General features: G+C 38.5%; 2 protein-coding genes across 3 annotated transcripts in view; one reads left to right on the forward strand and one right to left on the reverse strand.

Annotated features, from left to right (window-relative positions):
- The window catches only part of NMBR (neuromedin B receptor), a gene marked incomplete at both ends in the record, with an annotated part of 18,267 nt that extends 18,126 nt beyond the window's left edge, over positions 1 to 141 (reverse strand). The window contains one exon of the mRNA XM_081997190.1: positions 1 to 141. This exon is cut by the window's left edge and continues 275 nt beyond it. Within this exon, the coding sequence (XP_081853316.1) occupies positions 1 to 141 (141 nt within the window).
- Positions 142 to 14,027: 13,886 nt separating this feature from the next.
- On the forward strand, positions 14,028 to 55,193 carry VTA1 (vesicle trafficking 1; the record flags this gene model as incomplete). Of its 2 annotated transcripts, XM_081998460.1 has the most annotated exons (8): positions 14,028 to 14,136; positions 28,352 to 28,446; positions 31,984 to 32,111; positions 32,735 to 32,810; positions 37,597 to 37,708; positions 46,173 to 46,346; positions 48,166 to 48,246; positions 55,048 to 55,193. In XM_081998460.1, the coding sequence occupies 8 exons, from the start codon at positions 14,028 to 14,030 to the stop codon at positions 55,191 to 55,193; spliced, it is 921 nt and encodes a 306-aa protein (XP_081854586.1). The 2 variants fall into 2 exon arrangements, with proteins under 2 accessions (XP_081854586.1, XP_081854587.1); XM_081998461.1 differs by lacking the exon at positions 48,166 to 48,246.
- Between the last annotated feature and the right edge of the window lie 7,702 nt (positions 55,194 to 62,895).

The following is a 62,895-nucleotide window of genomic DNA, read 5'->3' on the forward strand; positions in this document are numbered from 1 at the left end:
AAGCGACGGGATCACGCAGCGGATGGTGAACATGGCCGTGCCCCGCGCCGAGGGCAGCAGGGCTGTATCTGGCACCAGCTGGGCGCTCCCATTGCCCCCGAGGGGCATCGCCGTGAGCTCGGGTGGCGGCTCTGCCTCCATCCTCCAGCTTCAGGCAGAGCGGAGGTCTCCAGTGCAAAGTGCGGTCGTAGTCACTGGAAAGCTTCACCTCTTTGCAAGTCAACAAACTTTCTCCCCTTTCCCTCCTGCCTCGCTTCCCCCTCCCCTCCCCTTTTTCTCTGTTTCTCCCCCCAGAAATGCAGGGGAAGCACCGTCCGCCGCCGCAGTCGCGGCGGGGGGGGCAATTACCACACCACCCCCACCACCCCCGCCGCTCCCTTTCAGCTCTCCGGACAGCGGCGGGGGGGGTCGGAGGGCGAGATCCGGAGCCTCGGGGGCAGCGACCGCCGTCGGGAGGGCGGCCTGCCCCGCCCCCGCCGCCACCTCGGGGCGCCGCCCCCCGCCGGTGCCGGGGCGCGAGAGGCCGGCGCTGTCCAGCGGCCCCGCCGCTGCTCGCCCCGCGGCGGCGGGAGCCGGAGGAGGAGCGGGGGGCGCGGCGCAGACCAAGCCCGCTCCTCACTCCGCAGCCTCGATTTATACCTGGTGCTGGGAGGAGCCGCCCCGCCTCTCCTCCGGTAAGCGGCTGTGCCCTCGGCCCCAGCCCGGAGCCGCCGGGGGGTATCCTGCGCGGAGGGGAGACGCGGAGCGTGGGGCCGCCGCCGTCCCGGGGGGTCCCAGCGCCGGAGCGCAGTGGGGACGGCTGGAGGGGCTGCCCTCCGCAAGCAGCTCCCCCCGAGAGGCGCCGCTCGGCAAACCGGAGAGCTGTCCGCCACGTCGGGGGGAAGGCGGGGTCGTCTCCGGGAAAGCCGTCTTCCAGGTGAAACCACGGCGCCTTGAAATACAGGGGACGGGGAGCGAGGGACTTGGAGATGAAGAGATTTTATTCTTGTCATCCAGCTGTAGGTTCTGAATAGATCCTACTCAAAGACATCAGCTGCCTTTAAAGTTTTGGGGTGTGATTTGCGAAGTTGCTTCTCACCTTAGTCTCGACTATGGAAATTGGGACAGGTTATGTATTTTATCCATGACTTACTGTGCAAATGGTATAACACACTGGAGGATAAACGTTGTTTACCTCTTTGAAGTGTAGCATTTGTCTCTAGTGTTTCTTGCTTTTCAGTGAGGTAACGTCCTTTACTTCTGCACGTGTGTAGGCTTTCCAAACAGCTCCATCTGTTTCCAGCAGAAGCCGTGAAAGTAGGTAGCAGTGCAAACGTGCAGCAAGAGGGGCAGACCTACTGGAGTTTTCAAGATAAAGAGCTAAGGCAGAAGGATAACAGCATTTGCCAGCAACATTCTCTGCAGACTGATTCTTCCTCTTCCCCTTCTCAAAAGGGAGGCTGTATGAGCTTGCAGTGAACCTGCTTGTTCCTACTGGTTAAAACAGATCTCTTGAAGCCCCGTGGGTGAGAAAAGCAAATGAATGCACGGAGACTTGCTGAAGTGGGAGGAAGAGTCTGACCACTGAAATACCATAAGCAAAGCATGACAAGTGTGCAGTATTACATAGCCTATCCATGGCACGCTGTCCAGTGTAGGAATTAAATTTAAAAGACGTCAGCAATTTATCTTAAATAACCTTTTATTAGGATTATCAACCAAAAAGTATTACTGCTTCTTAAAACTTACACCTCTCTGTATCTCTTGATTGATCTTTGTGATCCTTCTCACTTCTCTAAATAAATAAATGTCTTAAAGTTGTGTAAACTACTGATTCATATAATGCTGATTAATTAGAAAATCCAGCCAGTGCTAGGCCTCAGAAACGATCAGGCTAGAGACTTCACCTTTATCACTAGGCAGCTCATAGGAATTGTCACAGAGATCCTCTGAAAGTGATTCTTGTTACAGATCAAGTTTCCTCCACACGGTGTTAAATTCAACTACACTGCCTCTGAGGCAGCCTTACTGTCACCTCGGATATTTATCACAATTGCTGGTATGCTCTACTCTGCTGCGTGTGCATGAACTTTTCTAAGACCATCAATATTCAGGTTTCTGCAAAGAGTCTGAATCAGACTTTTTGGCTCCCATTGGTTGGATCCAATATATGTCTTTAACACTGTGACCTCAGAGTATGGTTCTTTCACTAATTTATTTGAAAATGGGTTTATATGTGAACAATCAATATGATCCCTGTTGGGAGAATAGTTTAAAGTCAACAGGTCTTTAATATTGATTTACCTGAGACATCAAGAAGCTGAGTCTTTTTGCATGAATATCAGCAGAACACTTTAAAAGCCTCTATTGGCATAAATTTCTTGCAGTTTGCATGGAGAGAGGTAAGACCCCTTGCTTTTTGTTGCACAACATCACCACTCCTATTGCTGCGCTCCAGGAGACTTTCTTCTATCTTGATAATTTTTACCTGTCCTTTAGTCCGAAGGATGGAATTCCTAAGGTTGAGGAATTAGGAACATATTCAGTGGGAATTTATGTTCCTGATTTTTTGTCATTACTTGATTTTATCTACTCTATACTTTCAGAACCCTGAACAGCAAGGGTTGGAGCTGTGAGTGTCTCCAGCTCAAAGGAAACAGAAATTTAGATTATGCTTCTACTGTCATTCAAGGAATGTCTGTGTAAAGACAAGGGAAATAAAGCAGCACGAATAGAATTTCCTGCAGAGGCAAAAAGGAGAGGGAAAAGATGCCCAGACCCTGACATAAACCAGCTGGAACTCAGATCCCCGCATACAAACTGTTCATCATTCTCTATTCAAACAGAAGAATCCCTCCGACTCTTTAGCTGTTATTTCAGATTATAGCCTAGAGACAACCTCATCATGCAGCTGTGACAGTACTTAGCACAAGAGCAAAGGAGAGAGCGAGCGAGCACCACAGGTAAGTCTCCCAAGTGGGAAAGAACCGATGCATAGGCTGAAATCCGCCGGCGCAGACAGAGCGTATCCGGGAGTGCAACCCCGCAGGGTCGGGGCTGCAACCACTTGGAAACCTGGGAGGCAAATGTGCTTCATCAGGAACTCCCAAACGTCGGGAGGCACCGCCAGCCCGCGCGGAGCGAGGACCCCCACGCACCTCACAAACGCCCTCTACCGAGCACCGCTTCGCGCAGGGAAAAAGGCTCCTTCACGCGTTGGTGCAGCTCGCGGTGCTTGATAATCCCGCGGCTAATTCCACATTTGCACGTCACAGCAAACTCTGTGTAGTCTCAGGAAGAGCCAAGCATATCTGCCACCAAAACTACCTGCAGTAAGTAGCCTTTAATGAAGTACGCGTGCTTGCAAACTAAATAAAACTCCGTTCAAATGCTACCCTGGAAGTGATCATGTTTGAAGGGCTGGTGATCAGCCATACATTAAAAAGAAACAGGCAACAAGCAAGGAACAAATACTATTTTATTTTAAATACTGAGCATGAGGAAACAAACATTAGAGAAATTTTTGTAGTATCACGCTTCAGACCAGCAGATACAGTCGGAAAAAGTGGACATGCATTGTAGCAGAGAGTGGCTTCTCCCAGACAGTCAGATGTACAATAACCTTAAGTCATGTTGTCTTTCTTGTTACTTGAATACAGGCTTTCTTAATTCTGTGGAGGGTTTTTGTTTGTTTGTTTGTTTTTGGCAGAGACTTACATTACCTTTCAGCTTCTTGAGTCAGGGGCTCTATTTAAAGGACAAGAGTATGCAGAAACAGATCGCTTACCCCATCCCCAGGTTTCAGAACAGATAACAGGGTTTGCTACTGCTACTATGTGGGTAGCGGGAAGTGGGTCCAAGAAGCAGCTGGGAAGAGTAGGCAGAGTTGGAGAAAGGAGAGGATGGAAACAAGGGCTCCCTACCTGGCTATGAAACACTCCATGTTGTGGATCCTCCAAGAAGGACAAATGTTCAGCTTCTAAGGCCACATCTCTAAGGCCAGACTTCAAACTCCAAGGCTACATATATTAACATTAAACTTCTATGACTCTTTTACTAGTAAAATAGCCCTGAAAGTTAATTATCTCATAGGCAATGCCAGTGCATTCCCTGGGAGAAATGGATATGAGAAGAATTATGTCAAAAAGAATTGTGGGTTTCTGTAGAGAATGTCACAAATGGCATAAGCTATACGTTCAAAAGAGAAATGCTGAGTTCAACTATGGCTGCTCAGGGTTAGGCTCTAAAAAGAAGGTAACATAGAAAATATGTCAGATGTGTGCCATGCAGCCTTTTGCCCTTCAAGACTCCAGATAACACAAGAAGTAGCTACACTCTGTGGTCAAAGCTGAGCGGTGTCCACTGGCAGTACTATGTCCTCGGAGCACTGGACTGCAAGCAGTAATTTGTGGCCTCCCAGGGCTGGCAAAGCTGCAACAAACACCAATATAGAAATTCTTCTTTGCTAAGTCTGTATGACTGGACACGGTGAAGGTAGAAAAGAATGCTAGAGTGATTCATCATGCCTATTTCTTAATTTTTCAAAATATGCTTTTTAGGTTAAACAGACTTTGCATTTATTAAAAAAAATTACAAGTGAGGAAGAAGCTTTATGTATGACACACATCTCCTCAGCCTGAGCAGCATGGCTGAGCCCATACCGCCGTGCAATAAACCCAGACTCATGTTAGTCCATCCTTCTCAACTCCCAGACTTGCATTCTGCTGGCTACTCTTCATGCCAAACATGAACCAGCAGGCAGTCAGGAGGGTCTGAGGAAGTCACCCGCCTCCTAAGCCTCCTGCCCTAGCTGAAGGTGAGGCAACCTCTATCTCAGGTCCGAATTGCAGTAGGGGCACCAGTCTGCAGCTAGAAGAGGCCTCCACTGGGCCTAAGCTTCAATGTGGGGAACTCTGCAAACCAAAATGTAAGTTCTTATGTTTCCAGCACTAGGCAAAGCTGGCAAGCTGGCAGAAGAGACTGTTCCCTAACAGGAACATGTTTAGGCATGCAAGCCCTCTTTTGGCAGACAAAAACTTATCTTACTGAAACCAGTTCATTTTTTTGTGCCATTTTGTTTTGTGCCACTTTCATCGTGCCATTTTTTCATGGCACAAGGATAATAGGTGCCATTACATTTAACCACATTAATATAGCGTATTAAACACCCAGTTCACCTCTCTAAGCACAAGTGCAGCTTTATGCATGCATGTAGTTTCCATTTGTTTAACTGTGATTATTCATAGGACTTCAACTCATTAAAAGGTTAAAGAGCACACTGCTGAATCGCAACCTTGACCTGAAAGCCAGGCCTAGGACTCACGTAGTGAGTGTGTGATATCAACATCTTCCATCCCATTTGTGCATGATAGACAACCAACAGACAAGCACTCCTGCAGATTCAAATCAAATCATGATTTTCTGTCAAGGAAGTCCCAAGGAACGGCTTGAGTTGCCTTAGCAGACTGCATTCAAAAGGACTGCACAATGCCAGCTTACTCTACTCCCGTCTCAAGTTATCCTCTTAATGTGGTGTTACAAAGCACATTATTGAACACACGTGACAAAAGAAAAACATTGATATTAGTTCCTCCGAGGGCAAAGATAATGGGCTTCCTGTGCTTCAGCTCATGTGACACATATTGAGCCACTTCAAAGAAACCAACTGTTTTATTGTGGGCCCATTCATCACATTCAGCGGGGTTTGAGTGCAGATACCCATGTGGTTTGTATTGGGTTTATTTGACAACCTCTCCAGAATTCATTTTTCATTTCAATGCAGCTGTATTCCTTATGTGTTCCCAGAACTCAAGCAGAGCATCGCCAGCTAATTCGTCTTTTAGCATCTTTATCACAGGACAGAAATCCAAGTTTCCATAATGTTACTGAGGTCGTACAGAGAACGATTTTACTATCTTAGACAATGTAGTCACATAAGTATTACGTTATCCCCACCTAACAATAAAAAGATACAAAGTAGCATTTGTATGGTGAGCTTTTTACCTAAAATGTGTTCTTAAATATTGTTTCTATCTATAGTGAAATCAAATGCTTCCTGACCAAACTTAATGATTACTGTGGGTTCATGTTCATCAATTAATGTGAAAATAATCTCTACTATTCCCAGCATAATAAAAAGCATTGAAAGATCTATCTCAATTTAGAAACTAGGAGGTTTTCGGTTTTCCCATTATTGCGTTTTTAAACATTTCTGTTTAAAGAGATCATAAGAAATACCAGCACAAGTATTCTTTGAAGTACATTCAACAGCAGGTTTTCAGCAGCAATTCACATTTCAAAAGAATTAAATTATTAAAATATTACTGATATTAAACATCTGTCCAGCATGCTGAGCTAATTTAGTAATTTTATAGTATTGTGAGAATATTAAAAATTGCTTTCGGATGATAATTAAGCTCCATAAGTATTATGAACAGAAGAAAAACAATTTGCTGTAATCACAATTATTGCATTTTTGTGAAGGTTAGTCACACATCCTGAGATCCACAGTATTTCATTGCAGACCACATACCACTGTGAGATATTATTGCCTTTAGTTCATTCAATGTATACAAACCTCAGCATTCTCTCGACGCAGTGGAGCAGCAGATTGCATTAGAAAAAGTTTAGAAAGCCAGTCTCAGTGCTACTAGCACAGAACCTTTTACAGTCCTCCTGTAAAATAAATAGAGATAAATAGACATTTAATTAACTGCCTGAAAAAGGAGCTGTAGTGAATGACAAAATGACACACACTTATTGAAGCACTTTTCACCTTCTTCGTAATCTAGCTACTTCAGCAGATGCAGGGCAGGTTCCCCTTACAAAGGGAGTTCCGATGTCTTACAATAGTTGTTCTAATCGTGCCGTTAATATAGCTCTTGTGGTGAGCCACAGCAGACAAACCCGCATATAAAACAACCCCCAATTCCCATCTCTTCCCTCCTCCGACCTACGTTTCCGTGCCTATGAGCATACATCACAGGGGGAGCCACACTTTTTGTTACATCATCTTGAAGTCAAGCTGCAACCAATTACGAAGGCGGCTTTCTCATGAGTTTAGAGATAAAAGAATAAATGCCCCCACTTTGGATCTGGTGGCTGGATTTCACTTTCCTGTGCATCCTCTTCAGAACGCCAAACAAGCTACTGTGCACCAGTGACTGGATGAGCTACCCCTTCCTCTCCTTGGGTTTCCCATCTCCATCCTTCCTCTCTCCACCTTCTCATAAAGATCCCACGAGGTTCAAACTAACATGTTGGGGTACGTCCCCCCGTTTCACTGGGTGGCTGGCTGCTCACTACCAGGAGTGTCAGGTGCGAGCACAGCTCTTCTGGAGTTCTTTCAACTGTGCCTATGGAGTAGGCTGACATTAATAATTATTCATGGCAATTATTGCCATTAAGTTATTTGTAGCAATATTGGAGTGGTTAATTTTTTTTTTTTTAATTCAAGTGCTGCTATTTCTTTGAATTCAAAATCTTGTACCTACAGCTTCCAAGTTCGGTTGCACCCTTAACTTTTACTAACTATAGCTATCTATAACTAACTATAACTAATAACCAGTTAAAAACCAGTCATTAAACTCTAGGCGGCGTAAGCTGAACCTGTCAGCAGCCCAGGAGGCTGCCCCTGCGCCCCGGTTCGCGGGGTCCCGGCTCCTCCCGCCGGGCGCCGGGAGCCTGCGGGGGCGGGAGCGGGCAGCGCGGGGGAGCCCCGCTGCCGGGGCCGGGCTGGGTGGCGGGCGGTGCTGCGGGCACCCGAGGCGGGGCTGAAAGACCGGCGGGGCGGCGGTAGGGGAGCACTGGGCAGCGTGGGGGCCGGGGATTCCCGCCCGGCGCCGGTGGGCCCCGCTGCCGCTGCCCCCGCCCTCTGCTCCGGCCGCGCCTTCCCTAGGCAGGTCCTCAGCTACATGCGGAGCTTCTCGGAGGGATGTGTGAGTACATCCGCGGAGAGTCGGGGCTCCGGCCCCAAATTTGCAGCGAGGGAGCGGCGCCGCGTCCCGCGTCCCCCGGGTACTACGCAGCGGTGCTGGGTGTCTTCCTTACCCGGCCCGCTCAGCAGCAGGTCTTCCCGGGCGGGACCCGATGCCTACCGAGAGAGGCCTGCCTGGGTGCTAGAGACGCCCATCTGGGGCAGCTTAAATTTAATTTAAGTATCGTTAGGTTTGATGATGGCACGGCGGTCCTCATTTTGTCATCACATGACATCGTGTAAATCAACACAACAGCAAAATGAATGGGCTTTCGGTCGAAGCGCTCAGCTCCGTCTGGTGCATTCTGCAACAGCAGAACACAGATAAAGGCAGTGAAACACATTAACTGATAACTGCTAGACAAACGAACGTTTATATGAAATTAGTAGCAACAATAAAAGTGTTCTAAGCCATTATTTTGTTACAAAGCTACCGCAGCCTTCATAGGCGAACTCTCTCCTTTTCAAACAAGTAGAATAAACCAAATATTTTGGATAATGAAAAAGAGCAAGTAGACCTCCAACAATAATGCTGTTAATTTTTGTTTTCATGTTGAACAACCCGGTGATTTGCAGCTCAGGCCACCAACGGTAATTGGCCAATTCCACACTCCTTTCTTTGGCTCAGTTCGTACCTCTTCCCTTGGCATTTTGGGCTTTGCTGTTCATGGCAATGAGGCCCTGCATTTCAGCTGTCACCCAGACAAGAGACAGGTTAATCTTCTCTGTGGCAACCAGTTCAGGCCATAAGTCCTCAGGTAATTATCTTCTTTTATTGTAGAAATCTAATGTTAAGAAAAGAAACAGCAAAAATTAAACATAATTGCTCCATATAAGAAGTCGTAACTGATTGGGCTAATTATCACTCAGCTTTTCCATGAATATTTTCCTTTTAATAACCTTTCATGTGTGACTAAATATGGACTTGTATTTTCTATCCTTCATAACAACAACCCTTATGTTTTAGAAACCAACTGAACTTTTCAAATTAAAATGTAACAGTGATTTTTGCCTTTATTGTCATCTAAGTGTTTACACATTTCATATATATTAAAAACAGACTTGCAAAATGTTCCAATATGTGTGTGTTTTAGATGTCCTGATACAGCTGTAAATGATCTGACAACTACGCTTCTACCACATTTTAGGTATTCTGGGTGTTACAGCTGGTGACCGTACTGGTACCCCAAGCATTTTTTCACCCTGATGCTGCCTTGTAAGAGCATCAAAGAGGAAGATAACCTCCACAAGTCATTCTACGCTGTTTTTTCTATCTTCTCTGTTTTCTTAAGGATTATCCTTGAAGCTGTGGCTTTTTGGCTTCATATTCAGTTCTTTGGTTTCAAAGTGAACACAATCTACATGTGTGATGTGGGAGCACTCGAAAAAAAGTTTAACGTTACTTTACCATGCAAAGTTTTGCAAAGACAATTTTTCTTACTGCAATGTACACATGTACTGTGATTACAGCGGTCTTGTGTGTTGCCAAAATTTTTGAGGTCTCCGAACCTAGAAGGTTAGGTTTCTGAGATTTTGAGATTTTTTGAGATCTCAAATCTATAAGGGTGGGTTTCTTAAAAACTCAGTGATGTCAATCACTCCCAGTCATTTACTACCACCCTGTCCACCTGCAGTTTTATAACAAGGACTTCAAGCTGTAACAAAAAACATCTCCTGTCCTCTATGCAGTGTTGCAGAAGAGAACCGCACTCATGATTACTGATGCAGAGCAGTCATATGACACATTCCTCATCTAAAAAAAATACCACATTATATGAATATTCTTTGTTTCCATGTCAAGACCAAAGGTAGTAAGTTTTACAAGAGTAACATGTTTTCATGACCTGCCACATGCAATAGTTTTGCCTCCAGAGGCGTGTCTGTGTGTGAAGAGGAGGTTATTTATAAATGTATTTTTATTCACAGCTTTTTTGAACACATGTAATTGGAGCTACTAAGGTTATTGACCTTCCAGGAAAAACTATTCCAAATTTCTTACAAGTTTTTATGGCTTGAGAATTAAGCAGTAATGGTGGGTAATCTCTGGGCACCGGAAGGCGTTCAAACATTTTCCCAAGCGGTGCCACTGTCGCAACTTGCTTCTCAAGCCCCAGGGGCAGAGACTCCTGGTCAGGTTGTGGTGACCACATACCCATCAATATCGGCTTACTTTGCAGCAGTCCAGCTGGTATCATCTGCTAGCTGTGGATCTCCTTTTAAAAGTGAAAGACTAACACGGTATTCTTTATGCTGACTGGAATGCCTTAACTTCATTATGCTTTGGCTTACAACATAGATTTTTACCAATTTTGTATGATCACATTTTGAAGGAGTAAAAGGGCTTTATGACTTAGTTTTGCATAAGAGGCTTAAAAGTGTCAAAAGAAAACCTTGAAGAAAAGCCTTTTCTGTGTCCAGTCGTGCCTTGATTTCAGTGAGAGTTTTGCTTGTGTGTGACTGCAGCATTGGGCCCACAGAATTTTTTGCTTTGTGTGTGTCACATTGAACTTGTTACTGCTCTGACTAAAGTTGCTAGAATAACAATTAAGTGTATTTGGATAGGTTAGGTCTTGAACTTTATACAGGTATCAGATGTTTTTGTGTGCAACAGTTTCTTCTTAAGGACTAATAGACACCTTAAACTTAGAAGTGAATTCATTCCTTGTGCTGAAGTGAGGTAATGGAAAAAAACAGATTTCAGAACTGGAAAGAAAGGAGGAGGTAGTCTCCTGTATAAAATGTGTACAAATAGCAATCATAACAATTAGCTATTTTCCATTGGTTTTTCAAATACTTTCAATTTCTAGAGAAAAAAAAAAAGGAAGGTTTCCTTCCTCTTTCATCAGTTTCTGTGCCTACTAAATTGAACAGTTTCTGTTCTGAATCTCAGTGAAACAAGAGACTCAGACTCACCACTACTTAACAGTGATCCAGGAACCAGCAAAGTCAAAAGGAATCTGTCAGCATCTTTGGATACAGTTTGAGGCCTGTGTAACACTGGAGGGAAGAATATCTTCAATTCTTGAATCAACTTTCACTTATGTGAAAAAACACAGTATAGGCAACATTCAGCATAAAAGCATAAAAAGTTGAGGTCTCGGTGACAGCGTTTGGGTCCTTTCAGGACTATTTGGAAAATTCTGGAAAAATTACTACAAAATTTTTTAGCACCAACTGTTAGTTAAGCAGTCCCAAACAAGGTTGGGTTTCAAGAGCCTTGCAAACCTCACCCACAAAAGTAGTCCTCATTACATAAATAGAATTGCATGATTTAGGTGTTTTGGATTTGATGGATTCTGGGCCATTTACATCGAAGTAAGTCACAACAAGAGGTGTGATTTTTTTAATGTGCTGATCAAGAACAAGATGATAAATTTCAATATATTCACCATATTAAAGCATTAATGTTATTTTTTCCCTACAGAAATAAGTTATATGTTGTCTTAAATATAAGTCGAGTCAACACTATCAGATTTGTGCAATATTAAACTAGGTATTTGATATTTGCAAGCATTACAAGTGGAATAAGGATCACTGTGCTGACTTCTTGTTTGCATAATATGCCATGTGCTTTGGTCAATACATGCTTAATTTTTTTGTTGTATACATCGGTATCCATCTGGAATTATTCTTTTCAGTTTAAACTTGTAATCTCAGGTGAAAAAAATCTTTTTATTTATAAATAAAATACAATATATATATTACTACTAAAAAGAAGAATGTACTTCCACGTGCTAGGTACAGTACTCAAATCCCACAATCAGATGTTTGTGTAATAATAAAACAACTTCATCACAATCTTGTCAGTATTTTCCCTGGTGCTTAATATTTCCATTGCTTGTTGTTCTTCTGTAGATTTCAAAACACTTCAGAAAGGTCAGAGGAGTGCCAAAACCCCAAGCCCCTCAGGGGACTGCCCCGTTACCATCAAGAGCCTTGCAGAGCCAGGACTGGCATGGGACTGCCTGAGGATCCCGGGAGGGTTCTAGGAGTTGGATTACCCACCACCATTGCCCTTTCCCTTGGTGGTCAAAATCTGGAACATATTAAAAAGTGTTCTTCTTCCCAATGAGATACAACACAGATTTCTTCTGCATTTCCCGTGAAATTAAAATTGTCAAATTCCTCAGTTTCATTTTTTCATTTAAAAACAAAATGTGCATTATTGCCTTTTAGCGCAAATGTTTTTCTGTGACTGATTCCATCATTTGGTTGATGGAGGTATTATGTCCACGTAAAGAAACCATTCCCCGTGGCTGTCAACGCTTCTCTCTTCTATATTTGCCATTTGTTTTCCTGGCACTCGCTGTATTCTCAAGTGTCTCTAAACTTTTCTTTCTCCTAGTCTTCCAAACTCCCACTACTTTTATCCTCATTTACATTGCTTTCTATCAGCTTCCTTCCACCGTTATTCCCTCTGAGATATATAACACGCCTGCATGTGTTTCTCAGTCTTGCACTGATTTTAGCTCAAAGGCTTAGCAAAAATTTGAGATGATCTTGAAGGCTTTTTTTGCCATTATGAAAGGAATTATATAATACACTTGGGGATTTTTTGTTTCAATTCTATTTCTTTACACAGAGAACATGAAGCCCTGTCTCCCAGAACACACTAGGAAGTATTTTTGTTGCTTACATCAGGGTTACATTGTAAGTGCTTCTTTGACTTTTTCATTGTTTTCCATCATACTCTTGCCGCCTCATTTTCACAGACACCACTGAAAGCAATCCCCAGCTCATGCGTTTGCAGTCAGTTTTGTCTCTAGCCAGACATCACGCCCATTTCAGTTCTCACTTAACGAAGAGCTGTAATTGTTCCCTCCATCAGCTTCAATGAAACAGACTAAATACACCCAATAAGTGAAGCGATTGCCTTTACATCAAACGTACAGTTGCTCTGGGCCAGCCAACTTCTAGTACACCACCACAACATCCCAGTCCTATAACTGCTCCTTGTTCTGTTCCTTTCTTGTCTTCCTTTTGTCTGTTCAGCCGTCATTTCCCTTACATTCTCGTTTCAGCACTCTCCCATGATAGCTATGACACAATACAGCCTCCTCTCCTACCCTGTGCCTCCCTCCAACATGCATCTTCCTTTATGCCCTGGAGCACTGACATTCTCTTGTCTTGCAGACAGCCATTTTGAGACCAGGGCAAGTTTGGCAACAGGGCCATTTAAAAGAAATCTAAAAATATTTAACTATTCTGTCAGAATGAGAAGATGGCAGACACTAAAATAATTCATATTGCAATTTGTGAGATCCATTGGAAACCATTTTTCTTCAGTGGTTCTCATTTCTTCTGCTGTTCTTACCCCTCCTCAGCAAAACCAGAAATCCCTGGAGGTTCCTCTGGGAAGTGGTGATCCTGCGAGATGTGCTTTCCAGGGCTGGTCCTTTCCTCCTTTCCAGCAGCCTGGTCCAGTGAAGTACTATTAACTGGGCCACGGTAGCACAAGGCTTCTCCAGCGAGTGCAGCAGGACGAAGTGCAGAGGCCTGGCAGTGGAGGTGCTCGAGGGCCTCCCAGACCTTTGGAGAGCCTCAGGGCCGCCCAAGGGGCAGGTTTTTCAACCTGATAAAGGGATTTTAGTTGCAGCAATACCTCGACGGGAAAGTTCTCCACGGCTCCTCGGGCTAACGTGCCAGTGGGAGTGAGACTGAAGGGCTGGGGAGGGCGTCGCCGCTCGGCCCCGGAGAGCTGGGATGGGGCCGCCGTTCCTCACGCTGGGCCCGCGGCAGCCCCGAGGTCTCCAGGCCCTGCCGCACGGCGGCTGTGGAACGCGCTTCAAACACTAACGAGCCACGCAGGAGACGCGTGAAGCTGTACGGCCGCCTCCGCCCGGTGCTGCCGGGCTGCCACTGCTCGATATCCGGTCAGGCCGCCCCTCCGTCCCCCGCCCCTCCCGCTCAGCAGGGGGCGCTCTTCCCGGGCGCACCGCCACCGGAGGCAGCCCGCCCACCGCGCACGCGCCCCGGCGCCCCGTGCCGGAAGCGGAAGCGGCCGGCGCCAGTCTCGGGAGCGAGAGTCGTTGTCGACCGTCCGTTGCTGCAGCTTCGCGTCGCTGCCCGTGTGATGGCGGCTACGGCGCTTCCCCCGCTGCCGCCGCAGTTCAAGAGCATCCAGCACCATCTGCGAACGGCGCAGGAGCTGGACAAGCGCGAGCCGGTGGTGGCGTACTACTGTGAGTGAGGCGGTCGCAGCGCCGCCCCGCCCCGCAGGGCCTGGTTCGGCCCGTCGCGTCCCGCCCTGCCGCCGCTCCCCGCGGCTGGGGCCGCCACCGCCCCCCGGCCACGAGTCGCTGCACCGGACGCAGCGCGCCCTCCCCCCCCCCCCCCGCCTGGCTTGCTGCGTCGCGCGGAGCGCCCGTCGGATGTACAGAGATGTGGGGGCGGGGGCGAAGCCCCACCTCTTGGGGCGGTGCGGGGCGTTGTACGGTCTTCCGTGCCTGCCACTTCGGCCGCAAGCCGCAACTCGTCTTTCATGTGCTCTATTTTTGCAGAGTTAAGCCTCTTTGCCGTCATAGTGGATGTGCCCGCAGCCTAAATACATGCTTGTACGCACGTGTATAAAGCCCAGTCTTCTGTGTTGGGATAGTCCAAAGAAATATCCCAAAAACTAACATTCGAGAGTCTTTTCAGTCCTGCTGAGAAGACCTTTTTTCTGACCTGTATTTGAGTAAGCAGTTTGGGTTTGAGAGTCTTTAATTCTTTTAATAGCGTCCATTTTATATTCTGTAAGGCTTTGTCACTTCCTCAGGGTTATCTAAGGGGGAGAGTGGGTGGCTGTCCATTTCATCTCCACTGAAATGAGCACAGCAAAAATCATTTTTTCATACTGTAAATATTTCAAATTAATGTGTACATTTTTCAAACTAGGTTAAGGGTTCTAAGCTAGTGGTCCTGAGGGTGGTCTGTGAGCCTTTCTAAAAGGCTTTCCACAGTTAATTGAAGTGCAAGTCTGTTGTTACTAGTTTCAAATTCCTGTCAATCCAAAGTTAATCACCACACATGAAAAATTTCTAGGAGTAGCAGATCGCCAGAGATGTATGTTTATGTTGTTTGTTTTTTTTCTTTTTATTGAGATACGAGGAACTCATTTGGGGGGGTTTACCTGGCAATAGCTTGTCTTAAACAAAGAAATAAAAAATAGAAGTAGAACTGATAGTTTAATTTGTAAGGCAATCTTAAGTTTAGGAAGGATGAACTCATGAAATTCAGTCTTCAGAAAACTCAGAAAAAACTATCGGCTCAGTGTCAGAAGAATAATTTTTAATTTTTGTATGTTATGCAGGAATACTGTGCTAATGTGCAAAAGTGCCACCAGAGAAACGAGGTAGCCACATATTAGAATGCTGGATGTTCTCAGTAGTACTCACTCTTTTTTTACTTGAAAAACACAGGACAAATCATGTATGATTACTTTGTGTGGCAGGAAGCACTAGCTAGGTCAAGTTGCACTGGTTTTTTGTTTTTCTTAATTTCTTTGGGTTTTTTTAACCAAATGTAACACCCTGTCTGGCTATACAGTAAATATACTAGCATTTAGTGTAAGTAACAAAATACAAGTCTATTTTTATTTTAAAACAAAAATGTTTTGGTGGCTGATCTCTCTTTTTCTTAATGTCTTTTCCATTTTGAAACTTAATGGAAGTCTTAGTGTACAGGGGAAATTTAACTGTTGAATAATTAGCAGTTTCTGTAAAGTCCTTTGCACTGTCTGTCCTAAGTAGCCTGAAAATTTGCATATCATATTGTTTCATTTGAGTACTTCAGTACATCTGATTTGTTACCGTGTGTAGTGAAAACTATATTCTAGAGATATCCTTCGCATTACATTGTTAGTTAAAGTAAAAAGCGGTGACACCTCTTATTCAAGACAAGTCTTGCTTGGATCCTTTGTTCTTGTGAATACACAAAGGAGGAGAATTAATTTTCAGCAGTGTTCTACTGATGACACTTATTTCCTCCCATGGTTGATGAGTTTGTCTGGATTGACTAAAATGCAGAATTCCTGTTTCACAGGAATGTTTTCTGTTATTTTAATTCTGGCTTTGAAGCAAAAATAAGGTTTATGAACCATTAATTTCAAATGTTGTGGGTTTGGAACAATTGTGTAGAATCCCAGAGTATTAATAATTAATATTGCTGCTGTCAAAAAATGTACTCTATGTACTTCTAGCATGCTATGAATAATAAAAGCTTTCTTAAAAAGGTAGGATTTTTAAAGTGTAAGCCTGGGTATACAAAAGTTTTTCAGGATACTCATCAGATAAGGTTCTGAAAGCAACACAGATTTTATGTGGAGTTAAAGCAACGTTTCTCATAAGGTGCTTCACTGAAAAAAACCTGAACATCTCTCTGCTGAGCCTTTGAAATATGTTTCAGAGGTGGTCTATCCATTTGCTAGAATGTATTGTGTGGAAGGAATAGTGTGAGGAAAGCTTGATGTGTGCTGGAACCTGTTGTATTCTCTGTGCTGGCGCTTCTCCACCAGCCTTGTCTGTAGGCGTGTGCCTTGCACCACTGTGCATGTTGTGGGCCCAGGAGGGTGGTGTGGCACAGCAGCCAGCCGAGGGGACCCTGCAGTGAAAGGTTGTGAGACGGGACAGTGCTGCGTACTCCATCACAAGGCTGCTTGCACAGCCACTGAATGAGGGGGAACATCTGAATTTTGTTCATATGATGGATGTAACTATCAGTTCGAAGAAAAGAGTAAGGTGTTTATAGCTCTGGAATGTTGCCAGAGGTGGTTCATCTCTAGCCAAAAGCTTTGGTCCTAATAAATATGTTTCCTTGGCACAGTAATTTTCAGTATGGACACATGTTTGCTAGTTTTTGGATTATGTGCATTTTAGTTCAATTTCACTTGTATATTTCTGATAATAAGAGCTGCTACACAAACTGATTTGAATATCAGAAGGAAGTGAACTCTGGTAAGATGTGTTTGCTGTCTATATAGCTCAGCAATAAAATGGTCAGGAGGAACTACTTTCTGCTCATCTTAATATTTTTGTCTCTCATCAGCATCCACTGATGCCGGAGGTGTGCTCTCAAAGCTGGGAATTTGAATGGCAGTTACACATTTTATTTGCACACACCATTTAATTTTTTTTTTCTCTTACGTTTTTTGGGGGTGTAGTTCATTTGAAGCATTAAACTAGCATAAATCAGCACTGCCACCTAAAGAAGATACTGTAGTCCTTCTCTGGCCTTTCATTTCCAACCTTAATGTGCTTCAGAAGCAAATGTTGATGGAATTGTATGACGAAAAACAACAATAATCTACTATTCAGCCAGGCCAATTCATTACCGCATAAACAGCTGTGCTCCCACACAGACAGAGGGCAAGACATAGTGGCTTGGGGCAAAGATAGGACTCCTGCTTTTATGATATTGCTAGCATATGTTGATTTAAAGAAACTGTAATTTGATGAACTTTAATCTCTGTTTTACACAATGCCACATAATTTTCCACATGAAACACTGGAGAACAACATTGATGCTCTTGTGCACTGTAACGCATCAGAGATTCTTTTTGTGGTGGTACTTGCTAGAAACATTGTAAAAATTTAAAAACGGTTCTATTTCTGGTAGTCCTTACAAAGCCTTCATGCTCAACTCCATTTTTTTTAGGTATTCACATTCAAAGCCCATACGATCAGTAGCTTTATACGTTTTTTGTAAACTGTTATACTTTTTTTAGCCTTAGCCACTGTTAGTAGATGGACATAATTGATTGAAGCAATAAAAATATATTTGCTTCCTGGCAATTTGTACCATAAATTTACTTGGTTGTAAAATTTGTTCTACTTAGAATGTAGACTATAGAGAAATAAAGAAACCAAGTTTATTTTTTAAAGTTTTACAGGGCATGATCTCACAAAATAATTCTTCTTTTAAAGAGATTACCTGCTTTATGGTTAATGGAAGTGTTCAGCACTGTGGTCATCTGCCACCTTCTTTTAAAATGCTTACCTCCCCATATGATACTTTGTCTCACATTTCATATTATTTTGTTAATTGTCGTCATTAAGTATGTAACTGTTTCATGTTCAGTAAAGGTCAGCTGATTTGATAGGTACAAGGGGATACCAATAAAGGATGCTACATTGATTGGCTAGCAGAAGGAAAATAAGTGATTGGTGGTCAATAAAATAACTTTATGTTAAAAACTTATGTGAGTCCAGCTGTTTGGCTACTTCAAGATGTTCTGCAAACACAAGGAGGCAGGCTTTGATAAAAAAAATCTCTGGCCTCTTTAATAACTAAAGAAGTTACATCTGTAACTGTGCCATAGGCAGTTTGACTCAGAAGGGTTTTTTTGAAAAATTGTAAGGTTTCAGAGGTAGTGCTGTCTTTTGAAAACTTCTGTTTTGGTGTTTAAAGCAAAATTTTCTTTAGTAGCTGTTGTTTCAGCCTTTCAGTAGTGTTGTTAAGCTCTTTTCAAAGACAATTTGTGGTTTCTTTTATACTTTCGTACTTAATGGCCCTTGATGTTCTAATTCAGAAGTATCGAGAGAATGCCAGTGAGCTGCTAGAAAAGCACTGCTGTTTCGTGATACATAACATCCTAACACACAACAGTGTTTGGCTATCCAGTAAATGCAACATGAAAAAATAAGGTGTTGAAGAAAATATCCCACAGTTCTCAAATTCTTGAGATAGAAGGCACCAGAGAAATCCTTCTGAAGGATCTTACTATTGTGTTGACATTTCTGGGGTTTTTTTGTAGGATCAAGCAGGGGAGAAAAGCAAGAGAGACAACTTTTTTTCCACAACGAGTTGACAACCTCTTGAATCAGAAGTCATTCAGCTTTTAACGGAAATACCCATCTGTTAAATGTGACTGACTTTTTACTTTCAAGTTTAGTCAGACATCCTTGAAACAAGCTTCTCACTATATAAGTGGAATTGAAATGCATAAAATAATGTTCTTATAACAATCCTTATCCATTAAGATCAAATTCATGAGCTCTCCAGTTTAAATATTCATTTTTGTACTAGTTTTATATAATCCATTTGTAAAAGTACATTTTCCATATTCTCATATTGCTGGTGGCAGAAAACTGTTTTGTGTGCTACTAGTACTACACGTGATTTAAAGCCCATTATTAGAGATTACATACTGAAGAATAGATTTAATCTGTTCTTTACTCAGGATAAGTTAATCAAAATGGTCAAATATTTAAGAAGTAGATACCCATTTCATAGTGTACTGTGAGATTTGTTTTGATTGTGCTATGAGTAAAGGAGGAAAATATTTCTCAGTTTCCTTTCTCTTCCTATGCTTTCTATTTTTTTTCTTTTCAATCTTAGCTTGTTTGCTCTGATTAGTTTCAAAGATTTGTAAGTGTGAAAACTGTACTCTTAAAACTCTGTTTTGTCTGTGGAGACAGAAAAAACAGTGAGAAGTGATTGGAATAACAGAGATAAATACATAAAACTCACAGTCCTCAAAGCAAACTGTGGGTACAAGCAAAAATTAAAGATGATGTTAAATATTGTGTAGTATTTTTGGCACTTGTTCTGATTACATAGGTAATATTTTAAAATAATCTGGTCTGACAGAGATAGGAATGAGAACATAAAATAGAACAAGTGTACTTCAGAGATTGAAACTTTATTTCTGAGGTATGTGTACATGTATAAAATTCCCAAAGTTCAATTGTATGGTGTAAATATACTAACATGCATTTTTCCACCATATAATTCACAGTTTTTTGGTGCATCTTTATGCAACTTGAACCTCTGGAAGTAGAATTAAGAACTGACTTTTTCTCCCTTAGGTTTGCTGCTCCTTCTGAAGAAGGGGTGCATCAATATCAGCATTTTAATTTGCAGGATCACAGAATCACTGAGTTTTAAGGGAACTTTGTATGTCATCTAGTCTAATCCCCTGCTCAAAGCATGATCGCTAGGTGGTTGGTTGGTCAGGACTCTGTCCAGGCAGATTTTGAATATCCCCAAGGATGGAGACTACAGAGCTGATGGGAGCAACCTGTTGCAGTGTGAGATTATCCTCCCAGTAGAAGATTTTCCTTATGTTTAAAAGGCATTTCCTGTATTTCATTTTGTGCCCATTACCTCTTGTCCTGTCACTGGGCACCACTGAGAAGGCTTTGTCTTCACTCCCCACTGCCCCCTTCCCCACATCAGGTATTTATGCACATTGAAAGAACCTCTGAGCGTTCTTTTTTCAAGACTAAAAGACAGTCCCAGCTCTTTGTCTCTTCTGATATGACAGATGCTCCTAGCTCTCCATCAGCTTTTTGACCATCCCTGTGTGTCTCATACTGGGAGCACGGAACTGGACCCAGTACTCCAGGTGTGTCACACCAGTGGTGAGTAGAACGGAAAGATCACCTCCCTCAATCTGCTGGCAATGCTTCTCTTAATGCAGCCCTAGATGCTGTTAGTAATTAATGTCAGGAGTGCACTTTGGAGACTTATGGTCATGCCCGTCTAGGGTGCTTTGGTTCACCTCACAGAGTAGTTTGCTTCCCACATTTGTATTCCAGCTGTTGTCTTCCTGTAACAAGCAGTTAAAAATATTTCTCTGTCAGTGGTTTGACAAAGAGAAGAGGAAGGTGTAGAATATAAGTAAGTAAGAAATTACAGCCTGAAAAAGCCTTTCTCTTAATCAGAATGAAAATATGGCTAAAGTCTGTGGCAATGTTTTTTGTTACTACTTAATGTAAATTTCTTACTATCAAATGTCAAAAATATTCCAGTTCCTAATATTTTTTTTCTGTGCTAGAGAACTAAATAAACATGGAGAAAAAGAACTGTCATCTTTTGATCCTGTTAAACCAAGAAAAAGATGGATAGTAGGATAGAATTTAGAAGATAGAATCAACTTATTGTGCATGCTTGCTGGCTGGAACTTTTGTTCTCCAGTATTTTTACTTGGCACGGAGTTAGTTTAAAATGGGAGTGAGGGGAGTTTCAGTTGTTATCCAAACATAAATCTGGAATAATTTACTGTGTATTAGGAATGAATGCCTGGCACGTACTAAAGACAAAATACTTGCTCTGAAATTGTGCTGTGTATTAGCAAAGGAAAAATAACATGGTATTACGTGACATAAATAAAAGCAGAGAAGTTTCTGTAAAGCTCACTGTATAATTCCATCCAGCACACCCACACTTAGTATTTGCTGAACAAAGATTAAGGGCAACAAATCACGACATAAATTTTGTAGTTGTCTTGGCAAAACATTTTTCTGAGAATGATTACTTGCCAAGTCTTTATGAATTTGAAGATAAATGTCCTGTCTGCAAACCGAGAGTAAACCCTCTTTTGGTTAATAATTGCCAAAACAGTTCTGTCTTTGTGCGTAGAAGATTACAAGTGACTTTAGCTCTACTTATAATATTAATTAATATTTAAACATTAGCTCTATGTAGCCTCCTTTACCTCTTTCCTTCTTTACTTTATGCATGTACTACTCTTGTTGGCCACACAAAAATCTTTTTTGCTACTTGATTTGGGCAAAGGGGGCAAAAAATGTAGGTAGTCACTGTTATGAATTCAAGTGCATAAAACAAGAAGAACCAATAATTGTATTCATATACTTGTTTGTTTCCAGCTGTTCCAGATCTTCATCACAAATAGTGAAGAGAGATGACAATTGCAGGTCACTTATTTCTAAGATCATCTACATTCTTGAAATACTTCTTTTAGGCTTTAAAAACTTGAAAACTTTTGCAGCTACAATGTATGGTTTTAGTTGTCTCTTTATATCATAATTTTTTCAGCAGCTTGGCTTTTCACAGAGGACATTTTTTATCAAACATTACCAAGCAAATGGCTCCTGTAAGTGTAGTTGTTTAGTTTTACGGCATATTACTGTGGTCATTGGGGACATATGCTTTAAAAACTTTTTAGTGTATAGAGAAGCTCTGAAGAGAAGAACTCTGAAATAATTTTGATGTAAAATGGCATCTCAAATGCGGTATTTTTAAAAGGTGAAATAATGCAATTGTAATGCAAAACAACAAGAGGAATTCTTTCTGTGGTGTCCATACTGTTCAGGAGATTAACTTCTAGTTAATAGGAATTCAACCACTTGCATTCAAGCAAAATTTCTGTGGCTTAGCATGCACAGTAATAATACATTCCACTGCTTTTGCAATATTACAGAAACCAGAACAGCTGTATTTAAAGGAATGTAAATAGTTACTCTGTTTCCTTTCAAGATATGGAGGGGGAGTGGAACTGAACTCATGTTATATTTGGCTTTCTCAGCAGAGATGTTGGAGGCAGTAGACTTTTGGCCTCTTGCGAATGAGTTCTTTGCTACTGAGATTACCTGTCAATATAAACATGGACAACAGTTCTTTCATGATTAAATGCCAGTTTAAAATTTCACTGATGATATTAACACAGGAAAATTATGGTTTGCTCATTGCAACTGAAAATTCAGTAATGATGTGAGTTTTCCCATTTGTTGCAAGTTAGACAGGAAAAGGACATCATATATTTCACTAGATCAAAGCATGTCGTTCAATTACTATCATGTAGCCTTACCATAAGTAATATTTGTGTGATAAACTACACACAAAAGTAAAAGATATGTAAGAGACTTCTGACACCTTAATTGGCAACAGCTGTAGTATCAAAACCAACACAAACCAACATGATCTTACAGATAACCTTCCTGTAGCATACTTGGGGCATTTAAATATTAGAGCAGAGAAAAGGATGACAAAAGATGCAGACACAGAAAAACGTGTGTTTGGAAATAAGATTCTTTCCCTTAGGACTAAGATGTAGTAGTAATAATAAGACACAAAAATGCAGAATAGAACTAGTAGGCACTTTTTCCTGTTGTCTGTAATAAGGCAAGGGATTGCTTACTGCTTTCAGATTCACTCACATATTGCCTGTCATCCAGATAATTTCAAAAGCAAAATTTGAAAACATTAGAAGAATATTATTTTATTTCAGTATTGTCTGTAGAGGCAAATAACAAATTATTTCCTCTTCTTCCTATTCTGTTTCTGTCAGAGAATCCCTAGTTCTTTCAGTTTTTCAACTATTTCACTTGCTGTCTGCTTGATAAATTTAACGGTTGTCGATAGAGGTTTTCAACCCCTAAGCCCCACTTTTGACTAGAGCAGCACTGGGTAAAGCAGTAAGCGTACCTAAATGTAGTTAACATTTTGGTTGTCAGTGGTAAGTTTCAAACTGTGGAGAGTATACTTTCCTCCTGTATCTTCAGTTCATCAGTTGAAACTGATGTTTCAGGAGATTTTGACTGGTAGGCTATGATTTGCCTTTTCTGACCTGCAGGTTGCCTCATACTTCATTACAATCAGGTTGTTTTATCAACAGTATTTGAGTCAAGACTCTCTTTCAGTATGAATGCTACTAGGTAGTGATGCTCTGTCAATAGTAGTCTTCACAAACATCGTACTCTTTCTTGGATCACCACTTGAGAAAGAAGGAATAGCTTTTGCCCTTACCTCAGTGATTGCCTCAATGAGAGGCCTGGCTCTGGGCAGGTTTTGTTATACAGTACTACTTTTGAACATACTACTGTATGTGAAGAAGTGAATATGCAAAAATTCAGAACTTTGAACGTTCTTAAAGATTGCAGTAGACTCTCTTGTTAGGGTAATTTAAGTGTGCTTTGACCTTTTACCAGTTAATAAGATCTTACAGGAAATCTCCTTTCCAGTTTACAGAGACATTGATAAAAACGTGGATTTCATGGCTGGATGTGGTAAATGTCTCATATAGTCAGTTGTGTGGTACAGAGATGTAATTGCTGTGAGAGGTGGAACACATTTAGTCTTAGCTCAGATGACGTTAATAGTCTGTAGGATGCCTCTGTCCTTAATATCCGTTAGAGCTGCCTCTAGAGCACTTTCATGTTTTCTTGACAGTCTGTGTATGCTTTGGTTAATACTCCTGTGAGCTTGAATGACCTGAGGACTCTTGGGCACCTTGATTCCAGACTCTTTTGTTAGCAGGAAAGTGGTGTTGGTATGGAGCATTGCTTGATGTCACCCACAGTGTAAATTTATATATAGACAAGAAAAACATGTTTCTTATCTGTAACTATTGTTCTGTATTCTCTGTGTGTTCAAGACTCACTCTTCTGCATTTGTTCATTGGAATGCCTGAAGGAGTCTTCAAGTTTTTCTCAATCTCTGAAATCCTAAGAGGGGAAAGGCCTGTCTTTCTAGGGCTGCCTGCAAAGCATACAGATTTCACAGTCCTGTAAATACAACCCTTTGGAAATGAGGAAAAAAATTATCTTGCTTTCACTATTTAAGTGGATGTATTTGCAATGAATGTTCAAAAAAGCCACATATAGGTAACAGAAGAGTAACAGTTAAAAATAAGCAGATCCTCAAGACTAAAGACATTTGCAAAATTTCCATTTATATGCAGAGTTCTTTTTATGTAAATGAATTTTTGAAGAGATATGAAGATGCATACTTCCGTAAGTAAGATAAATCTATATCCAGTAATGACCATTTGTGTTGTCCTAACTCATCAGTCTAAAATGAATTTACTTTCCCCTGAAAATGTGTGATATTTGCATCTGCCAAAAAGAACTAACTGCTCTAGATGGCCCATAGGTCTAGCACTCATTATGGTAATTCCTGAGTTTTACATTATTAAGTCATACCATGAGATGTGTTCAGGGAAGTTTAGAATCAAGTATGTACTTTAAAATCAGTTTAATTGAAGACTGTAAGCATTAACTCCTCATCATGTGATAATGGTATTTTAATTGGCAGTAGACTTTAATTAAAGTGCCATAGATACAAATCTCTATGTCTTTCTGTGTTTGGATTTCTTTGAAATGCTATTTCAACTTTACATGTGCTAGTTTCATAATTTTTAATATTAACATGTCAGCATCCTGAAGATGAATAAGGTGGGCCTAAGAGTACCTATCAGTAATTAGCTTAATATTAGTGTTGTCACTTGATGAAACCTACATAGTAATTCTTGTTAAAATTGCTGTCTTTTGTTTGTCATGGTCAATTGTTGTCCATAGTCTTTATTCATTCCTGAAGTTTTGCTCAGAGGAAACTTTTACTTGGTTGTTCTTTACTGAAAACTTGCATACGAAGGTGCTAAGTTTTATAAATTGTCAGTGCAGAAGTAGAGAGGCACTGGAGGGCACAAGAACTTTATCAGTTTTTGGTGTCTTTAAATGTTTGCGCAACCCAACAGCCTTAACATTTAACATTTAAAAAATGTCAGCCAGAAAAGGAAGGTCAAAGAAAGCGTCCCCCCCTTGATGAGCAAGACTGGCAAACTGTTAGCAATGGATGAGGAGAAGGCTGAGGTACTGAATGACTTCTTTGCCTCAGTCTTCACTGGCAGTCTTCGCTTCACTTCCCACACTTCTTGAGGGGATGTCCTGCAAGACAGAGACTGGAGGAGCAAAGTCCCTCCCACTGTCAGAGAAGATCAGGTTCGAGACCACCTGAGGAACCTGAACATGTGCAATTCTGTGGGACCCGATGGCATGCATCCCAGAGTCCTGAGGGAACTGGCTGATGTAGTTGCCAAGCCTCTCTCCAAGATATTTTAAAAGTCGTGGCAGTCAGGTGAAGTCCCTGGACACTGGAAAAAGGGTTACTTTGCACTCATTTTTAAAAAAAGGGAGCAAGGAGGACCCTGGGAACTACTGACCTGTCAGCCTCACCTCTATGCCTGGGAAGATCATGGAACAGATCCTCCTAGAAGCTATGCTAAGGCCCATGGAGGACAGGGAGGTGATTTGAGACAGCCAGCATGGCTTCACCAACAGCAAGTGCTGCCTGACCAACCTGGTGGCTGCCTATGATGGAGCGACTACATCAATGGACAAGGGAAGAGCTACGGATGTTGTCTATCTGGATTTCTGTAAGGCCTTTGACGTGGTACCCCACAACATCCTTCTCTCTAAATTGGAGAGATGTGGGTTTGATGGGTGGACTATTCAGTGGATGAAGAATTGATTGGCTGGTCGCATCCAGAGGGTAGTGGTCAATGGCGCAATGTCCAGCTGGAGACTGGCGACGAGTGGTGTCCCTCAGGGGTGCATACTGGGACCAGTACTGTTTCCTATCTTCATCAATGACATAGACAGCAGGATCAAGTGCACCCTCAGCAAGTTGCGGACGACACCAAGCTGAGTGGTGCAGTTGACACGCCTGAGGGACAGGAAGGCATCCAGAGGGACCTGGGGAAACTTGAGGCATGGGCATCTATGAACCTCATGAGGTTCAACAAGGCCAACTGCCAGGGTCCTGCACCTGGATCAGGGCAACCCTCAGTATCAATACAGGCTGGGGGATGAAAGGATTGAGAGCATCCCTGCCGAGAAGGACTTGGGGGTACTGGTGGATGAAAAGCTGGACATGAGCCAGCAATGTGCAGTCACAGCCCAGAAGGCAACCGTATCCTGGGCTGCATCCAAAGCAGCGTGGCCAGCAGGTTGAGGGAGGTGATTCTGCCCCTCTACTCCACTCTGGTGAGACCCCACCTGGAGCCCTGCGTCCAGCTCTGGAGCCCTCAGCACAGGAAGGACATGGACCTGTTGGATCGGGTCCAGAGGAGGGCCACAAAAATGATCAGGGGGATGGAACACCTCTTCTGTGAGGACAGGCTGAGAGAGTTGGGGATGTTCAGCCTGGAGAAGAGGAGGCTCCGGGGACACCTTATTGCAGCCTGCCAGTACTTAAAGGGGCCTTACAAGAAAGATGGGGACAGACTTTTAGCAGGGCCTGTAGTGATAGGACAAGGTGTAATGGTTTTAAACTAAAAGAGGGTGGATTCAGAATAGATATAAGGAAGTAATTTTTCACAATGAGGGTGGTGAACCACTGACACATGTTGCCCAGAGATGTCTTAGATGCCCCACCCCTGGAAAGATTGAATGTCAGGTTGGATGGGGCTCTGAACAACCTGATGTAGTTGAAGAGGTCCCTGCTCACTGCAGGGATGTTGGACTAGATGACCTTTAAAGGTCCCTTTCAACCCAAAGATTCTATGATTCTATGAGCATTCAAAAATTTTTCATCTTTGCAGTCCCAAATAAGGAATGTACACTTTGGAGTTTTGAATAATCAGTTGTATTTAAAGTGTGAAATTCTACTTTTAAAATCCAGAAAAATGAATTAAATTATGATGCTTACCAGCAGAACCTAGGTGAATTTTGTAGAGAGTGATTAATTTTATTAGACAAACTGATAATAGATGGAAAAGGCAGACAAGCTTTTGAGCATATAATACTTTCTTTTGCAGCCAACATTGGGGTACATGCAGATTGAAAACAACTGTGTTGTATTTGTGTTTACTGAGATAATTTGAAGGGAAAAGGCTATCTCTAGTGTATAAAGAGATGCTTGGAAGGAGAGAGATGATAAAGCTGTGAAGCAAGTAAGGATCGCTTTGCAGAACTATGTGTCCTGCAGGAAGGACATTGAGGTATGCCATAATAACTAGCTCATGGTAATATTTGGAGTTACAGCTTTTAGTTCTTAAGCTATGCATTTGAAAGTGTTTTGTAGGACTCCCTTGAGGGTCTGGAGTGAGAGTTAGTGGAATGGTTTCTTTTGTGAAAAAAAGTTTTGCATTTGGTTACTGAATGTTTCTGTCCATTTTCCCTTCTCTGTATGTTAATCCTAGTAAATGATAGCTGTTTGGTTTTACCCACAGTTTCCTGAAGTATATAAAGTTCTGCCATGTGCATATCTAGAATTCATAGATTTTTGGTAGTAAAAAGATAATTTTAAATCAGATTATGTTGATCATTCATTTTCAAGATCATATGAAGAACTGGCAATTTTCCTTGCAGGGAAAGTTTAATAAAGTCTGTCTTGTCTGATTTAAAGATCAGGCTTGTGTCCCGTCCCGTGTCTTTTGTTAATATGTATGCATATACATGGATATAATAGATGCTTAATTCCATTTGTTAAAGTGGAGTTTTAAAGCTAGCTAGTTCCTGCTACATGAAGTTCCATTTTTGAGATATATCCATACACTCTCTACATATATGTAAGTAATATGAAAATTTTTCATGTATAATTAGGGATAAAAATCAACTTGAAGTTCCTATTTGAGAGACTCGCAAATAAGGGTTGTGATTCTTTACAAAAGCACTTAATATTGCATCATAACAATTAACAACCATCAATCTGAAATCAGCAAAAATACTCACTGAGAAAAATAAAGCATAATTCTTAGAAAAGTATCTCCTACTATCTCTGCAAAACTGACCATGTCTAGATTTTGCTGTCATTGCTCACTAGTACTGTAGCAGTACATTGGTAAACCACAAGATAAGTTTGTCTTTCAGATGGGGGGGCATGGCTTTGTTTGCCTATGGGGTTTGCCTTAGATAATCACATCTGATTTTTTTGTGTGTTTTGTCTCCTTTAAAGGTCGTTTATATGCAATGCAAACAGGGATGAAGATTGATAGTAAAACCCCAGAATGCCGTAAATTTTTATCCAAACTTATGGATCAATTGGAAGCTGTAAGTAGAATTCATTGCTCTTCTCTAAAATGATTCATGATGTTACTTTAATTTTTATTTAAGCTTCTGCAAATACTCTCTTTCCTCTGTCATCAGTCATTGATGCAGCTATGCTGTATGCAGGCATATTGTATGAATTTAAGTTGTATGTAATAGATTGGCAGAAGGATTGAAAGGGGGTAAAGCTATATGTGTGTGTATGTTTATGTGTATGCATGCATGCACAAACATAAGTGAAATTTCATACAGCAGACACTTGCCGTAAGGTTTTGTCTAGACAACATGTATGAATAAAGTATTGTAATTCATATTCTTATGTCAAGTCATAATTCATTACAAAATAAATGCAGGGGTTCTAGAAGACTTTATTGATTTGTCTTTGATTCCTTGAAGTTTGTAAGAGTTATTTTCATTGCTATAGGACTGTTTAGCCTAGTCCTTGGTGCTTTTGGAATTTTTTACCTAAACTGTTGTACCCAGAGAGTTTTTTAAAACATTCTTGAAAAGATAAAGATACTTTTGATCATATCCTCTGTTGGAGATTGGGCATTTTACGCTATGAATTTTTGTAAGCCCACTCTTACTAAACAAAGTTAAACAAAGAAAGGTAAAGTCATTGTATAGATGGTAAGTTTAAGTTCTAGGAGTTATTCACAGAATCATTAAGGTTGGAAAAGACTTTTAAGATCATCAAATCCAACCATCAACCCAACACCACCATGCCCACTAAACCATGTCCTGAAGTGCCACATCTACGTGTTTTTTGAACACTTCCAGTGATGGTGACTCCACCACTTCCCTGGGCAGCCTGTTCTAATGTTTGACCACTCTTTCAGTAAAGAAATTTTTCCTAGTATCTAGTCTAAACCTCCCTTGCCACAACTGGAGACCATTTCCTCTCGTTCTGTCACTAGTTACTTGGGAGAAGAGACCAACACCCACCTCACCACAACCCCCTTTCAGGTAGTTGTAGAGAGCGATAAGGTCTCCCCTCAGCCTCCTCTTTTCCAGACTGAACAAACTCAGTTCCCTCAGCCGATCCTCATAACACTTGTGCTCCAGACCTCTCACCAGCTTCGTTGCCCATCTCTGGACACTCATTCATGTTTGTGTGCTGTAGTTTTCAATAGTCTTGAAGGAAGTAGTGTGTGGAAGCAGAAAGTAATGTTGAAAAATGAAACAGCGGTTCTTTTTGTGTTCACTATTAATGATTCCATCCAAAATCTAGCCATAGCTATGCCTGAAGAGTTTGTATGAAACTAGTGCAACAGCCTTCAATTCTTCAGGAAAAAAAAAGAAACACAAACCATCTGTCCTTTATTCATACCTTGTTCTTCTGCTATATTTTGTCCCTGATTTTTTTGGCAATGGAAAATCCACCGTACAGTGTCTTCTTGATGTGTTCTTTCATCAAATTTTAACATCTTTAATGGGTCTGATTTTCATGCTTAAAAGGTAAGAGAGGTGGCAGGAATGATGAGGTTAAAACTCAAAGATTTTCCTCTTTGTTCCCTTTTGTTTCACATTTGGAAACACGAGAAAACCAGCATCTTTCAGCTTCTAGTAAGATTGTCTGTGTGAGAGCCGATGCTCAGGTATTGAAGTTCCTTCTGTGTAGCCAAGTGGTGGAAGGATGGAGAGAGCACTTGTAAGCAGATCTAATACACCATTTTTGGGGCTAGGAAGCTTGGGTATACTGACAAGTTGGACCTCTGTGGCATTTCAGTAGCAGCCATTTCCAGTCTGCCCTTAACCAGCAGGAGGCATGAAAGAGGTGCTGCAGCTAAATGTTTCTCACAGCTTTCTGTGTGTTGCCACAGTTGATTATTTCAGAGGTTAAGACAGAAGCTTACAAATGTTCTTGAACTGTATAGTAGCAAAGAATAAAGCAGTGTGGATATATCTGGAAATTACCACGGGTTCTTTGCAAGCAACTTCATAATATTCCAAATATGTGAATTAACTAAATACAATTCTGTATCCAAAATGCATGTTTGTGTTAGAAATATTTTTACATATGCTTGTGTTATTTTGCTTTTCCAATAGGTGTTTCATTTAAATGCTTTTTGTAAAATTAAACCAAAGTTGCTTGATTTTAGGTTCAAATTATGAATCATCATTTAAAACATCAGTACTGCTATACTGAATCACAGACTGTGTGAAGCGTAATTTCAGAAGTAAACAACTTGGTTAACTTTAATATTTTTAGAAGCGTAGGTAGCTGAGTGTCATTTGTACATTTGGAATCACCTCCATTGAACATCAGATCAAGTATAGTAATAAGTTATTTTCTGAGTCTAAGGTGTATATATATAGGCTGGTGAAATATATATATATATATATATATATATATATATAAAACCAAATAATTTCCTTCCTAAATTAATTTCAGTGTTTCATTTCAGTTACATATCTTGCAACTGCTGTTGTGGTACCAAAACAATACAAATTGTGGTACTCTCACAAGAAAAATGATTACACTTTGTAGAACACAAGTACTTTTTGAAATCTATGTAAAGTATGAGTTCAACAAAAGTCTTCAAATTTAAAGTTCTGTTTGGAAAGTTTATGTTTATATTCATATTATTACTGAAATCAAGTAACTTTTCTGGCAACATTCTATGTATTAAAAAGTTGGCAGCAGTCTAAAAAATATGGAAATGCAGCCTGCATGATTAAATTTTCTTCACACGCACAGTGAAAAATAACTGCCATTCAGAGATTGTTTTTAAATCTTTTGGCAAAGTAAAAGCTGCAGGTTAGTATCATGTGGTGTTCCTGTTTTTGTTCTCTAAGGATAACCTGAGATTTCCTGATGTGCAAACAGTAGCCTATTCAGAAGCTGTAAATCCACCTGTTGTAACTGTTAGAGAGTTATTTGCTTTACTGATTTTTATTAGGAAACCTGAGGATTCTTGTACGCTAACGTCTTTGAAAAGAGGTCTTTGAATTGCAGTACACTGCTTACACTGAAAATTCCAGTAAATCCATAGGTTACTAGACCAGTCAAGATAGGGCTCAGACACTTTGAAAGATGTAATGAACTGCAGTGAAATAACCTTACAAGAGAGAAGACACATGATCACTCTTACCTTTATAAAACATGCATTACTTTATCAATTGAACTGTTGAATCCTGACACAGGCTTCAGAGTACTTGGTCCTTCTGACAGTAAGGGGAAAAATATCTGTAGCTATTCCTTCCCAATATTGTACTTGTGTTTATTTTTAACTTTTTTGTTGGTTGATTGTTTCGGGATTTTTTGGGGAGTATTTTGTTATTGAAGATGATACTCAGAGCTAATTATTCATAATATTTATCCCTCCAAAAGAAGGCGCTTTCTCTTTAGCATGCTACATCTACTGCTTGTTATGTTAGAAGCTGGAGATTTGTAAAATAATTAAAATGTGTGGGTTTTCTTTTTTAAATTTTACTTGGCTTTGTCTAAATCAGCAGCTTGTTCTTGTGTTTGAATTAGATTGTAGAATTGCTAGGGTCTAATAAGGTAATGAATGTATTTTTTTCAACTTTTTTCAGATGAAAAAGCAATTTGGTGATAATGAAGCAATTACTCAGGAAATTGTTGGTTCTGCTCATGTGGAGAATTATGCTTTGAAAATGTTTTTGTATGCAGACAATGAAGACAGAGCTGGGCAATTTCATAAGTAGGTGACAGTCTTTGATTTTGTTATCTGAATTAAGATACTGGTCAGGAAATCTGAATATCCTAACTCTTTAATGTGACTGGAAACAAGAATTGTGCTTTAATATGTTAATTTCTCTTTCAGAAAACTTGATTTATTACTACTTGTATGTCTCTAACTTCAGACATTAACTGGTATCCTCCTTCTTGTGTTCTCTAAGAGATTGCTCACTTACTGGCAAGCCTTCTAAAACCCTGGGCTAATACTGACCTTGACATCGAGCATGTTATAGTTTTTACTGTTCAATGATAATAAAATAGTTGTGATGATACATTATGTGGTTTGATTTACAGTAATTACTACAGCATGTTGATATATTGAACATTCCAACCTAGAAACTAAGTGCAGAACAGATGACCAGCTTTAAAAAAAATACTGAAAACTTTCTGCATAGTAGTCAGGAGACTAACTAATATATTGCTAAATTTAAACATTGTGAAGTAAGTTGTGTAATACAAGATAAAAAGAAAAAAATAGCGATGATTGGCTTGAAATAAGCCAGTATGATCTAAAATGCCAACTTCTGAAATGTGGTCCTGAGAGACTGACATTACAAAGTTAGTGAAATGTTTTCTTTTTTCCAGAAACATGATAAAGTCCTTTTATACTGCAAGTCTCCTGATAGACGTTCTAACAGTATTTGGGGAGCTATCTGAAGAGGTAAGTGTTAGGGATATCAGCGTATTATCTGATTGCTTTTCCTAGCACAGGTGCAAATTACTGTTTTAATTTGTGAATATGAACTTCAGAGAACATAGGTTCTAATTGTGTAGTCAAATACGTGTTACTAAGTCATAAGGAATTGTGCTAAGTATTTCAAATCAATTATATGTGAAATATTAGATAACTGTTATCTGTTAGATGATGCTTCATGACTTAAGTATCGGTTTGAAATGCAAAGTCTGATTATTACTGTGGGACACATAACATTACATTGAGCAAGTACGAATGATTATAGGGAAAAATGATGCAAGATTCCAGGCTTTTTCCACTGTCACTTTTTTCACCCTGCAAGCAAGAAATTTAGTGCTAGTAACTGAGGTGGAATTGTGTACAGTTTTAGTTAGAACAGATGTTTTTGGTTTTGCAATAAACCCTACTTTTAAATGGTGATATCTTAAGTTGGAGGAATATGAATTTACTTCATAAAAAATGGCTTGCTATCTGGCCATTAGGACATGAATGTTTTAATTTAAAATATTATCTACTAAAGTAACTAACACGGTCCTCTTAATGGCAGGTAAGTTTTTTAATCAAACAAGCATTCCAGAATTGGCTGAACAAGATCATGACTACTTTTATTAAGGCACAGCAGAATAATCTCTTGGTCTGTTTTAAAACAAACTTTTCTACTAGGTGCATAGTCAGCTGCTCTCTGTTATTCATGCCCCACGGAAGAATTAATCTCAGATATAGAGGAGCAGGTACTCTTAATACTTGTTCTGAAAATTAAAAGTGAGGTTTTCTTGCTAAATTAACTGAATGAGAAGCTCATTTTGAGAATGTCATGGTATAGTTAAAAACTTGCAGCAAAGAAAAAAAAAAATTAGAGAAAGCTGCTACTGACTCATGAAGATGAGTTTCAAACATTGTTAAATCTTTGAAATACCTGAAAAAATAAGTAAGTAACAGCAATGATGCTAGACAATCTGAGACAAAATCAGCAAGTGTTGGTCATGTAAGTGCTGAATATGTCTCAGGATACCTAAATCCACACAGATAATCTGCAAATATTTTTTTTTCTCACATGCTTGAGTGTTATAGGCTTCCACGCTTACACTAGTAAAAGTGCCTAAGAAACCAAAAGTTCTGCTGCTTTGCAAGGCCCATAAGAAGCCCGTGGTTGTGTTGGTCCCAAACTATTCCATGCCCTGCTTGGAATTCACAGACTTGACATCCTCTATGTAAATTGCTGATCTGATACACGTGCCTAACATGTATGCATATTTGTTCAGTTTAAAATGCAGTTGCTGTGGCTACTTTCATTTGTAAATACTGGAAGGAAGGTAAAAGAATGGTTTTGATAGCGGTGTACTTCTTGTATACTATGACATATGGGAACGTAAGTATACCTATTAAAGACAGGTCTTGCCCAAGAAGAACACTTGGCCAAGTATTCTTGCAAGATTCCACATCTTCCCGAGACTGAGACTATACCAGTCCACAATTTTCATCTAAGAGGTGCAAGTAAGATTGCTCTTTCATGTGTTCTCTTAAAACTGGCTGCTATGCACCCTGACATCCTTTACGATACCAAATAATAATGTCCCTAGAGCCAGAGAGTGAATGCATGTTGAATTGGACTGAAAAGGACGATCATCTTAGATGGTAGGAATCCAGTGCACGGGACAGTGCACTGATTTGGTGACGACTCTGACGAGGTCCTGAAGCAATCCTTCTTGTAGATGGAAAAAATGGTTTTAAATGTCAATGTGGAATGCTAGCAGTGATGTGTTTACTACTGAATGTGAGGTTTTTTTGTTGATGCTGAAAGGACAGAAGTGCTTTGTAATTGGAAAGAAGCAGAATTACCTCATTTTGATTGACTAATCAGTGAAGACTTTGTTAAAAGAGAGTGTGCAAGAAATACAGTAAAAGATTTGCACTTCTCGCTAGGATCATTACATTTCAACAGTTTCCTTATCCAGTATCACATGAAGGAATGATGGGACAAGTATGACAATGTGACTGCCTTAGACTTTTGCAGAAGCTTTTGTTAGCCTGAAGTAAGCTCAGTCTGACACCTGGTTATATATTGTCATCTAACTTTTCTATCCATTCTTATTATTCAGACAGTCTGTGTGTCTTTTCAGTATGTAATTGTCTGCATATGTGTGGAATATCAACTATTAAAAGGCTTTTAAATTAACAGCAGAAGGCATAGAAGGCAGATACTTGACACCTGAAATCAGAGAATGGGTACTGTAAATAATATGTATATTTTTAATTGGCAAGTGGATTGCACAGGAAACAGTGGGTGTTCCATATCAGAAAATTAGAACTAGGCAAAAGGATTTTCTGCAAAATGTGTTTTAGAAGGCACAGCTTATGTCAGATCAGGAAGAAGCTGTGTGATAGTAGTGTTATCTTCATTTATCTTCTAGTAACGTTCATACAGCCTTCCGAAAGGGACAGCAGTGCATATTAAAAACAAACTAAAAGCGACAAAATGTAGGTTCTTAGTTCTGGAATGATAAGCTCTGCCCTTGCGATACAGACTGACACACATCAAACACTCTTTGTTCCCTTCTCCTCTCTCTGTCCAGCATTTTGGTGGGTGCTTTTTTGGCTCATTCTTAAATACGCTTTCCCAGAGGTGCCACCAGCCTGGCTGAGGGGCTCAGCAGTGTCCTGCGCTGGGTCTGCTGGAGCTGGCCGTGTCTGGCAGAGGGCTGCCCTGGCCTCTCCTCACAGATGCCACGCCTGCCACCCCCCTGTTGCCAGCACCTGGGTACAGACACCCGATACAACAGCATCTTCATACTTTACCAAGAAATAATTGCAGTATTAGAACAGAGGGGAGATGTACAAGCTGTTAAATCTTGCATAATGTTCTCTTCTAAAAGCACCATACTGTGGGTGTATATTTCTTCATTTTGTGGCTTCTAGTGTATTTGTGAATGATAAAAGAATTTCATCTATAACACTACCTGGCCAAGAAAGAGTTTTAAAAGGAAGTATTTAACAGAAAGCCATGTTTTCCAATTGTATTTTTCGTTTCTGAGGAATAGTGAATGCATTTTAATAAATCTGTCATCAGGATAGGCTTTTTTCTGGAGAACATTTTATTTGTGAAAATTAGGACTATATCTTTCTCCTGGGCTGTGTGAGCATCCTGGTGGATACCAATGTATTAAACATGAGCAAGGGAGCTTGCTGGAGATATCCATTATACTGTCACTTTCTACCCTGTTCAAGATGGCAGTGAAATAGACTTTGTGAAGTACAATTTTGAATTTCAGTTTATTAATTCTCAAAAACTATGGATGTAATTCAGTCAGGACTTTTAAAGAGAGATTATTCTGTCTACCTCAGTTTCCAAACCACTTTACCTGTGATTGTTACTGTGGAAATCTGAGCTCACCAGTATCTTGCAGGTGATGATGATGATGTGAAACAAGCTATCAACCTGCATTGTTCACTTGGCCAAATTATTCCACTCGTCCGTCCACATGTCTCATCTCTGTTTATATTCAGCCTTGTTCTTTGAAATATATTACTTCATAACTTTCAGAACTGGTTATTTCTCTTACAACTTTTGGCAAAGTAGTTGATTTGCATAATCAGTTTAAGATTTCTTGTAAAAGTCCCAGGAGATAAGAAGTGGCCTATACTCATTTCATGTTTTGACATACTAAAGTTGCACCTAAGAACAGCAAAGTATATTTTTAAAAATGAAACGGAAAAATCTTAAAATAGTTTTTGAAATTAGTAATTTATTTCAATCACTCATGTTTTGTGAAAAGAGGAGTCTGTGAAAACCCAAATAAAATGCTTTTCCTCGATTCCTTTTTCCCAGAATCTGAAAATACTGGAAAATCATGTTGTTGTTTTTTTAAAATACTGAAGCTACTATTAAATTTTTTTCAATTTCAAACTGTTACTTTGCAAATGGAATCAGAAAGGCAAGTAGCAGATTGGCTTCTCACTGCCGTTGCTTCATATTGACACCATTTCAGAAGATGAGAGTTGGCCAAAAATAGTATTGACTGTCAATATAGTAATTTTTTGAGAAGTACTAATATTTTTTCTAGTAACTGAACTATTAAACTTGTGATTAACAGTTTAAAGTTGTTGTTATTGTAACCCCTTGCTCTGCAGGTAGTTTATGTATTGCTAAAGTCCATCTGATTTTTAGCTATGTTGTAAAGATACTAAATCAAAATATTTTATGTCCTAGAATATCCCCCACCCACCACATTAATCTGCAACTACAGCAGCATTTCTGTATTCATGCTTTTAAATACATTTTTAAAATATAAAATAATGTAATTAGAAAAGATTTTATATTATGGATCAGCAGGAGTAGCATTTTAAGTTTCAGATGCTTAAATCTAAGGTAAATAATCATCTTAAGTTTATGGAGACAGGAAGTTTTCTTTATTAGGTCATGTCAGTAATTACTACACTTTGCTCTGTCTTTCACCGTAGATGGTCCTGGTATAGTTTATTTCCTTTTCCTGATGTGCTTCACTAATTGAAGATCTCCACATTTTCCTTTCATGCTGAGCTCCAGTTAGAGCTGTTCTTTTAATATTTTTTTTAATTCACTGATTAATTTCACATATGTTGTTTTTCTTTAAAGGGGTGTCAAATCATAGTAGAGAAAGCCGTTTAGTTTTATAATCTCATGTCAGGGTGGAAAACCTGCTTGTATTTCTCTATTTTGAATGCATTAATTCTCAGAAGTGAGTGGTTAAAATGGCTGGCCTTTTGGCTTCCCCAGAACGCCCAGCACAGGAAGTACGCCAGGTGGAAGGCAGCGTACATTCATAACTGCTTGAAGAATGGAGAGACTCCTCAGCCTGGGCCTATCGGAATGGAAGGAGAGAGCTTTGGTATGTGTTTCCCTTTTCTTTTTAAAAGAGCAGAGGGCTGGGCCAAGACTGAAATGGTGGTGTGCACCATTCTTCAGGGAGCACCCCACAGGATGCTTCCCTGTTTAATGTTCCATTCACAATGGGCTACCTTCTGCTTTTTCTGCTTCTCCTACTGTTATTTTTATTGGACCGTACTATTTTATTGACTTGGTAAATAATTTTTTTGTTTGTTTTTCCTCTGTAGTGAAGATTATTATTTTGAATACAGCTACTCTTTAAGAAGGCATTGTCACTTTCGGGCCAGAACCATGCATTTCTTTAACGCTACCCACAGTCCTTCTTTTAAATCTGTTTCTCTTAAGTTATGAACCCTTTGCCGATTTATCCTCTCTCAGGACTTAAATAGGTGTGAGACAACCCCTTCCTCCCTGTATAATAATGTGGCTTTCAAAATAGGTTTCTGGCCTATTCTTTTTAGATTGGATTTCCTAGAGCTTTCTCATTCATCTCACTTTTCCTTGTATTTTTAGTTACTTCCTGTGTTCTTCTAGCTACCTGATTTTCCTGTACAGGATTCCTCAAAGTTACCTCCTTAATGGTTAGACAAAAAGTGCCAATTTCCAAGGACACTCACTTACTGAATTGAATGTTTACCAGAAGAGGTTGTTTAAAACCTCCCAAACTTATTACTGTTTTCTATTTGATGCATTCAGACCTGTCTAAAATCTGCTGCTAATTTAAAAGTCTTAGTTCTTCAGGAAGAAATGTTAGGGGCATCCAAACCTTTCTTATTTAGAGCTTTGTTAAGGCAGACACCAGCACTGTGAGCATGCAAGCTAGCCTCACCATGAAGTAACAGAACACACACTAAGGAGACTCTGTCTTACAAGAGCACATCCTAACCTGTTCTGAGAGAGGCAGCTATATTCTCTTATGCCATTATTTCTATTTTTACTAAAAATAACTAAACCATCAAAACAGTGCTGCCATATTAGTTCTACACTTTGTAATGTCAACCTATTGCTGAAGTATAGATCCAGAGGCTTCACAGATACACAAGAGAATGAAATTACTTAAAAAACTCTTTTGTTAAACTGCTGAAACAGGTAATAGTATTACTGTTCTTTGTGTAAACTGACCATGCTTTTCAATTATTGATAAAAGCAAAATACATGCCAAAAAGTATGCATTTCTGAAATACATCAAAATACAATTAGTATGTAGTTGTTAAATTAACTTTCACTATACTTTCACCCATTTACTTTTCCATTTTTGCTGTTTGCCATTTTTCTATGCTTAATGCTTTATGAATGTTTAATTCTTTTTGCGTTTCACTAGTTGCTTTTGATAGCAATCAATTTCATTAATAAGGGGTTTCTTCGTTTTCCTCCCCAGTCAACACAGAAGCTTGAAATACAAAATTTATATGTGGATCTCTTACAGAAATAGGATGTCTTTGGAATGGATATTTTCATTATGCGAATTAATTCAGACTAATTCTGCACAAATGACAATAACCTCTATGTATAATTCTTCACATATCTAATGAAACGACTAAGAACATTAAATGATTTGAAACTTTCCTCTGAGCTAGTTAGCATACAAGACTTTGTGGCTTGAATAAATGTCACAAGTTGATGCTCATTTATCTCTTAACTTAAGCTTGAATTTAATAAATTTTTTTATAAAAAGAATCAATAAACAAATCTACAGTACAAAAGAGGTAATTGTAGAGGTGGCTACATAAAGTTTTATGATCATATGTATTAATATATACGATCCGTATATTTATACACACACGCATACACAAATCTTTATTTGTTTGTTTCCATTCATTTGTTTGGAGTCTGTTCCTGAGTCTTCAGTGGAAATTTTGAAGTCTGAACCTGTAATTTCAAATATGTTACAAATAGGCTTGTAATTTTCTGCACATTGGTTTTAAACATGTCAAAACATTAGAAAACTGATTTCTCTTCTGGTTCTCAATCTTTTCATCATGCAATCTCATATTTTGAAGCTTCTTTCCTGTTCATCTGTGAAGAAAGAGGAGGATGGGCATGACGTACTATTTATAGGAAGATTAAACTGGTGATCCTTCCAGTAAGGTATAGCATCCTACTCCACTTGGCAACCACTAGCTGATTCTTTAGCAGAAGACAAATGTACAGCAAAAGATAAAAAGTGACAAAGTAGCGTGAATAGAAACTGTCTAGCTTACCACCTTTATCAGACAGTGAGCAAAGTGTAAGGAAGTAGAAGATAGGCAGTCTTAGTCACTCCTTCCAAGCCCACCTTTGTTAGAAAGTAGTATATTGCTTGAATTATGAGAATTTTCTATTGTCTTCTGAATGTGAACTGGAGAACATGGCATACAAGGTGAAGTCGAGTGCATCTAGAGAGAGTTCTTACTGCTGTCTTAAAGTACCTAATGGGAGAGTGTAGAGAAGATCTAAGCCAGAACCTTCTTGGATGAGCCTAGTGATAGGCCAACAGGCAATGGACACGGGTTGCAACAAGGAAAATGTGAATTAATTATTAGGAAAAAAAATATTGATCATGAATGTGGTCAGATATTGAAAAGAGTGTCCAGGAGAGTTCATGGGATCTCCATCCTTGAAAATACTCAAAACCCAGCTGGACACAGTCCTGGGCAACTAGCTCTAGCTGACCCTGCTTGAAGAGGGGGTTTACACTAGATAATCTCAAGAGGTCCCTTCCAACCTCAGCCATTCTGTGACTGAGCAGCATGATGTCTGTTAGCACTACTATGAGCGAGGAATTGGACCAGGTAACCTTCAAGGGATCCTTCAACCTTTTTATGATTCTTTAAAAAAATCATTCAGTTGTATATCGAAAAGGGAAGCAATGGGTGCAAAGGGGAGAGGGCCAGATAGAGGTGCCAAAATTTAGCCAAAAAAGTGTGGAAAGTGGCTCTCCACAGTGTAATCTCTTATCATTTATATCTTCTGGGCACTGTCACAGTTTAAAAAAAAAAAAAAAAAACATCATCACCTTTTTTTTTTTTTTATGAGAATGTGAACCAAGCATCTATCCCTGTTTATTGTTAGCCTTTATTTTGTTAAAAGTAAACAGAAGTGTATAAAAGCCTGGGTGCCAATTATAATTTCTTTGCAGTTTCCTGATAAAATGTGTTTGGCTATTAATAATTTAGAAACACTGCAATATAAGTAAATTCAAATATTTGTGAACAAATAATGAGTATGAGACAATTTGATTTCCAAGCTACCTGTTTATTCTTGTTATTACGCTTTCCTTACCTAAAGATGCCCTACAGACTTAAACACTGGAATGGCTATCTTACCCACTGAAATATGCTCCAAATTATGCACAGCTATATTTGAAGTGAAGTATTAGCAAACTAATTTCTTTTTCAATATACAGTCTTTTTCAAGGCAGTTTGCTTAACTGTTGGTGCAGCTGTAGCTAGAGAGACTTATGATGCAACTTCAGCTGCAAACATTACCACATCTTTGTAAGTGAAAGTACACCAGTTTGATAATTTAATGGAGAAAACAACATGTGGGAAAAATCTTTTGTTAGAGTGAATGTAATGAATAGCCCAGTTAAATATTTCTAGCTTTAAATGAGTGCTCTTTAGTGGTCTGGCTTTTAGTGTGGTAATGTTTACAAAGCTCACCTGATTACATGAAATTAATTATGAATTCTAAACAATTGCAAAAATACAATTTCTAAGCAAAGATTACAGAGCTTTTGCTAAAAATCTGTGTATGCAGCTCGTGTAGAAACAATAATTGTTCCTCAGCAGCAAAAAATAGGCTCTTTCTTTATTTTATTAAAGTGGAAGCAAAGGTAACTGACTTGCTCAAAGCTGCAAAAGAAACTGTGGTAGGACGGAAAGTAGAATACAGAATTTACTCAAATCCTTACTGTTCATTGCAAGTTCATTACAAGTGGTAGTGTGAATAGGTGAAGACTTGAAAGTTATGTCTACGTGCAGATTAAAAGGGCCACAAATGCTGAGTGAGCCAAAATTTTAACATCCCTATTGATAGGGAGCCTGCAATATCTATAATTTGGCAATATCTTTTTATTTGTTGAATTGTATTTCATGTAGTAAGAAAATTTCTCACAGCCTTTTATTTTCTGAAAAATGAAATGAAAAATACTTTTTGACGTTTATTTTTGGAAATTAACTCTGTAGCGTAGGTGTCCATAATGCTTTGCACAACCAAGACAAAAATCTTATGCAAATTAATTTTTATTAGAAGAATCGGTAAAAAAAAAAAGTGTCAATTCTTGCTTTGTGCATCATAAGAAGAAAAGCAGCACTGTTTGAATGTACAACTGGACCTTCCCCATTCCTTTCTGCTTGCTCATTTTCTTCCTCCCTTTGCAAGTGGAAAAAGTCTGTTTAAACACAGTGAAACTAGGTCTCTGTAGCTTGACAAATTACCATTTTTTTCCAAAGTGTTATTTTCTTTGTGATTCTTGAAAACCATACTGTAACTCTTGGAGATGTTTTTACAGTAACATAGGCAGGCTTTATGCAGTTCTGCTGCTGGATTTATGGATGCTTTTGTCAGAATGCTACCATGGAAACCTTAAAATGACATCCTTGATTTAAATGCAGTTGGAATACGAGTCATAGAGTACACATAAAGGTCACTTAGCAGTAGCCCTAGATCATCGAACAAGATTTTATACTAATGGAAAAAAATTAAAAGTGCAATTTCAAATATGAAAAAGTTCCTAAATTGTCGCAGTATAGCCGTAATAAAATATATTAAATGTCACCACTTTCATTGCGATATGTAATACGTATTCTACATTTGTATTGCAGAATTTCAGGAAGCCTGTGTAGTCCCAACTAGTAGAAAGGAGAGCTGATGGATTTTGGGGTCCATTTCTCAATGTTGTGGGGGGAGCAGTTGTTTCAGTAGAACCTTGCATTATGGATCTTTTACCAGCATCTCCAGCTAGAGAAAAACAATACAGCAGAATGAGGAAAGAAAATATTTTAAAATTAAAATTCATAGATGATGGCAAAAGTATTAGCTTTTTAATTCTCTGGACTCCTTAAAAATGAAAATTTTGCTAGTTTTAAATTTAGTGCTCTGGGCTGCTGATGTCAAATCATAATCAGTGCTTCCCTCACTAGACAAGAGAATGCCATTAAGCCTTGAGAATCCTCTATTTATATGGAAGTATCTTTGGACTGTTGCTTATGGGGCCAGGGGTATTTGCCTTATTCCACTAAGACTTGCCTTCAATAAATAAATAATAATTTTAAACCCCCAAATAAACAGTCTGGGTATACTGTAGCTCTGAGCAAAATCTAAAGAACATATGGATTCATTATGCTGGGATCCAAGCACAAAGGCTGATGACGTTCCAAGATGAGAAACTCAGCTGGAGATGAAACTGAATGTGAAACAATGGAGTCACTGTTTCACAGCCTAGTATTTCAGGATCTTCAAGCAAATCGCGAGGAACTTTAAATTCTAGGTTATTACTGTTTTATGATAAATTAATTCTCTAATTTTCCTGGTGTTCACTCCCATTCCCTGGAAAAGATTTATTTTTCAATAATGTTATGGATGTTCTAACCACAGAACTTAAGAACAGTTTGTTGAGTTAAATGTTCTTTTGCAGCAGCCTGAAATCCTTCTATTTAGTACTACTGTTAAAGCTCTTCACGAATACTCCAAGCACATATCTCAAAATGGTTCTAATACTTTACTCTTTGATGAAGAGTATTTTAAATATTTACTTTGCAGAAAGAATAGTTACAGTGCTTTGATGACATTTGGGCAGTTTAAACACCTAAGAAGAGTTAATTTAAACAAAGCTACTTTTATGTTTAATACAGTTTAACATTTGCCGATTGCATAATGAGGAAATCAAACAGTTGAACTTGTTCTCTTGATACATATGCCTGAATAAAAAATACATCACCCTTTTGTGAATTTGCCTCTTACAGGCACTGTTACTAAGGGTGGTTAGCACTTCTAAGACTTTTTTTTCCTTACTTTTTTTGTTGGTAACATTGCCAGACTTTAACTATTTGAGTTCATCTCTTCTGTGGCCAGTGTTGCCTACAGCATTGCACTTTTACGGCAGTGACTAGAGACCATGAAATACACAGTGAGGAAGTTTGAAGCTGAAACTGGGAATGTCTTGGAGAGAAGACTGGGGGGTAGCGCAAGACAGACACGAGTATGGGGCACAGGGTGGCAGATATGGGATATGAAGTCCTGGTGCAGAGAGAGAGAAATCAGAATGGGGCTGAAGAGCCAGATAAGGGCAACAGGAAGCTGCAGGGGGCAGAAAAAAAGGAAAAAATGCATTAATGCTTTAAGTCTGGGCAAGAACTTAGAGGTAATGTCTCTTGGTTGAAGTACTGAGTACAACGAAAGCATGTTTTCTCCCACTCCCTCATTCTCAAAAGTGGCTTCGTAATTTTTACAACAGCTTTCCCAAAATACTAGCTTCGTGCAGATACCTGACATGGAAAATCCAACTCAATGGCTACAATTTGATCAAGCTATAAATAATTGGTAACAGTGATACAAACTTGGGCAGCCTTACCTTCAGACAGCATGAGTTGTTGTGTGTAACTATTTCATTAATCTTACCTAGAGTGAGTCTCTGGGATTTTGTTAAACTAAATACTATTTTCTGAAACTGGTTTAAAATAATTTTTTTAGTTAACACAAAAAGCGGAAAACTATAGCATTCAACCAATGGCTTATTCCTATCACTATGTTATTATTGAAAAGGAAGCATATTTGGTGTTTACTTTTGAATCTCACCTTTTGTTTGGCAGTTTTAACACGTATAATTTTCCTTCTATGCATGTTAGCCACATGATAGTGCAGTATGAGTTACTAGCAAAAAATACAGCAAAGGGAAAATCTGGCACTTTGAGATATCCTTTGCCTTCCAGAAATCTGCCAGATGTTTATTTGCATATGTCAGAAATAGCTTCTTAAAACCACAGCCTGAAATACTGGTTGCAGCAAGTGAAAATAAAAGAGTAACATACAAAAATCTTACCATGTTCTGTGTTTTTATGTTAAATGCTGCTAGCAGTGCTTGACAGATCTGACAGAACTCTGCTTCTAGGTTTCTTTGCCTTTTAATACTTCTAAATAAAGATTCTTGGTGTTAGACTGTGGATTTGGGGGATTTGTGAATTTATTAGTACTTGGATGTTCTGAATGAAAGTAAACTACTACAACTTTGCGATAGAAAACAAAAATATATTCTTTAACTGTGTATTTATTTAAGTCCAGTAAAAATATCCTAATGACAATACTATTGATTTTACTCCACATTATAGCCTTTTATTGTAGTAAATATTATTGTGAATTGGAAGTAAAGGTAGTGCCTGAACTGCTTCTGGGAGGAAACAGACCTTACGTGGGAAAAAATTCTGATATTTGTAATAGTAGACTGTTTAATTACTAAGAAGTAGAGGTGTTTGCATAACACAGTCTTGTATAGCTGAAGATCAGTGTGGATTTCATAAAGAAAAAACATCTCTCTTGCCATCTCTAGACACATACAAGTTTTGTGCTCCCATATTCGTTTTGCTCCCTTTAAAGAACTGGCTGTTAACAAAGCCATTCCCCAAACTGTGCTCGTTCCACCTGACGTTATTGATACAGATGAGCACACAGAGTAAAAGAAAATTAGCTTTTTTAAATTGAACTGAATTCAAATTAAGGGGCAGAAATCAACCATATTCTAAATTAACTGGGTCATTAGAATAATAAGATTGGACCATAAGCCTTCTAAGCAACATTGAACAAACTAGACCAGAACCTTAAGAACATGACTAGATTGAAAAATAATATAGATGTTCTTTTTACATGCTATGGGATATATTGAACCTCATTATTCTTACTGTGGATTATGTACTTTAACTGTTCTAGATACAGTTATGGCTCAGCTAAGTTGCATTGTGTTTTCTTGTTTGGTGTTACTTTCCAAAAGTTCCTCTTTTTTGTTATTTGTTTGTGGTTTGTTTAATTGACGTGAGGTGGAAGGATTGGCACTGTTTGTCTTTTTACAGAGAGTTTGTAAGGCAAATACAGTTTTCCATATTTTGGTTCATGTCTATATTAAAATACAGGTTACTGCCTATTTGTAGTACCTTGTTCAACTCCTGTGGATGCAGTACATGGAAGTAGAAGGGATTGTACTAATGAAACAAATTGCTAATATTCAGACCACTAATGAGGTGATCATTCAATTTAAACAGAAGAGATATTTGAAAATACGTATGTTTTCTAGATCTTTATCCTTTGTTATTGTTGCTTTTTTACTTTGTCAAATCAGCTGTAGGTAGTTTGGGTTAATAAATGTTTTATGTCACACTGTGGTGGCAATTTTTCTACTAACAAAAGTTTGAAAGGAGGTTTTAAAACAAAGCCTAAGTTTTCAAGTGTTTGTATAGAAGAGTTGCAGTGATTCCTATTTTGTGTCATCTTAGCAGATGTTGAAAGGGAAGAAGCAGGGTCATCTTCTCTCCATAGTGGAACAACTCAACCAACATCATCATCTACGTATGAAGCTAACAACATACCAACTAGTAATTACACTGGCATACATATACCACCAGGTGCCCATGCACCAGCCAACACTCCAGCTGAATTACCTCATAACACAGGTATGTTGGAATCACACCCAAAAAATTCATGCCTTTATTGAGAGGTGAATTCTAGCCCTCTTTCCATTAAATATAAAGTAAAATAATTATGTATTCTATGGCAGAAGCAACTTCATAAATTAACATTGTAAAAATACCATTGGAAATATTTTTTTGTGTTTTTATGGTTTTTAGAATACATAATTCATATTTTGGAGCATTTTGCCAGAAGAGATATATGGACTGAAGGCATGAGTGTTTCTGCAGACAGAATGTTTTTTTCTTCTCAAATCTTTCACTTGATAGATGAAATTATATTACTTCATCTCATATTTAGCTTACCGTGTGCCGATAGACTGCTGTTCTTTATGTGGGAACATATCCAACATAGTGTTGAAACTGTTACAACACTATAACAGTCGCGCGTGATGCACCATTCATACTTTTCTTCTATTTGGTTTATGCTCCTTTTCCTGTGCAAGTACTTTAGTGTGATTGACCTCAAACAATATTATTAATGGAAATTTTGTCCCTTTTGCTAAACATACTGGCTCCTACATCCTTATTCTGTGTCATTTTTGGACCAAAACCAAGTTCGTAAAAACACAAAGGTCTTCTCAGTTGCTGTATTTAAAAAAAAAAAAAAAAAGTTGTATTAAATGATTTGTGAATACAACTTTTTCACCTCATGTTACCTTTTTATAATGATGTTTAATAAGACTAAAAAACTAAAACCTCTTTATTTCAATTCTGATGATAATTTGATTGTTCAGATACATTTTTGTATTACAAAACATATGAGATATTTTTGTCACAGCTCCTCCTTTTCTTTCACTTTCTCATTTTTAAAATGCTTCGACCCTATGAAAAGTTCAGGATGCTCTTTTTTTCAGCTTTATCAAAGGGAAATCCTTCAGATAGGTGGGGTTTTTTGCGTCTGGGAGGGGGAGACTGTTGTTTTTACATTCAGCCTGGGTAAATGTTCAGCTCTTTGTTTTTACCAGATTTGAAAATGATGAATTTTCATTATATTTTCATTATTATTCATGTATTCAAATATGTGAATTCCTTGCATTACATAGTTTTAACCCCATCAGTCACTCCATGAAATAAAAGATAATTTAGAAAAGTGATTATACCATCTTCCTACGTAGAAGATGTTGTAGAAATAACTTTATGTTAGTCTGGTGTGTTCTGGACATACTGCAAAAATATAGTTTTGGATCAATGCAAATGTGAGTGTCTAAAATACGAACACAGATACAAGAACGCTTCACAGCATAAAGTGCTGTTTCTTCTTCTAGCATCACGATTTCCCTTCTAAATCTAGCTAGCCTTTTTTATTCTCAGCAATTGTTTTCAAAGGAATGAGGAAGGAGATAGTTTTCAGGTGTGAGATGGCAGGCATAAGGCTTTAAAAATACAATAATGGTGACTCTCTCTGATATTAAAAGGTAGAAATTAGATTTCAAATACTAAAGTTTACTCCTACTCTTCTTTAGCAGGTTTTCCTCAATACTCTAGGGTAACCAGTGTCTTTTGGACTAGTATTTTTTATTTTTTGTAATGTTTGAAATTAAATTTCTGTGTAATATGGTACTGATTACATGAATGACAGCCTGTAAATTCTTCTGTATTATTTTATAAAACATTCATGGTCTGAAGTGAGTGTCTTAAAATTATTTGTTACAAACTTTCAGAATTGGGAAGCTATCAGCTGCTTAATTTAAAAATCATTGAGTCATTAGGTTTACCTGTTTTATTTGCTTATTTTGTCTGCTTAGTTTTAAAGTCTATAAATAAAAATAACCCAAGTCCAATTTTATACATTGATTTGCAGGAGTGACAAGTAACACCATTCAGCCTGCTCCTCAGAATATTCCTCTAGTCGATCCTTCCCTTTACAGTGCTCAGTCTGCAGGTAAGGCATTTATATTGTCTGTACATGGACCCGCTGTGTCCTGTATGTCTCCCTTGCACTGAAGGAAGAAGTTTGAGAAATAATGTTGTCATTATCTGAATGCTACTAATTCAGAAATTTTAAAAAGAATGGACATTATCTAGACATTGTGTTGCTGAGTGTTTAATAGTTTCTGAAAGCTTTGCTACAGTGTATGGTTGGTGTTGTCTATCACACTTTTTCGAACCCATGAGCTAGCATTGTGTTAGGCTTTTTATTATTTATGTTGTTACTTCTCGGATGAGGTTCTGATATACTTAGCAAAACCTATATTCCTGATAGCCTTGCTAAATTATATTTTTGGTAATTAATACATATTCCCTTTACTTAAAATTTCTTCTACAGGATCAGTACGTACATTATTTATTCACTTAAATAATCAGGACATTCCAGTGGTGTTTTCTGCTGCAGCATAATTGTTATATGTGGTTCTTGATTATAAGTAGTACCTGTACTAAATGAAATAATTTATAAGGAACTGCTAATGATGTCGTTTTGATGTACTGTTTAATCAAGGCTTTTATCTTTTAAAACACCGTCTATCTTTGATGTTAAAATCACTGATAACCTATATTACATGTATTTTATGTCTGCTTGCATATATCATGCTTTGAAGTGCACACATAAATGCTAACCTTAGGGAAACCATGGCCTGTGAAAGAGTAGGGATCATCCTAGATTCCAATTTGAACACTGATGTACATTTGGACAAATTATTGTTTTCTAGGAATTTTTCTGTCCATAGAATAGAAATAATAAAAATATACGTTACATCTGTTTGTAATAATCAGATTTTTGTTGGCAATATAACATGGATGTTGAGTGAGGAGGAGGCCTAGAAGTCCTGCTATGAAATATGTTCACATTCTACCCTGCCGTTTATCCTCACTAGGGAAAGCTGATAGTATATGTAATTGATGTTTTAAGTTCCAGTACTACGTACAGTCAAATGTTGCCTGTTTGGATAGGTATGTTCTTGTATATCATAACTTAAAATATTCTAGTTTGTTATGTTGTTGAAGAGGGTGTCTATGTTAAAATACCAGCTTTACTGAAAAAGCATTTTTGATTCAATGGAATGCTTATATTTGGCTTGATTTTAGTCTGCTGTTATAAGAATGTTTAAGGATGTGTCCATCTTAATATATTAGGAAGCCATTTTTGTAGAAGATGTCTTAAAAAGATAAAAATAACAAAATTTACCTTTGATAGAGACAACTAACCTTTTGTGTTCTCTTGAAGAACAAAAGGCACATCCTATTGTTTGTCTGGCGTATTACTGTAATGTCTCATGTAACAGCTAACATTTAAAACAGTAACTCAGACCTGTAGCTGAACCATTTAAACTTGGTGATAGTTTTTGAGTTTTGGGGGCTGTTGTGAGGGTTTCGGTAGTTCCTTAAGCAAAGCAGCTGAAGGCTTTACTTAATTTTACTGTAGTAACTGCTAGCTGGGAAGGAAATTTTGTGGTGTTTGGCAGCAAAGCTTTCATATTTAACCAGCTTATCATGATACTTTAGACAGTCATTCTAATAGGCTTTTAGATAACTCCTCTAAAAATTTTAGCCATCATTGTTTCTTGGTTTGAATGTTTATTTCTTGTTGTCAAAATGTCATAATTTTGGTTTAAACTTTAATTCTTCATTAAGTATTAGAAGTTCCATTATTCAATACCTGGATAGTATCAGTGCATTGTTCCCTCTAGCCACCTACCTGTGATAACCTGATTTGATAAGTACATAAATACAAATAAAAAGGAATTGAGTGAAGTAAGATACCCTGTGTTTCTGAGAATTCATAGCAACTACTATCCTGTAATAGATTAAGACCCTTGCTAAGCACAGTGAGGAATCTCTAACTTGATCTAACCTGAGTATTTGCATGCCTGCATTCCTCCTTTGCACATCTGTTGTGTCACTACAAGCTTGGGTCTTGTAACAGCTTATTATGAGGAAGTTTTGCTAAAGTGCACCCTAAGAGGTGATACAACTCATACAGATCCTTGGTTCTGAAAGCTTAGAAAATACACTATCAGTTATGCAGAAGTTTGAGAGGGCATTAAGGGACAGATCAGTCAGGAGAGACAGAGTAACGGTTTTGTTTGCATGCATAGAATTAAGAAGCTTGAGAGCAATGGAAGGTTTTTGTCCTTTCCTGTTGCCATCCTGTCATGTGTGCCTGGTATTACCCAAAGCGTCCTTCCTTGAGCTATACATGTAAGAGTAACAGCAGATACTCTTCCCCTTGTGCTGCTGGGCAGTCCTTTTTATGCCAACAGTACTCGGTTCCACAGTAGCCTTGTTCCCTGACCTGTAAGTAGATTTAGTAATGCCTGTATCTCATAATAGACTTACTAAACTGTGGGAACTAGGAGGCCTCCCCAGTTCCTGAGTTGCACTATATATATATATTTGGGCTAGATCCTGGCTGTGTATTGAGTTTGGTATGCACCATTCCTATGGAACTGAAGTTTCCTTTGGATGGGAAGGAGGGATCAGTGTTGCCCTCCAGCAGATCCACAGAGCAAGCACAGTGCAAAGTACACTTGCTCCACTATTTAGACATGATGTCTGTGTCTATACTAATAAATTAAACATACCTGTAAATATTTCACACTGAGAACAGCTGGCACAGAACCACTCGCATCCATACTATTAAACTTTTAAACCTTCTAAACAAGGTAGTTTATGAAGGCTGCCAATATTGAATGGTCTCTAGCCTGCTCTAACCACAAGTTGTGCCCAGGAATTGTTTGGGAAAGTGCTAGTTTGCATGGGCCAAAACCATACTGGAGTCTGTTCCAGCAGTTTGACAGTGTAGACAGTCAAGTTTGAGTGCTGAGACGCGTTCCCTGGCACTCTTGAATGTACTAGTATAGTCATAGCCAAACAGGATATTCCACATATTCCTGCAAGACTCCTTCTAGTAGTGAGATCAAATGTATATTTTTAAAATAAATTATATATTTTCTTTCCTTCCCATAACATGGGAGAAGCAATTTGATTAATGCTATAATGGGAGAGAAACTTTTGGTGGAGAAGACTGGAATATTTTATGAAAAGAAAATTAAGTTAAAGTAACAGTATTCCTTTGATTTTAGTCGGTGTGAATCCTTCAATAATTGTCCTATCCTGTGAGAACAGGTTTCAGAGTTTAACACTGACTTTTGAAAGTGTCAAAGCTTATGCAATTAAGTGTTGGTTAATGTCTCTGACAACAGAATGTAGAGCTACACAGCAACTTTTTGTAATGTGTTCCTGCACTTCTCTGGTGTAGTTTGCTTAAAAAATTTATTACCCTTAGATTTTGCTAACACTAAATGCATTCATGGTTGTGCTACACAGAGTTTTTATAAAGTTTTCTTACATTGCCATTTTCTCCCTTCCACAGGTGGCATAGTATAGAGAAACCCTTTGTCATTCTAGCTGTGTATGTAATAGTGTTTGATTTTCTACAAGCAAAGCAGAAATAATAATTTGATATTTTACATATTTTCATGATCTTAAGAAGAAATCTTTCACGATTTGTATTTCCAATTTCTTAAGTGCTTTAATGGGAAAAAAGAGCATCTTGTTTCAAAAATAATTTTAGTTACCTTTGCCATCACTGTTTTTATACACCAAATTGCATTATTAAAACGTTCTTAAATCAGTTGCCTTCTATTTGGTCAACTTCATGAAAAGGAAAAACATCTGATGGATAGAAAAGGATACCAGGGAGAAGCAGGTACATTATGTAAAATACACAATCTTTTCATTCTAGAACTGCTTTTTTCCCCAACATGATTTTCAGCATCTCTAGTTAAATTGCCTTTGGTTTTCACTTTGTGTTCCTCTTAAATTAAAAGAATCTTGCGTGTTGACATTAGTTATGGGTTCCATATGTCTGTCACATTTCAGTAATAAATAAAACTACTGTGCTAATTATTTCAGATTAACACGGGAGCAGGTTTGTTTCAGGATAAATACAGAATACTTTTCCCATCTCAGTGTTGTTGGGCTTTTTTAGAGCTCAGAATCACAGGGTGGTTGAAGTTGGAAGGGACCTCTGGAGGTCCTCTGGTCCAACCCCTCTGCCCAAGCAAGGGTCTTGTAAAATGAGCTGCTTGGGACTATGTCCTTTATGTCTTCTCCCTGCCCCTGCACTCTCCCCATGGTTTAATTTGCAGCACTGAAGGAAGAAGTTTGAGAAAAAATGTCTCTGTTAATTTGAAAGACAGCTTTTTAATCTCTCCAAGGATGGAGACTCCACAATCTCTCTGGGCACCCTGTGCCAGTGCTTGGTCTTGTACTGAGGAACCCAGAATTGGACACAATACTCCAGGCGTGGCCTTACTAGCACTGAATAAACGGGAAGGATCACCTCCCTCCACCTGCTGGCAACAGTCCTAATGCAGCCCAGGATGCCTTTAGCCCTCTTTGCTGTAAGGGCAGGTTGTTGGCTCAGGGACAAATTGGTGTCCTCCATGACCTCCAGGTCCCTTTTTCCAAAGCTGCTTAACCCTTAGAATGTAAATTGAAGCCAGTTAGTAACTTTTGTGGCGATACCTTTGATGTAAGTACAGATGTTATAGTTAAGTTTCACATTATTTTGAAAACTTAACAACACAGAGCTATTTTATTTCTATTCTGCTTGTCCATTGTGAGGTGCTGACTTCAGTAGGAGCTGAGGCCACCGAGCACATCAAAAGATCAACACCCTTACTGTGTAAACTTTGGTTTATAAATTTAAAATTGTTAACTTTTTTCCCTCAAGTTATGTCATAATAGCATCTGAAGTAGATTTCATAATAAATAAGGCGTTATGCCAGCAAAACATTAATAGAGCTCATACTGTAAAAATAAGATTAGCCTGGTGAATTTAGGCTTCCTTCCAATAAATTAGTTGAATACTGGACTGATGCCTTGGCCAGTTTTTAAAGAATGATTTTGTAGTTTCTTTTGGCATCGTAGCATAAAGCCACTTTGAGGGGAACTTGGTCGTCTTAATTTCTTAAAGATGTTCAGTAATGTGGTTGCAGATTGACCCCAGCTGCTTTTAGCCTGTGACTTTATTTAGGTTACAAAATAACCTAAGTCTGTGCCTGTGTTTATGCACTCCCTCACGCATATTTACTCACATGTGTATGTATTTTAAGAGATTTAATGTAGCTTCACTTATTCAGCAGTAAACTGATACACATTGCAATGATAATGAGCCCACAAAGTTGTCAGTGTGCCTCAATAGTTAAGTTATTTTGTGGTTATATTTATTTATTGAGGCAAAGTAAGTAGACTTCTAGAGTATATTTTAAAATCTGATAAAACTAATCTTAAGAGCACTTACCCTTCTGCTTTTTATTGGAGTAGGATTGTTTTGAAAGCCAGTAGACCAGTTGAGATTTTAATATTCCCAGGTTTTCCATTTTATTTGTTCAAAAGCTGTTCTTAAATAATAAGATTGGGGAAAGGAAAAGCAAATATAATAGACATTTTCTGATAAGAACTGAGATTCTTTAGTAAATGTTCTCACAGTATTGCTAACAACAGTTTTATTTTGAAAGAGAGGGATCCAGCTAACTGAAATTGTACCATAATAAATGGATTTAAGTATATCCATGTCCTTGCTTAAAATTAGAAAGCTTTACTTAGCTAAATCTTTGTTTAACCAATTTTATATAAAAATCTATGGTGCACTTTAAAATACATTTTTTCTTAATCTGTGAAATCTGTTCATTGCCTATAAGATGCAATGTGGGAGACCTCTGAAATAAATATATAATTCTTTAGTATTGCATTTACTTATTTATCCGTGTCCATAAAAATCAGTCTTTTACAGGTTAAGTTGTTCTGAAAGAACATGAGTAGAGGTTTTATAATGGGATTAGCCTTTAAAACTCCCAGTGAATTTGTGAGTTGAAGGAGGGACAGTAACATAACTGTGCTTTATTTTATGCACACATCAGTGATGCTGGTCACATATTAAATCTTCTGCCAGTTAGGGCATAAGTCCTCACTATGCTTCCTAGAAGACTGAATGCATGTGTGTGAGCATTACAGAATTCCCGGTGTTTTAACTTACGTCAATAAAATGTTCTGATTAATAAATAACAGTTAATTGTTTTATACTATATTATGAGAATATTTTTTGCTTGTGTTCTCTGGTATTACAAAAATGTAAACATTTAATGGGATCAATCTTGTTTTCAGTCATCTTACATAAAATTGGAAACATAAACATCACTTGGATAAAACAGAAATATAACATGCAGAAACATGGCAGTGAAAAACGATTCTACATTTTGAGAAGTTATTCCAGTTGGGGAGAAACAGTTTCTAGCTGAGTATTATTCTGGAAGAAGAGAGCAAAGTAATTATACTGCCAATACAAAAAACACTGTCCTTGTTTCTTGCAGGTTGTAATATGATTACAGCTAACTTATTGTCGTTAAAAAGCTCTCCTTTGCTGCCTTAGATGAAGAGCAGATCTTTCTCAAAGGTATTGACTTACTTTTGAAAGGCACTGGCTCATACAAACACCAGTGTTTAGAAAGGTCCTCTTCTATTTTTCAGATACCAGGAGCGAAGAAGTTAAGCATTATATGAATGCAAAGAAAAATGAACAGAATAAACACAGTAGCTTGGTCTTTGTAATATTACCACAAATATTAGCCTGGGTTTTATAATATTACCACGAATATAAGTAAAACACAGAAATCATATGAAAGGAAGCCTGAGTCAGATTTCTTTTATAGTAACTCTGTAATACTTATGTTTTTTGCAGGGGAAGTCCGTTTGACTCCAGAGGACTTTGCCAGAGCTCAAAAATATTGCAAATATGCCGGCAGTGCTTTGCAATATGAAGATGTGAGCACTGCCGTGCAGAATCTACAGAAGGCCCTCAAGTTACTGATTACAGGCAGAGAATGAAGCCTTTGTCCAACAGATTCATGTCTTATGCCTAAAGAACTAACAGTTTATTACTGTACCTGTTAGGGGATGGAGTTATACAGAAGTTCTCAATCCCATCACCCATGAGAATGAAATCACTGTTTCAGTGTCAGATTAGCAATTAATGGTACAGTAGGAATCTCTGTTTTCATTTTACAAACAATGGAGCTAGAAACATATGAATGCAGTGGCTTGATGTAAGCAAAGTACTGTGAACGCTGCTCAAGGGTTAGAATTCATCTTGCAATATTTAGATTATCGGAATGGGGAAATGCTGAATCCATAAAAACCTTGAACATAAGAATGTTCTGGTAAAATTTTTACTCTGATTTTATTATTTCAAACAGTTACTTAGTAAATATAATATCTTTAAAATGGTAACTAAGATTAGCACTTTCCTCCTGAAATGAGAGCATGCGAGAAGGCTGACAGATCCACAATGGGAAGAACTTTTTTCTATGCGTAAATTATTTGGGTATTGTCTGAGACATAAGTCAAATTTGAGGGAGACTTGAGGAGATTTGTATTTCATTTTAAAACATGCTGGAAAAAACATTTGTTGATACTTCAGAGAGGGTCATTTTGATGGTGTTCCAACCCAATCCCCCACAACTGTACGGACTGCTTACATGTATTCTTGATTATTGGTTCTTGCTCCTTTTGTGTGAACTTACAATTTTCTATATGTATGGGTAATTAAGAGAAAATACTAATATTTGTCAGAGATGATCCTGAAACCGGAGGCAGAGATTGTAAACAGTATGAACTTTTAGGGAGATTTACTTCATAGCTGTTCCATTTTTTTAAGAGGCTGAAAAAAAGGCCTGTTCTTCGGCCATTAAAGCAGCACAGGTTCGTCTCTGGGATTAGTGTCATAGAGTTTCATATTTACAGCTAATATTCTTCCTGTCTGCTTTGTTGTGGAGACTTTTTGGACTTGGGATTTAATTAAAATACCTTGGAAACTGAATTTTGAGTCTTTATGAGGTCTGCCCTTGCAATTATAGAGCTCTTGATTGTTAAAAATCCATCCATGCTGTTTAAAAGAAAGAATAAGTAGTCCTTTAACTGGAGTGACATAATACTTGAGTATACCATAAAGCATGTCTGATTTATGTAGTAATTTTAATGACAGATTATCTGATCTGTCTTTCTTTCCAAGTTGCCGGATCAAATCCACATATTCTTTATAGCTGCACTGTTTTTCAGTGACTAAAATAAGTCTGATATTCAAAAAAATGAGGAAAAGAAAATCAAACATAAGCATGCATTAAAGTTTAGCTGGTGTATCCTCTTAAGAGTGTAGAGTCTTTGACAGCAGGTTCAAAAAGGGTAGTATGAAACTTGTAAATGTATGCTTAAGCATTTTAGTTGACTGAGATTTAATAGATAAAAAGCCTGGTATTGTTTGTGTTGCTCTCTGATGTGGGATAGCATGCTAATCTAGAGAGTGATTTGGGTTAGATTTTAGTTGTTTTGGGAAGTTTAGAATAAATCAGTCTGAAACTATTTTGACAGTAATGCTGTACAGACCTGGGCAATAAGCCTGTGTTTTGTACAGTGCTTCATGCAAGGTAGATCCCTCAGTAATTCAGTATCAAACAGAATTGCTGTAGGTTATTCTATGTATATTATTGTGGCGTTACACTGTGATTGCAAAAGCTGCTTTTCAGTTGAAAGAAGGATGCGGAACATTGATCCATGTAAAAACATATATTGTATTGCTATAAAAAATTAGAAGCTGCTTGCATTTGGAGATCATACCACTATTTACTAATACCAGCTTTGGTCCCCAGCACTTGAAGGAGCAAAGTCAGTTTTCCTGTTCCTATTTATAGAATAATTAAAAGAACTTCAAGGCTTTTGTATTACTTGGAAACATAACCAAGCTATGATATAATACTGTATTAATTTGAGGCTTTTCAATTAAAATTGATATTATCTTTTGGGTGATTGAATGATATGAAACGAAAGTACATAACTAAGAAGGTTGCAAATGAAAATTTAAGTATTTCTAAGTGTATAAAAGAATGTCTGTTGGCCATGTTTATGTTGAACCTCTAGGTTCCTCTAGGAGACCAGGGAATCATCAGTGAAAAAGCCATAAGCAATTTTTTGAAGTGATCATCTACAAATGTGTAACCTTCTGCCTAGAAGGAAATTAAAATAAGTGTCTCTGAGGCGAATGGAGATGAAAATGCTAATACAAAAGTTTAAGAATTTCTTAGAGAAGCTATCAGGACATTCTTTCTGAAAATAAATTAGTATTTATCATATAAAATTCTCATGAATTCTGTAAAATTAAACATATCCTAATACTGACCTTCAGACCACTATACCTGAATTAGCATATTGAGTTTTACTTTGCATAAAATTATCTTGCTCTGGTAATTTTTTTTTTTTAATTTAGAAGTTTTGTAACAGCCCATCAAACCATTTTGAAGCCACATCTTTAAACTGCTAATATTTGGTGCAACAGACCCTTAAGTATTTATCATCCAAACTGATGCCTAAAGTAAATTATACCAAAACATTTCCATTCCATTAATTACAGCCTCCGTGACAGTTTTAGATGTGGCAGATAGCCTAAAAGTACAAAGCAATGTTGCTGAACAGTTCAAAAAGTGTACATATTTGAAAATGTCAGGAGAATGTAGGTAGATAGCCTGTAATTGTTCCAAATTGGAATTTGTGGTAGGCACTGGAATCTATGGCCCCGTTGTTAAATATTGTGTGAGCTTTAAGTGTTGACTGATTCGTTTTACAGCCGCTCTGAATGATAAAATACCAACCCATAGCTCCTCTTAAACCAATTCCCAATACATATGGGTACAGTATTAAATAAAAGAGAGTACTGTTTTTCTTGCATGCTACAGCTGACAACTCTCTCCAGTATGATTGCCACCTGCATGCTTGTTGGCCTTTCTCCTTTGGATTGTGAGTTCTCAATCTTGCTTAAGAAAAGAGAAAGAAGTATTTTCTGTCAGATGTTCCATGTTCAGTTTTGTTACTTATCTAAGCTAGAATTTTAGTAAATCTGTCCAGTATTTGTTACTTAAAAGGCTTTTGGTATTCATGTTTTAGCAGTTCTTTATACTTTCACCTTTGCAGGGAAAGTTCCATATTATACTTCAGGATTCCTACAGAAGTCTTTGAAAAGTGTTTTGCGGAGAAGGTCGTTGTTTATGAAATGGTGGAGATTTTTTCAAATGTGCAGTAATTGGATTTACTAATACTGGAGGTGTTCTTTTCCAGTTGTTGCAGTCATTTCAGGTGGAATTTTTAATGATGCCCTTTCATAAATGAAGTTTCAGAAGCACAGACTTAAGTATGATCATATTGCAGGATGTGGTTGTAATTGTAGTATTTGATGCTATATAATAGTTGCCTACAAAAAATTAACAACAGAGAAACTCACTCTCTGAAGTTAGGAGGGTGTGCAGACACATGTTGGGAAATGCAGAAGTTTTATTTGTGTTTTATACAAAATAATAATAATAAATCTTACTGAGCCTAATTGCACTAGACTTGCAGAAAAGGACAGTACTCCTTTGAAAGCTCTATCAGTATATTTTATGGTACAGATATATCTAAACACAACTCCTGTTAGCTAAAAAATTTTTATTCTCTGCAATACCTGCAGGAATGTGTACAGGCCCTGCCATGTGTGCTGCAGGTGGCCATGAAAGAGAGCAACTTCTGTTCTTGTTCATGCTCAACCACCTACCTAAATCAGAACATTCAGCTCTCTTTTGAAGAGAGCATTGTGAAGACTGTTGAAGCTTTCTTCCCCTTACTGCATAGCTTTAGATTATATATTTCTCCCACAGACTCTCCAGAGTACTTAGCAGTTGTCCCTGCTGAAACTCAAGTGAGATACAAACAGTGTAAAATGTGAAAGTTTCTTTCTGCAGCTACTTTTCATAGTAACTGGGTAATATTTGTTGGTACTGTTCAGTCAGCTTTCTGTGGAGTAATCTGTAAATGTTTCTACCTGTATGTTTCAAGTTTATAGATCCATGTTATTATTATTATTAGGAAAAAATTCTTCACCGAGAGAGTGGTCAAGCATTGGAACAGGCTGCCCAGGGAGGTGGTGGAGTCGCCATCTCTGGAAGTGTTCAAAAAACGTGTGGATGTGGCGCTTCAGGACATGGTTTAGGGGACATGGTGGCGCTGGATTAATGGTTGGACTTGATGATCTTGAAGGTCCTTTCCAACCTAGTGATTCTGTGATTCTGTGATGTGTATTTGGTCAGATCAGGAAGCAATTTGAACCTAAACACACTGGAGTATGCTAACCCTGCTAGTGTGTTTCTAGCAGCTGCAATTTCTTCAGGTTCTAACAATGGAAACACTTGTCAAGGTTACTCTCTTAAATCCAAGTCCTAATTCCACTTCCTCTGTCACAGTTCATCTTTTCAGAGATCATCTTGCCTCTTGCAACTGCTTTGGTCAGTCTTTCTGGTCACTGTAGACGCAGATGCTGCCACAAACATCTGTGCACTGTGCACATCTTCAGGACAAACCTTCAGGACCCACTTTTTTTTCCTTAGATTCACAGAGCTCCAGTCTTAGATTAAAAATAAGATGACTTTCTACAAGCATGCACTCTCAATGACTAGTGTTCTGTTTGTCTCCTGTTTAGAAATTTCTTGATCTTCAGTCAACTTCCTTGTCTTTATAGCCCTCAGCTATGCAAAATGTAAGGACTCAAGAGGTCCCAAGAGAAAACATCTGTTTATGCCTCCCAACTTAAAAGCTCTTTCACATTCAAGCCTTTAGAAAAGGGAAATGCAAAACACAGGCTGGGAACCTTGAGTTTGCAGACATAATGTTTTTAGAGACTGAAGAGGCTTTCTCTTTGTAGGGCACTCTAGAGAAGACCTAAGTATCAGCCATGTTTCTGAAACTCTTTGTCTATTAAGACTTTGATTTAAAGTAGTTTCTTGAGATTTTGGCAAGCAATGGGCAGAAGTACTTTTCAAGGATAATACGTTAAATCAGTCTACATCTTGGTAGCTTCCTCCATCGTCACTCCAAAACAAAGGTCTTGCTGATTGGCGCTCACTAGGTGGGTAAGTTCAAAACACTTGACATTTTACTCAAATACCTAGGAACTTTGACAAAAAGTGTAGAAGACTGCAGAAGAGGTTTGTTTTGTTCACGTGACCAAACGCAGTAACCATGTCTACTGCAGCCTTTAGAAAGAGCGAACAAACAAAAACTGAGTTGCTTTGTTTATAGTAGAAAACTGTCAACCACTTGACAATTTGGTAACATTTGAAGACTTGCTAAATAGTTTCTTCTGGGATTCTCATATGTTAGTAGCACAAAGCTATTGTTGTACGACTCTCTGGGCCTCTTGGGATGATACCATAGCACATGCATTGATGTTTGCTGGATGTCTCTTGATTCCTGAAGAAAATGTATCCTGCAATGAGAAGTAATCCTTTGAAGGAAGAGATGTTAAGCACCTGAACAGTGAGGTTGTAATTTTGATAAGGATAGCTACTTGATACATTTTCTGTCCAAGGGGCCTCTCCTTTGAAAAATAGTAAATCTACTGTATATGCTATGTTCTCTTGCCCTCAGTCTCCCAAATCCCACACAGGCAACTTTCTGCAGACTCCATTTAGGAATGTAAATTATAAAGTTAATGCATATGCAAAATATAAAAGAATAGAAAATTTAGGGTGGACATTCATATTTATCCTGCTTTCCAGCTATGTTCTGGGAAGTGCCCAGTAAAAGGACTTTATTTGGAAATCGCATCCCACACAAAAATTTCCACACAGAAGTGGATGGAAGAAAGAAAAATGAACCCAGATTTTAAAGTAAAACAAATGTTGAAAATTAAACTGCCTACATCTTTATTGCAGTGGGGGCTTGGGGGGACATGTATGCTAATTTCTGCTTTCAATACTGTAAGCTTCGATTTTTATTCTATGTGGGCATCATAAGATGAAAATGTGCTTAACTCCTGTAAGTGTAAATGAAATTATAGCTTTTAATGTAATTAGTATTTGTCTCTGGCTAGATGTAATTGAAACCAGAAGGTTTATGCATGTGAAGTCTCAAAGTAGTAAAATGTAAGAGAGGCTAGAATTGGAAGAGGAAACTTCCGCAGCACAATTTACTCATCCTTTAAGTATTTTTCTTAGTGGATTGCACCATAAATTCATTTGATTGTCCAGAATGAGAGATTTGCACAGACGTTTTTTGTCCAGGGTTTTTTACTAAGTTGAAGTGCTCAACTAAACTAAAATTTTATTTTAGACCAGATAGAGGCAAAGTAAACAGTTTGGGAAATGTTGATGCAAATTTGTATTTTGTCTCATAGGCATGTAAAGATACTCCTCACTTGGGAAGGGGTGGCTTTAAAAGTTAACATAGCATATCCATTTTTATCTGATATTTCTTTAAATGCTGCACATACCACCCAATGGAGGTTCATAACTTGCATTAAGGCATTCACAAACAAGCCAGCATGCTTCATGATCACTTTAAATCCTGAAATCTGTTGCAAATGTTCAGCTGCTAAATGCAAATAAAGATTTCTTCAGTGGTTCCCTTCCCCAGCACCACACATGTTGATCAGTGTCATCAAAACAAGCAGGGAGAGAAGAAAATGACGTGGTCAGATTCTACATGAAAAGAGAGCTAATAAAATTCAGCATATGAACATTGGTCTCCAGCTTAGTAACGTCAGGTTAAATCAAATCTAATTTAGTGTCTAGATATCAAGTTTTCTGCTTCTGAGAGGAGAATTCTAGAGCCATAGAGATCTTTCACTAAAACGAGGAAATTAACACTGTCCCGGGGACAAAATCAGAACTTTCATTAAGTATGTGGCATTCTGTGCAGAGAAGATTATGCAATATGGATATTTATGTGCAAGAAAAATTAGTATCTTTTTTTTTTTTCTGTTTACTTCTGACTGCTTTCAATTACGGTTTCATGCACGCAGCCAGCTTGTTGGTTCCTGGAGTTACCATGAGTCATAAACAAATCACATAAACGGTTTAAAAGAAACCCAGTCCCACCCCTGCAATGTGGCAACAGTAATGGCAGGTACTTTAGACTTGTCAGTAGCTTTTTTTACTAACTATGTTGTAAAAATTACGTGAGTTGCTGGTGAATGGCTTGCTTTGTTCTCCTGAGATGGAGCATGCTTATACATATGTATGCTTTTTACGCATTGCTGCAGGCATGATTTCCATGAATCTCTGTAATTGCTACAGGAACCGTAGGTTCTTGGAGAAGGGACACACATTCTTTGGTGACATGTGATTGCAGGGCATGTAAAGAAGAAGTCGGGAAAACTTCCAGGGATGGCAGGGACGGGGGTGGGAATCATTTGAGGATTCTGGAGAACTTGCATCCAGATTGCCCTAAGTAGAAGCAAAGACAATTAAAACAGAAGAATAATCTTAAGATTATCAGTTCAGAGGTTTAGGGCTTAATTTGTTCTGAAGATTTTAGCTACTGAACTGGGCTCCCTGAAGTTTTTTAACACCGGTTCAAAATTTATACAGACTAAATGTCGTCGATGGCTATCATGGTTTTGTCCATTTGCTTTGCAATACTGGGGCCTGGCTTCTGTAGAGCACATGGTGCAAAAAGAACTATGTGTATGTTATGAAGGCTTTTGTGTGTCACATTTGTTCAGATGCTTTGC

Source organism: Phaethon aethereus (assembly GCF_964289735.1).
Source record: "Phaethon aethereus genome assembly, chromosome: 3".
In the NCBI taxonomy this organism is placed as follows: Eukaryota; Metazoa; Chordata; class Aves; order Phaethontiformes; family Phaethontidae; genus Phaethon; species Phaethon aethereus.